The sequence below is a fragment of the Carassius auratus genome, unplaced genomic scaffold (assembly GCF_003368295.1).
Source record: "Carassius auratus strain Wakin unplaced genomic scaffold, ASM336829v1 scaf_tig00043656, whole genome shotgun sequence".
Taxonomy (NCBI): domain Eukaryota; kingdom Metazoa; phylum Chordata; class Actinopteri; order Cypriniformes; family Cyprinidae; genus Carassius; species Carassius auratus.
In genome coordinates, this window is record NW_020526785.1 from 649 (window position 1) to 72,737 (window position 72,089).

Below are 72,089 nucleotides of genomic sequence, written 5' to 3' on the forward strand. Positions count from 1 at the left end.
GAAGCTCTAAAAATACTTGCTGTTTCTAGAAATTGTAACTCACTGAAAAGTCGCTTTCTGCATTGCAAATAAGATTTCATTACATAAGTTTAAAACATTCATGGGGGCAAGCTTTGCAGAATGGGAGTTCCTTATTATGCCTTGCTGAAGGTGGTACACTGTAAAAAATTGTCCCGTTAAATAACAGTAATTTACTGGCAGCAGGGGTTCCAGTAAAGTACTGTTAATTTACAGCTTTCAACCATAAATTCTACCATAGAAATTAACGCCACTCCCACTGCTTCAAACAGTTCGAGTTGAAAAGCTAGCATTCCTACGATGTTGGTACTAAGAACTTATTTCATTTGAGTCCACTGAGAAGGAATATTTCTTAATATAAAACTGAAAACACTTAATGTGTAATAGTAAAGTAACTAAATGCATGACTTTTACTCAAATCACTGCAGCTCACACGTGTGCTGAAATAACACAGAGATCACCACTGTATCAGGAGAATCCAAATTTACTGTCTTTATATAAAGCAGCAAAAGATCAGAATTGTCTCATCATTGACTGAAGCACAGGCTCTACTCTCCAGCACAATGGTGAACAACAAAACTATTGAACTAACAGATCTCTCTTTTGCAAACACACATTAATACAGTTGAGTTCAGTATTTACTCTCATTATCAGTGTATGACTTTGCATAAATTTATTTCTATGGATGTTCACAAAAATTTTAGTTAAATTAACTTTTTTTTTCATTTGGTAAATCTGACATTTACATTTTACAGTATATTACTGTTTTTCCTTGACTTAACGGCAACAAACTGTAGAAAAAACTTTTTTTTGCTGGCAACCATTAATTTACGGCAACAAACTGTAGAAAAACAGCTATTTACTGCAGCAGGGGTTCCAGTAAATAACTGTTTTTCTACAGTTTGTTTCCTGTAAATTAATTACAGTTTATTACTGTTAAAATATGTTTCATGCTGTTTTGTCTTCATCTTAAATCTTTAACCCTTTAAACTCCATAACAAAATCCTCAGTTTTAAATGAACACTTATAATGTATGCACACTACAGAGTGTTTGAATAGCACTGAATTAGTGAAGTTAATGAGATAATTCTGTGATTAATTGATGATTGAGCATGAGTGATGAACACCTGCTATTAACAAACAGAATCACTAAAGGAAAGAGAAACACAAGAACTACAAATGACTTCAGCCACAGCCTTAGATGAAATCAAATGAAATAAAACAATTAATCAAATCTCTCAAGATCTGATTAAACAACTTCCTAAAATTGCTTAACCAGACTGACTTTATTTCTGTCAGATGTCTACAGAAGATCTTATTGAGAGTTAAATAGGTTTAGGTGTTTTTTTCACTACCATGATGGAGATCAGTGTTTACTTTAGTTGGGGTCTTGAACATGACTTTTCAACAACTATGGTTTTTTTTTTTTTTTTTACATGCTGTAACAATGCTTTTTTGCAACTTATTATAGCAAAAACAAAACAAAAAAATAAACATGAGAAAAAAATCTGGTATTGTTGTTTATAGATTGACAAGAACAAACAATATATTATTCCTGATCCAATCCTGTGTCCTTTCTCTTATTGAATATTGATACCACAGCAAAATAAGAAACACTGCGGAGCCTTAAGTTATGAAAGACTGTTAAGAAAATTTAACTCTTAAAAAAAAAAAAAACCTTTCCTAAGGTTTAGACAGAAACATCAAGAATCAGAGTATGAATCACAACAATGGTGACAATCCACAAAATAAATAAACAGATAAGTTCTGAACATCACAAAACATGCTACTAAAATTTAAGACAAAAGCAAAATTATAAGCACATAAGAATTCAAGAAAATAAGTGAACAATTCAGGGGCATAATTTATTCATGCCGCAATGCATGCTGGGTGTCATGGATGAATTTTATCCTGTGCTGGTACCCTGCATGCATTGCATCATGAACCTTTTGATTGTCACCATTGTTGAGATTCATATGCTGATTGTTGATGTCTCTCTTTGAGTGATATAAATAGCGCTGCCCAAAATATTTAAACTCAAACTGTCATTAAATCCATATGTTCTGGTTATCACATTATGGTTCAATCTTATAAAGTTGAAGAAACAATGAAATTATGTAACTTACTCATATATTTTAACACCTAATTGAGATTTGATCACTTTAAGTCAGTCTAGTAGATCATGCCTGATAGAAACAGCCATAATCACTTGACCATCAAAATTAATATTGCTGTAACAGATGCATCATAAAGATACAAATACAGCAACAAAATTTAAAGTACAAAAGTCAAGGGTCAGGAGCCTAACTAAAGCAAACAATGATCTCCACAATGGTGACGTCAAACAAAACCGTAACATTATCATCTAAATCTCTGTAATTCTCAATAAGATCTTTTGATCTCTGATCTCTGATCTGATAGAAATAAAGTCAGTCTGGTTAGTAATGAGTGAAGTTGGTAAAGCTGTTTGTTGATTGTTTAAATCTTCAGTTGATTTCATCTAAAGCTGTGGCTCTAAGGCTGTTTCTTCAGTGATTCTGCTCGTTAACAGCAGCTGTTGATCAGTGTCTGAATTCACTCATTAGTTTTCATTCTCTCTGTCAGGTGGACTATATTAGTAAACTCATGTAGGGAATAGTGAATGAGGGTGTAGGGTGTGATTTAAAACACAGCCGTTAAGTGTCGACTTTGAACGTTGTTAATTTACGATATATAGCAGCAGGCTACCTTCTCGAAAATGGTGAATATTACCCAGAATGCACTGTTTTAATGAAAAACAGTATGTTACTGTCGAAATTTGGCCGTTTTTTTACAGCGATTTTTAACAGTGTAACCCTAGATAAGAGACTCCAAGAGTTAAAAGAAAATATGAAGACATTTGAGGTGAGCTTTGGAAGGAAGAAGAAATCTATATATAGTTTCAGGCTGATCTGAGTGAATGGTCTGATTGTGTATCATATCAGTGCTCCACACAGCCAGCAGTGAAGGACGTTGAGAGGATCTTTACTGAAATGATCCGCTTTAATGAGAGTAGATGCTCAGAGATGACACTGATGATCAGTTCTCGAAAAGGATGTGCAGTGGGTCGAACTGAAATATTTTTAAAACAAGAGGAGTCTGTTAATCTGAAGAGGAAAGATGCTGAGCTGGAGAGGCTTTTACACACAGATGATCACATCCATTTCCTACAGTTAACTGAAAAACAAAAGTGTAGTCAATTAGCAACAATTTAAAATAAAAGGTTCACTTAAAGTACATCATTGAAAACCCATTGATTCAAAATATTTCAAGATCTTGTTTTGCTTATAGTTACAATAACTTATTATTAGTAGTAAATTAGTAGTACAAATTTCCTTTCTGCTTTTCTTCTTCTTGAGTTTACAGTCTCCCTCTCTTCATCTCTTCATATTTATATGGACACATAAGTTTGACTTCTTTCTGTTCTTGTGATGCTTTGATAAAAACGGTTTCTGAACTAAGAGCAACTGGAGGATTTATGCAAAAAAAAAAACAAAAAAAAAAAACAACAACATTCCTATTGCACATTACATAACATCTGGTATTTGTAAGTTAGAAAATAATAATGCATTTTTAGATTCATGTATGTTTTATGGTTTTGGCTAGAAGAAACTCAAGGCATATTCTAAAATAAATCTATATGAAGTGTGCTAAACAATGAAATAACGTACGTATATCTCTTCCCCTAATCACATGTGGCTTATAGCTCATATCTTTGCCTCATGGGAAGGGATGAAATCAGATTTGGAGAAGAATTAGAGAAAAGTGTTGATGAAATGGTGAAAGAAAGTATTCCAGCAAATCAGATATGGTCATTTTCAAATTTTTCATTAAGTGAGGAAGCATCCCTGGAGTTAGATGCCCGGGATCTTAACAAGGCTGAATGAGAGCAATATTGAGAAGCAAGCAATGCAACACTGTGAAGCAATACTGTTAATACTGAAAATGGACTGCCAACCTCCAACAAAGGACAGCACAAGAAAACACCATAAAACATCAGAAAGGTAGTTCATATGACTTGTGTGCTACTGTATGTCCAGGTATTCTTAGAACTGTGTGTTATAAACAGACTGAAATTACAAAATGTTTTACATTACATTTACATTACATTTATTCATTTAGCAGACGCTTTTATCCAAAGCGACTTACAGATGAAGACAGTGGAAGCAATCAAAAACAACAAAAAGAGCAATGATATATAAGTGCTATAACAAGTCTCAGTTAGGTTAACACAGTAAACGTAACATGTGATTTTAAATAATATAATAAATAAAAAGAAAACAGATAGAATAAAAAAAGAATAGAGCAAGCTAGTGTTAGAGGTCTACACATACACACACACACACACACACACACACACAATTGCATAATAAATGAAAAGAAAAATAGAATACAAAAAGATTAGAAAGGTAGTTAGATTTTTTTAAGAATAGAATTAGAATATTGAGTGTTAAAGTTAGAGGGTCAAATAAAGATGGAAGAGATGGGTTTTAAGCCAATTCTTGAAGATGGCTAAGGACTGAGCTGCTCGGATTGAGTTGGGGAGTTCATTCCACCAGGAGGGAACATTTAATTTAAAAGTCCATAAAAGTGACTTTGTGCTTCTTTGGGATGGCACAATTAGGGCTGGGCGATATATCTAACGATATGATCATGCGCATCTAATCAGTAAAGCTGCTTCCGTGATCACCGCTAAAATCGCCATCACCTGCTTTTAATTGGAGTGGCATTTAATAGACAGCAGAGGTGGGACTTTCAAGTCACAAGCAAGTCTTCAAGTAATATCCCAAGTCCTCAAAGGGTTAAAGCTAAAGAGATAATTAAGTGACTAATTAAATGATGATTGTGCATTAGTGATGAACACCTGCTGTCAACAATCAACATCACTGAAGTAAAGAGAAACACAAGCACTACAACTGAATTTAGCCACAGCCTTCAACTGAAAAAAAAGTAAACGAAAAAAAAAAAAAAAACACTATGTCACCATAATTGTGGTCAAGGTTTGCTTTAAGTAGTCTTGAACCTTTTACTGATTCAAACCAATTTGATTCAAAACAATTGCAATATTGTTTTCGCAACAAACATGTATGCATTGCTGAGTCGAACCTTGCAGTAACAGATGATCTTATGCTTTTTCTGCTTATAACTCATGATGACTGAACATCATGAAATGGTGTTTATCTTTGGATAGTAGACTGACACTCAGCTATTACTGAACTGAAGTAAAAAAAAAAAAAAAATCTAAATGTTGAAAGACACAAAAGGAGACAATCAGTTCAGGTTTTTAGACAAACACACTTATCTCACGATCCTCAACAGGGGTGACAATTTTTCATACTGCAGTGCATGACGGGAGTTTTTACTAAGGTTTTACCCAGCATGCAACATTTTGTTGATTGTCACCACTGTTGAGAGTCATATGCTGGTTCTTGATGTTTGTGTGTGTCTACAGAGTATAGCTTTTCAAATTTTGTATGCACTTAGTAGAGTGTAGTTTTACTGGTTTGATTATGCTAAACTTAAATAGAGCTAATGTTAATTTGATTGTAATCTGACCACCTATCACATACAGATTAATTTCTTCTCACTGCTTTACAGCACCTCATGCAATCCTACATAAGGAGATCTAACATGAAAGTCAAGGGTCAAGAGCCCCACTAAAGCACACGCTGATCTCCATTATGGTTGCATCACTTTAACCAATAAAACATCAACATATGATCCTCTGTAATTCTCAAGAACAGCAGGTGTTCATCATTAATGCACAATCATAATTTAATTAGTCACTTAATTATCTCATTAACTTTAACCCTTTGAGGACTTGGGATATGACTTGAAGACTTGCTTGTGAATTGAAAGTCCCAACTCTGGAAAAAGCTGAATGTCAGTCAACAATCCAAAGAAGACTATCTCATGATGTCCAAGTCAACATGAGTTATAAGCAGAAAAAGCATAAGATCATCTGTCACTACAAGGTTTGATTCAGCAATGCATACATGTTTGTTGTAAAAACAATGTTGAAGTTGTTTTGAATCAAATTGCTTTGAATTAGTAAAAGGGTCAAGAGACTACCTAAAGCAAACCCTGACCACAAATATGGTGGCATAGTGTTTTTTTTTTTTTTTTTTTTCAGTTGAAGGCTGTGGCTAAATGCAGTTGTAGTTCTTGTGTTTCTCTTTACTTCAGTGATGTTGATTGTTAACAGCAGATGTTCATCACTAATGCACAATCATCATTTAATTAGTCACTTAATTATCTCATTAACTTTAACCCTTTGAGGATTTGGATATGACTTGAAGACTTGCTTGTGACTTGAAAGTCCCACCTCTGCTGTCTATTAAATGCCACTCCAATTATAAGCAGATGATGGAGATTTTAGCGGTGATCACGGAAGCAGCTTTACTGACTAGATGCGCATCATCATATCGTTATATATATCGCCCAGCCCTAGGCACAATCAAGCGACGTTCACTTGCACTTTTACAACCCATCATATTTTAACCTGATATATTGTCACAGCTGCATGTTCTGGCACTGCAAATACATGTATTAATATGAAGATCCAACACACAGTAAGTAACCAATACAGTACTTGTATATAATAGTTTTTCAAATTCACATAATAAAAAGGACACTCCAACAACAACCATCGTTCTTAAAGAATGTGCAAAATTAATTAACCAGCTTCATCTGCCTCTCCCTGAAGACGCTGTGTTTTGTAATGTGAAAAAAAAAAAAAATCAAACAAACACATTAAACAAATTAAAACATGTCTGTTCAGTCATAAGCGTGGTTATGATCCTGCCAGTAGGTGCCCACCCTCCATACCTTTTCTCTCTCTTGTGAAGAGCAACATACAAACTGCAAAATATATATTACCAAGTGTAAGGTAGTCAGACATTCAACAGTAATAAAGGTTAATAAGTACTTTAATGACTAATCATAAGTGTGATTAATCATTAAAGCCCCCCACTTGTTACGATCCCCTTTCCCAGTCTAGGGTTGGGAGTGGGAGTGACAATTAAAAAAAAAAAGGAGAAAAAGAAGAAGAACTCTGCTCCAGTCCTCTGCTCCAGAAAATGCAACCACCACAGTTTGACCACTTGAATTTTAGAAAAGCAACATGGGAAGTAATAAATATCTTCAGGAGAGGGCCTGGCCAAAACATCAAAGAAAACAGCAGCTGACTAACAGGAGGAGTACTAAATAATCTATCCAAGTAAAAGAAATCAACAAAAGCTTTCCTCAACTCCCTCTCTAACCAAAAACAGGGATTAAAAAAAGGCACCCTCTCCTTACAGCTTCCAAAACTAACCATAAATCAAATAAAGTAAAATTACTGTACATTTTAATAAAACCTTAATAAAATGAAGATAAATTAGTGATACACTCTGTGGTTTCAACACACTACTGGTAAACAGGAATACAACACACTTTAGATCTTAACACTTGACAGACAACCATTTTAACTTTGCACCACCGCCACCAAGGAACACAACACGGGTCTGGAGCAGGGGAGAAGTGAGCTTTGTCAAGCGCTGTTCACTCTTGTAGCAACACTTTCTGCAACACACACTCTGATGAGCACCACCTGTGGGTAATTTATACTGCTAATCAATCAGAGAATGAGAGAGATCACACACACACACACACACACACACAAAACATAACCACACCCCCAAAGGTTGGGGAAAACATACCTCAACAATTAATATTTAAAAACATACATCCTAGGGATGTAACAGTTAATGTTAACTGTAACTCTACGTAGAAATTTAAAAACATCCTACAAATTTTTCTCCTACTTTAAAGCATGTACCCTACTGCCACATATAGCTCATGTTAATGTCTAAATACGATATACTGATAATGAAAACTGGTCAGACATTAGTTTTATCGATGCCCAGTTCCAGAATTAAATCGCTTACAGTGCCATAATTACTATAACATTTGACCATTTAATAAAATTATAAATAACAATGAGACACGCTAAATAATAGATACAACAGTGTCAAGTTAAAAATTCTTAGTCTTTAGTCTCCAGAAGAATCCACTAAATACTCAATCACATACAGGTCTTGTACCAAATGTTTAAAGTCAATGCTGCATCTGTGCATAAAACTTTGTATAAAGTATTTATTTACATAGAAATACATAGAAATACATTCCATATCAATTCATATTCAATTTCAAAGCATTGGTATCCAGTTATGAATTACATTGGCACACCAGCTAATGAATTTCCCCTTTACACTGTAAATACAATAAAGGAGGATTGTTGAATAAATGAACATTATGTATTATGCACTGTTAAAACCTTTTAACTGTCACCCCCATTTTTGAACATAGACGTGAAAGTACACTATTCACACTTAAATTGTTATAATTCATAAACGCTTTTGAATACAGACCAAAGGTTGGTCTCTTTTTAAAGAAGACAATCTGCAGATTATTGCAGAAGTGAAATCATTTAAAAAAAATGAAAGCATAAAAAAGTTATAGAAGTTTAAATTTACTGTAAATACATTTATTATTTTATTTTTATTATATTTTATATAACATCAATATTTTATAAAATATGTTTTAATCCAAAATTGCTATAAAATTAAAGCCATATGTCTAAATAAGTTGTGTTCCAAATTTGAAGTTGATATTAAAAAAATGTAGGTTCATATGCAATTTTGTTTAGGCGTTATACCACAAAAAGCCACCGGGTGTCATTGAAACTCCATTGAATTTTTTGGATGCATTTGTTTGTCACAAATGTATCAATTTCTCTCTCAATATTATGTCTATGACAAAATAACCACCAAACGATATGCATTTTGTCAAGATTATGAAATGTTTTGATTCTAAAAGACCGTAATATATTTGGAATATGACCCCTCCCACTAAGGTGGAGGACCACGCTAAAAGATTTTAAAGTACGATTTCCATGGTAACGCAGTGTCCGATTTCAAAATGGTTTTCATAAGATGAATTTGGAGTATATAAGCTTTCAAATGATATATAGTTTATGATGATTACTAAAATATGTGATAGGGAAAAAGGAAGCGGAGTAGATTTTTTGTGACAAAGGTCAGAACTCCTGTTATGATGTATATGTTTTGAGGTGCACTCTTTTTATAAATTAATATTTTACTGTTCCTTCATAATTTTTAACAACAAAACGTGGTCAAATATCTATTTAGGAGTCTTAGACCTTTCCAACGATATATAGTTTGTCATGATTAGATTAGGATATAATTGTAATATATTTAAGTAAATTTAGGTGTCCCGTATACGGGACGGTGACAGTTTTAACACACAGCACTTAGCACTGCTGTGAAAGTGATGTAGAGGGGAAAAACAAGAAGAGACAGTCTTGACAAAGTTTGAACTGAGACACATCTTAAATGCATGCTATTACTAGGTGGAAACTGCCTGTTTGTCCACATGAACCTGATCACATTGAAATGAAACTTTCCTCATTGTTGAGTGGAAGGTGTATTTTAAGTGTTACCATCCTATTGTCCACTACATGATTGATGAAGAATTTATACTAAAGAGCCAGTCTCCTGTTTACTGTACGCATCTGTTCTCTGATCAACCTGTAAATAAAACAAAATGACCATTTGTATTAACACTAAACCAACAGCTGTAATTTCACATAAGCTTAGTTTCATTAAAACAAATCAAATGTCTAATGTGAAGGTCTAACCTAATAATAAAAAAAAGTAACTAATAAAATCTTGTAAAATAACCTCTACATTAGTTAAAACAGGCCAATTTAAAGGACTAGTTCACTTCCAGAATAAAAGTGTCCTGTTAATTTACTCAGCACCATGTGTCATGGTGTCTGGTCTGTGTTTCCCCGGCTGTCCACTAGTCCTCACCTCAGGCACTACAATTCCCACAAGGCCTTGTCCCTTCATCACAGTAATTGCACTCCTGTTAATTGCACTCAGATGTCTTCACTTCATAGTCATTACCCTGCCTATTTACCCTGCCTGTTTGTTTCATGGAGTCCTTCCTTTCCGTCACCCAGTTTCCTCACGTTCCTTGTGTTCTAGTTTAGCTTCAAAGGGCTCGACATGATGACATGATCGCAGCCGAGGAATAAAGGTCTTAGCTAGTGGAATGATCAGTCATTTTCTAAAAAAAAACATTAATTTTTTTTTTTTTTTTTTTTGACTTTTTAAATCACAAATGTTTGTCTTGCACTAGATCTGTTATAAGCATTCGGTCACACTTGGTTAGTTCTTTGTCTCAGTTCAGAAAGGTAGGGCAAAATACTCCATCTCATTTTCTCCTCCAACTTCAAAATCATCTGACATCATTGTTTTACTTTTTTTTGTAATGGGGGTTTGACTTTCTTTGCACATTCACATTATAAATACTGGGTTGGTACTTTGAGTAACTTTTCCAACGTGATTACATAATGCGTGAAGTAGAGCTAGTGCAAGACAAGCATTTGTGGTTAAAAAGTAGCATAGTATTTACTCTTTTTTTTTTTTTTAGAAAATTACCAATGGTGTCACTAGATAAGACCCATATTCCTTGGCTTGGATCATGTAGAGCCCTTTGAACCTGCACTGAAACTGCAGACTTTAACCCCGTTGATCACCACTGAAGTCCACTATATGGTGAAAATCCTGGAATGCTTTCCTCAAAAAAAAAAGTTTTTTTTCCAATTGAAGAAAGAAAGACATGAGTAAATTATCAGGATTTTTTTATTCTAGAAGTGAACTAGTCCTTTAAAGTTGCTTAAATTTCCTATCAAACTTACACAGTGCTGTTTTCAAAGACATTAAACTCATAGAGATAATGAATACATTATGTACATTGTAGGTTATGCTGTAAAAACTTCACATCACACATATTACTTTATCTTCATAGACACAGTACTATAGTGAGGCTCTTCTGAGGATCTCTTACCTGAAGTTGACAGGTTCTGTTTGTACAGCTTCTTGAGCTTAAAGCCCAAACCATCCACCAACTCGTTTTAGACCAGTTATGAGCCAGCTTTCACTGTCTAGTCTGTAAGAAGGAATCGGATAACAGAAAAAAAATCAGTGTTGGCTGTAACAAGTTGCAAATTTGTTATCATATTTCTGCTATTACTTTTCTACAAAAAGGGTAGCAGATTACACTAACATTAACATTGCAGACTAGTGATGATTCAAATAACATTCATATATTTCTGTCTTAATGTTATTGTGACTATAAAATGATCTATATCCAGTCTTTGTAAGGGAAAAGATGAGGATGAGTGTATGGTTTACATTTATTCCAACAAATTAGGAATAAAACAGATATTACATCCCACAGTTTACATAGGATAAATGTCAAGGAGCAAAAACATGTTATTTTTAATAAAAACATAAACCTTTTGAACTCAAAACTCTCTAAGCCTGAACATGAAAAGTTATTTATTAGCACATGTGATCTCAGGAGCATGCACTTTATTAGACAAAAGTGTCAATTTGTGTGTTGGGGATTTCTAATGTACAGTAACTGAAAGTAAAATAAATGATGTTGAACATGACTGAAAAGACAGAGACATTGATCATGTGATGGTGGACGACTGTGAGCTGAGCCTAGTATCTGCACTGATTTTACCAGGAGTGCAGCATTTTCCTACAGTCGGCCAACAATTATCAGTCTATCTTCAGTACAATCATTTTCTTCTGTTAAAGCATTTAATAAAGCTATTGTTGTAGTTGCATGGTTTCTATCCTCATCTTCTTTGTGTTCAACATTTTATCAATCGAGTGATTTCCCTCATACCAGTTTAGCACAAACCAAGCCTGATTCAATGATTTGACTCTGATTTTATGTCAGTTGCAGTGTTAATTATCAACACAAAGATTAAACAAATACTAACACCCAAACCTAAACCAAACATTTCCATTATTATTGCCTTGATAGCACATCCTGATAGCATTACTGTTTGTCGTGACTAAATATCATCTATGATTTATTCTGAAGTCCAAATTCTTTTGACAGGTGACTGTGAGATGAATGAAATTAGCTGTGGGGCAAGGTTTGTGCTTTACTAGTTTGGTGAAACAAGCTAATTAATTTTAAATTGTTGTTCTGACACAAGAACTCGATTTAATAAAGATTAATGAAAATGTTCCTTTCACAAATATTTTAAAGACTTCCCATGCATGAGGTATAGGTAGATCTCTATTCCACAAAGTGCTGTTTACTCACCTCAGTTCACAGCCTGATTCTTTTAGCACCTCAGTGAGCTGCTTCTTTTGAGTTTCCTATTTTATTGTTACTTAGATCAAGCTCTTTTAGAAAATGTAATGATGTCTTCTTATCCAAAGACTGAGCCAAACAAGCAACATCTGTAATGCCACAGTCATTTAGACTAGAAGGAGTCAGACAGACAGAGAAAGAGAAGTCTTCAAAACAAATAGTTCAATAATAAACAACTTTCAATAAATACAATGTAAACTCAGGCTCTTCACAAAATACTGAGTATAAAATATCTTGTTTTAAAATGATCGTTACTCATTTTGACTAATATATAGAGCTCCTCACCTCAGTCTCTCCAGTTTACAGTCTGTATTCTTCAGTATGTCACACAAGCGATTCACTCCTGTGTTTTCTATTTTATTCCCACTGAGGTCCAGTTCTCTCAGGTGTGATGGGTTTAATTTCAGAGCTGAAGTCAGGATGAGACACTGTTTCTCTGTAATACTGCATCCACACAGACTGAAGACAAAAAAAAAAAAAAAAAAACACAGAAAAAGAAAAAAAGGCTCAGATCTTTGAGTACATATGTCATACATCATTAAACCTAGGGTATTATTTCATGGAGAAAGATTTGATTGTCCCAAACCATCCAGAACCAGTGCCTGGAATCAGTGTCTCAATTCAAATACCTCTGATATCTGATAAGAGATCCAAACCAGAAATTATGGCCACGATAGCCCAGACTACAATAGCACTTAAAGACTAAAGCCAATATAAAGGGACAAGAACATCAACCTTAAATTAAATCTAGGCATATTCATGTTCCAGTTATTTTTTTCTTCCTGTATGTAAATCATGGACACTGACACATGAACTAGAGAAGACAACTCAGGCTGTGGAAATTCAATGCTGTCTAAAGTTTATGGGCATTAGCTATTATGACCATATGGCTAACGTGGAAGTGCAAAATTACTATTCTGTAGCTATTTTGGAATGTTACTAACGCTAGTTTTCCAAGTTTGCATTGTGGGTTCATCAGTAGGTCACTGATGTTTTTCACTCCAGAGTATCCTAGTTGATTTCCACTGAGGTCCAGCTCTCTCAGATGTGATGGGTTTGATTTCAGAGCTGAAGTCAGTGCAGAACATCCTTCATCTGTCATTTCACAACTTCTGAACCTAAATTCGGAACAATGAGACAAAAAAAAAAAAAAAAAACCCTCTTCAATCTTATTCATTTAAATACCACAAACATTTATTTTGTATTGTATGCAAATGTTCCTCACCTCAGTCTCTCCAGTTTACAGTGTGAATCCTTCAGTACGTCACATAAGTGATTCAACCCTGTCTTATTAATCTGATTCACACTGAGGTTCAGTTCTCTCAGATGTGATGGGTTTGATTTCAGAGCTGAAGTCAAGCTGAGACAATATTTCTCTGTAATACTGCATTTACACAAACTGAAGACAGAAAAAGGAAAATGGGTTAATCTACAATGACCACCTTACTGAAGTGTTACAGCATGTAATTAAAAACAGCTAGTATAAACTAAAAGGCAAATTCCAGACGCTGTAGTGCTATAAACACTATTATTTTTGGCTCCAATGGTTTCAAATAACCAACAGAATTATAAACTTGAATCACACTGTAACTTCTATACAGCATAAAATTGCATACTTGAGTATTTCCAGCTTGCATTTTGGGTTCATCAGTAGATCACTGATGTTTTTCACTCCAGAGTCTCCTATTTCATTTCCACTCAGGTCCAGTTCTCTCAGATGTGATGGGTTTGATTTCAGAGCTGAAGTCACAGCAGAACATCCTTCATCTGTTATTTCACATCCACTGAACCTACATTCAGAGAAATTAGATTACAATACAACTCATTATCTTTTTCCTTAAATACCAATATATGTATATATATATATATATATATATATATATATATATATATATATATATATATATATATATATATGTGTGTATATATATATATATATGTATGTATGTATGTATGTATGTATTTATATATATATATTAGAGGTGGGCATAGATTAATTTTTTTAATCTAGATTAATCTCACTGTGATCTTGAAATTAATCTAGATTAAAATGGCTCATTCGAATTCTGCCGAAGGCATTCAGAATATGTGTTACCCAAATAAAATTGACAAACGGTAAGTCTTTGAGAAGGGTTTTATCAAGCTAGGTGGTGCATTAGAAAAGGGGCTCATCTCCTGTTTCCAAAATGCATCACAAAGTGCTTGAAAAAGCTGTAAACTAATTCCACATTGCACAAGGTGCAAACAACATTACTCCTGTTTCACACGAATGTTTAAGTTTTTTTTTTTTTTTAAGTTTGTAGGTGTCAAGGTACAGAAACCAAATAATAGCACTGGATAGTCTTCAATGTAAAAATGAAATATACAATCAAACCTACATTTATTCAGACACCTTCAACATTTCTCACATTATTACAGTTTTGCTATATATATCAAAAATTATATCTGGTTTCTGAATAATTTTTGGTTTGACTGTTAAAACTACAAAGAAATTCAGTCAAGAGCAGTGAGTGATTTTCATTTTCATTTTCTTGGATTAACATTACAGCAGCCAGTCGCTAAATTAGGCGCGGTCCCTTTAAGAGATGATGAACACATCCAATATAATACACATCCCATTTTTTTCCTCAACTGTTTACTTTCACTTAAAAAATAACTGACAGTTTTTTCGAGCATAATTTCCAAGGTGGATATTTTGACATATTTTGTATGTATTTGTCGGCACAAGAGAAAAAATAAGCAAATTCGATGTTCTAGTGTTTTGAGACGCCTTTCTCTGCGCGAGCCCTGAACACCAGAACACCGTGGTGTTGAATTGGGCTCTTTCACATCTTTTTGTTTGTTAAAACTGCGATTTGCATTTGTTCGTTCGGGTGCAGGAGGAACTTCGAGGTGAACTTCGCAGAAGAGAGCTCGGTTCAGTGTCGCTGTCCGTGATACGCGGCTCTCTCTCTCGTGCGCACCTAACGGCACGCGCTACTCCGTTCAGCTTTTCCGCGTCTTGTGTTTGGATGCTTTAATGTTTAAATCGACAAGCAAGCGGTACGGCTTAACAACACGTGAGAAAGATAAGCTTTCGTGACGATGCGCAGCAGTGGCCCGTCAACTGTCCTGAGCATCTTTTTAGGCTGTCCTCAGCGAGTCATTTATATAAAATATCAAGGGTGAAAGTCATCATAGCTTGCTTAGTATAGACCCAGCTCCCAACCCAACTTTGAGAATAGATTAACGGCGATATTTTTTTTATCGCCCGATAAGAGTCTCGCGTTAACGCAGCACGTTAACAGCGATAACGGCCCACCACTAATATATATATATATATATATTAGGGGTGTAACGATACGCGTATTCGTATTGAACCGTTCGGTACGAGGCTTTCGGTTCGGTACGCGGTACGCATTATGTACCGAACGGTTCGTTGGACTAATTAATTATATTTGCAAAATAAATAAAAAATTGTGAAATATAATGATATGCGTTCAACAAGGTAGCTCAATAACCCAAACGACGTAACAGGCAACGCCCCTGACACCCCCGAAGAAAAAAAAACACCAACTTTATATGTTATATAGGCTACTCAGTCAGGCGCTCGCTCACTCAGTACGCGCTGAAGGCTCGTTGCAAAATGGCCAATGCGTTTAACAGACCAGAAATATAAGATCCTCCAATAACCAACAGGTCTGGTGTTTGGGTGCACTTTACCAATCGATCGGGGCATCCGAGCAAGCACGGAAATCAAAATGGACTAGTACTGTACTGTATCGGAATTTCCTGAGCAGTACGATACAATTAACAGGCCTGCACGTTATTAGATAGAACAACTGTTATAAATAGAACGTATGCACGGGCAGTTTTGAAAACTCCACCTACTTTGCTCTTGGCATAGTGCAGCCCAAATCGCGTTGTATCTGAAGGGCAGCGCTGAGCCCAGGGTCCAGCGCCGCGCGTACTGAGTGAGCGAGCGCGCTCTGTAGTGGAAAACGCAGGTTTTAAGAATATGCTTAATGTAATTGAGCCCCGTTACAATATTCCTTCACGAGCTCATTTCAGCCAGACCGTAATTCCTGCTTTGTGCCAAAAAACAAAAGCCCTATAGAGAACCAATTGAGTAAAAACACACTCAATATAAAGAGTTATAGAGTTCCATATAAAAAGTTACATCTTTGTATTTGTTCATAACTACTACAACAATAATATAAAATTTTCATTTTTTTTTTTATAAGGAGCTGTTTTTGTTTTATACAGTATGTTACTAAGAAAACACCATAGAAGATGGGTAAAGAATAGCTCCATCATTGTTCAATGTAAAAAAAAACATACTTTGTTAGTTTTAATAAATATATATTTTTTTTAAATCAAGGAAATGTATCTGCCAATTTTTTCTTTTTGCTGTATCTAAAACGTACCGAACCGTACCGAACCGAACCGAGACACCAGTGAATCGTATCGAACCGAACCGTGAATTTTGTGAACCGTTACACCCCTAATATATATATATATATATATATATATACACACACACATATACACACTATGATGACTTTCAACTTGATATTTTTTTATAACCGACTGGCTGAGGGCAGCCTAAAAAGATGCTCAGGACAGTTGAAGGGCCACTGCTGCACATCGTTACGAAAGCATATCTTTTTCACATGTTTTTAAGCCTTACCGCTTGTCGATTTAAACATTAAAGCATCCAAAAACAAGACGCGGAAAAGCTGAACAGAGTAGCCGGTTACTCGCGCTGTGTTCGGTGCGGAGAGAGAGAAAGCGAGAGCCGCGTATCACGGACAGCGACACTGAACCGAGCTCTCTTCTGTGAAGTTCTCCTCGAAGTCCCTCCCGCACCTGAACAAAGCAGTTTGAACAAACAAAAAGATGTGAAAGAGCCCAATTCAGTACTGGCGGTGTTCTGGTGTTCAGGGCTCACGCAGAGAAAGGCGTCAAAACACTTGAACATCGAATTTGCTTATTTTTGCTCTTGTGTCGACAAATACATACAAAATAATAATATGTCAAAATATCCACCTTGGAAATTATGCTCGAAAAAACTGTCAGTTATTTCTTAAGTGAAAGTAAACAGTTGAGGAAAAAAATGGGATGTGTATTATATTGAATGCGTTCATCGACTCTTAAAGTGACCGCGCCTAATTTAGCTGCTGGCTGCTGTAATGTTAATCCAAGAAAATGAAAGAAAATCACTCACTGCTCTTGACTGAATTACTTTGTAGTTTTAAGAGTCAAACCAAAAATTATTCAGACACCAGATATAATTTTTGATATATATAGCAAAACTGTAATAATGTGAGAAATGTTGAAGGTATCTGAATAAATGTAGGTTTGATTGTATATTTAATTTTTACATTGAAGACTATCCAGTGCTATTTTACATTTAATTATTTGGTTTCTGTACCTTGACACCCAGCGCCGCCGCTCCCACCACGCGCATCACGCACTGTGCGTAGGGCACCAAGTGCTGAGGGGGCACCAAAAATAGCCTAATGAATTTTTTTTTTTTAAATGACAGTATTATGGGTACAAGAAAGATATTTAATAATTGCTCTAGTCTAGTCTAGAAAGTACCACCCCCCATGCCGGATGGTCCGTTCCGGTTGTTCGCGCGAACTTTTTTTTTTTATCTCGGGGTCGGGGTGGAGGGCATCATAAAGGAATTATGCTTAGGGCACCAAAATGGCAAGCAGCGGCACTGTTGACATCTACCAACTTGAAAAAAACATTGGTAAACATTGGTGTGAAACAGGCGTAAGGTTGTTTGCACCTTGTCCAATGTGGAATAAGTTTACAGCTTTTTCAAGCACTTTGTGATGCATTTTGGAAACAGGAGATGAGCCCCTTTTCTAATGCACCACCTAGCTTGATAAACCCCTTCTCAAAGACTTAGGGCCCTATCTTGCACCCAGCGCAATTGACTTTGTACACAGACGCATGTGTCATTCCTATTTTGCACCCGCGCAAAGCGCGCTTTTCCCTCCACAGAAGCACGTCGCTAAACTAGTGAATGAACTTGCGCTCCCTGGGCGGTTCAGCGCAAAAAAGGAGGCGTGTTCCGGCGCAAACAATCCCTGGTGCTATTTTGCTGTTCCATTAAACAATTGCGCCACTGACCAGAAAAAACCTAGTCTAAAGTCAGTGGCGCGTTGCGCGTTGTTCATTATGCTATTTTAAGGGCGCATGCTTGACCATAATGTATAGCGTGCACAACGCGCATACACTTTGCTCATGTAATCTACACAGATGCAACAGTTATATTTGCAAATCATTAATTGTTACACTAAAAAAATATTAACACATGAGATGACGGAAATCATTGTGGTGTGCCACGAAGATGTGAAAAAATAGGCATAAATCTAGCTTACAAATTATTCAGGCTAATTGTAGTAAATACAACACAACTTCTCTGTCTTTCACTGCTCTTACAAGAACATCAGTCTCCTCGGCTGTGAACCGCTCCTGGCGTGCGCCTGGTAAATACGCCATAATACTAGCAATCCATAATGGAACTTGCGCACCTGCTTTTAAAGGGAATGTTGGATGACGCTCTGATTGGTTTATTTCACGTTATGCCCAAACCACACCTATGAAAAATGAAGCTACTTCAGACCAACCCATTTTAGATTTTCGCCGGGCGCAAGAGCCATTTATCCCGCCGGGAAAATAGCAACAGCGCCGAGACCCGCCCACAAAGTTACTTGCGCTTCGCGCTTTGACACTTGTGTTTCAGATCGTTAAAATAGGGCCCTTACTGTTTGTCAATTTTATTTGGGTAACACATATTCTGAATGCCTTCGGCATAATTTGAATGAGCCATTTTAATCTAGATTAATCTAGATTAATTTCAAGATCACAGTGAGATTAATCTAGATTAAAATTAATCTATGCCCACCTCTAATATAAATATATATAATTTTAATAAATATATAATTTGTTTATTTATTTATTTTTGTTCTGTATGCATGTTCCTCACCTCAGTCTCTCCAGTTTACTGTGTGAATACCTCAGTATGTCGCATAAGTGATTTACTCCTGTATTTATTTTATTTCCACTGAGGTCCAGTTCTCTCAGGTGTGATGGGTTTGATTTCAGAGCTGAAGTCAGGGTGAGACACTGTTTCTCTTTAATACTGCATCTACACAGACTGAAGACAGAGAGAGAACAGACATTGAATCAAACTGATTTATTGAATCAAACTGATTTATTTTTTATTGATTTATTTTTTAGATAGCCTATCTATGTTTTCAGTTTTGAATCTTGTGCTGTCTTAAATTACAGAAATAATCATATCTATATTTGGATATCAAACCACTTTATGGTGGATAGAGAAGTTAAGATAAGTAATAGCATGCAGTCTTCCTGCAAATTAAAGCTATAGGTCAGAATTCGGCTAGGTTTACTTTTCTGGCACAGGCAAGATGATCCAGATATAACATCATATCTGATATGATTTGTCATCTTTTTCATTATATTGTGTTTTGTTTAATATGTGGTTTACACTATTAAAAGTTACAATAAACGATGTAAAATACTCACATCACCGTTTTGAGTTGACTGTGTTTATCCCGCAGTAGAGCAGCGATCTGATTCACTTGTGTGTCTCCTAGTTTAACATCACTCAGATTCAACTCTTTTACCAGCAACAGGTTTTTACCCACAAGTCCAGGCACATATTTAGAAGCCCTTTCTGCATCCGGACTCAAAAACCTGCAGAATTTGAAGCAGGATGCAATTCAGTACGTCTCGGTTACGTACGTAACCCTCGTTCCCTGATGGAGGGAACGGAGACGTTATGTCGACCGACAAATGGGGTCTCACTTGGGAGGCCAATCATCTCTGATTTAAGAGAAAACGCCAATGAAATTGGCAAGTGGATTAACACACCTGAGCCACTCCCCGTGCCAGCGGGTATAAATAGGGCGACAGGTGCATCCACTCATTAGGTTTTACGCTGAGGAGCCGAGAACGTGTCCCGGCAACAGCGAATGGTTCAAGGTTGTGGCATGGGGACATAACGTCTCCATTCCCTCCATCAGGGAACGAGGGTTACGTACGTAACCGAGACGTTCCCTATCTGTCGGTCACTACGAGTTATGTCGACCGACAAATGGGGTCCTATGGAAAACGCCATAACCTGAACCTCGTCACAACCCTGTGGCGCTGCAATTGTTGACAAGCCCTGGCGTGCCACAAAAGCTACGCTTAAGGTCGTAACCTTCCCAAAGCCCCAGCGCAAATTCACTGACCTTGGTACCGAAGGGGCCAAAGGGTGAGTACATCGCTGCTGGAGAAGGCCATGCTGCTGTTCCGCCCACATAAAGTAAATGGAAGGGATTTCAACCTTCGGTGAAAGACAGCTTCAAATCTTCCCTATTTGTTCTTTCAGCTGGCAAGACAATGGGGAAGCGAGCCTTTAGGAAAGGCCGCTACGGAGACCACATCCTACCTGTAGGGAGGTGACATGTGGATATACCGATATGGACTGACCCAGGGGGCAGTACTACATATGGAAGGGGTCTCTGAGGCAGGTCCTACCTTGGAGTAGGGATGGAACGGCTGCCAGAAGAGACTGACAGAACGGTCTGTCAAGGGAAGACATGGGTTTGCCAAGAGGGAAACCTTACCGTGGAAGAATACACATATGGGATTACCCGTAGGGAACCCAGCCATATGGACACCTAGCCCAGTACAGGGGCTGACCGAACTCCGGGCATGCTAACGCCAGTACTGGGCCTGGCGACAGACCGCTCCGCCAAGTCTGACGCCGAGGGTGCTGGAGGATGCTCGACCAGGGTACGCCAACCGGGGAACTCTACTGGGAGAAGAAGGCGCTCACATCCCCGTGTTAGGGGGAATGGCGCAGCAAGCGAGACACCCAGCCAGCCCTTCCCGCCAATTACCTGTTACCCAACACACGGGAAGAAACTGGCTCTACACGGAGGTTGTAAAACCTCGCAAAGGTGTTAGGTGTCGCCCAGCCCGCAGCTCGACAGATGTCTGCCAGAGAGGCGCCGTGCGCCAATGCATAGGAGGAGGCCACACTCTGTGTGGAGTGGGCCCTCTCCCCCAGGGGGCACGGCTCACCTTGGGAATGGTAAGCCAAGGCGATGGCGTCCACTATCCAGTGGGCCAACCTCTGCTTAGAGACAGCCTTCCCTTTCTGCTGACCTCCAAAGCAGACCAGGAGCTGCTCAGAGCTTCTAAAGCTCTTGGTGCGGTCCACGTATATGCGAAGCGCTCTTACGGGACACAGCAACGACAAGGCTGGATCTGCCTCCTCCAGGGGCAGTGCTTGCAGGTTCACCACCTGGTCTCGGAAGGGAGTGGTGGGAACCTTGGGCACGTATCCAGGCCGGGGTCTCAGGACAACGTGAGAGTAGGCCGGCCCGAACACAAGGCACTCTTCACTTACCGAAAATGCTTGGAGGTCCCCGACCCTCTTGATGGAAGTGAGCGCGATCAGGAGCGCTGTCTTGAGAGACAGGAACTTAAGCTCGACTGAATCCAGCGGCTCAAAGGGACCCCTCTGAAGTCCCGCCAGGATAACAGAGAGGTCCCAGGAGGGAATCAGGGGTGTCCTAGGAGGATGTAACCTTCTGGCACCCCTCAGGAACCTAACGATCAGGTCATGCCTCCCCAGGGACCGGCCGTCCACTGCATCGTGATGTGCTGCAATGGCAGCCACATACACCTTCAGGGTGGAGGGTGACAGCCCACGCTCCAGCCTTTCTTACAGGAAAGAAAGCACGACTCTGACCGGGCATCTCCGGGGGTCTTCTCGGTGAGAAGAACACCAATTCGTGAACAGACTCCACTTCAGAGCATAGGCCTGCCTCGTAGAAGGGGCTCTAGCCTGAGTGATAGTGTCTACCACCGCTGGGGGCAGATCACTTAGGTCTGCCGCGTCCCGTCTAGAAGCCACACGTGGAGGTTCCAGAGATCTGGACGCGGGTGCCAAATGGTGCCAAGCCCCTGAGAGAGAAGGTCTCTCCTCAGGGGGATGCGCCAGGGAGGGGCTGTCACGAGGAGCATGAGTTCCGAAAACCAGGTCCGGGTGGGCCAGTAAGGCGCAACCAACAGGACCTGTTCCTCGTCCTCCCTGACCTTGCACAGAGTCTGTGCGAGCAGGCTCACTGGGGGGAACGCATACTTGCGTAAAGCCCGAGGCCAGCTGTGTGCCAGTGCATCTGTGCCCAGGGGGGCCTGGGACAGGGAATAGTACAGCTGGCAGTGGGAGGACTCGTGGGAAGCAAACAGGTCTACCTGGGCTTCCCCGAATCGACTCCAGATCAGCTGGACCGTCTGGGGATGGAGTCGCCATTCCCCGGGGAAGGTGAGCTGTCGTGAGAGCGCGTCGGCTGCACGATTGAGCTCCCCCGGGATGTGGACAGCGCGAAGCGACTTGAGCCACGTCTGACTCCAGAGGAGGAGATGGCGGGCGAGTTGAGACATGCAACGTGATCGTAGACCGCCCTGTCGGTTGATGTACGAAACAGCTGCAGTGTTGTCCGTGCGGACCAACACGTGCTTGTGCAGCACTAGCGGACGAAACCGTCGCAAGGCTAGATGCACTGCCAGCAACTCCAGGCAGTTGATGTGCCAAAGCAGTCGAGGTCCTGTCCAGGACCCTGAAGCTGCCTGCCCATTGCATGTCGCGCCCCAGCCCGAGTTGGAGGCATCTGTTGTGACAACAACGTGCCGGGACACTTGTTCTAAGGGCACGCCGGCCCGTAGAAAGGCAAGGTCCGACCAGGGGCTGAATAGGCGGCGACACATCAGTGTGACGGTGACACGATGTGTACCGCGGCGCCATGCCCATCTCGGGACTCGGGAGTGTAACCAGTGCTGAAGTGGTCTCATATGAAGCAACCCGAGCGGCGTGACTGCGGCTGCGGATGCCATATGCCCCAGGAGCCTCTGAAAGTGTTTCAGTGGTACCACTGTCCTGCCTCTGAAGGAACTCAGGCAGTTCAGCACTGACTGGGCACGCTCGCTGGTGAGACGTGCCGTCATACTCACCGAGTCTAACTCCATACCGAGATAAGAGATTCTCTGCACAGGGGAGAGCTTGCTCTTCTCCCGGTTGACCTGAAGCCCCAACTGACTGAGGTGCCAGAGCACGAAGTCCCTGTGATCGCACAACTCTTCTCGGGACCGGGCCATAATGAGCCAGTCGTCGAGATAGTTGAGGATCCTGATGCCCACTTCCCAGAGTGGGGCAAGGGCGCCCTCCGCGACCTTCGTGAAGACACGGGGGGACAGGGAGAGCCCGAAGGGGAGGACCTTGTACTGCCATGCCTGACCCTCGAAAGCAAAGCGCAGAAACGGTCTGTGACGAGGGAGGATAGAGACATGAAAGTACGCGTCTTTCAGGTCGATCGCTGCAATCCAGTCCTGGGGCTGGACGCATTTGATAATGCGTTTCTGCGTCAACATCCTGAACGGGAGCTTGTGTAGGGCCCGATTCAAGACTCGCAGATCCAGGATAGGTCGAAGGCCACCGCTTTTCTTGGGCACGATGAAGTAAGGGCTGTAAAACCCCGTCCTCATCTCGGCTGGAGGGACCGGCTCGATTGCATCCTTCGCCAGCAGGACAGCAATCTCCTCGCGCAAGACAGGGGCGTCCTGGACTGCCACCGAAGTCTCGAGAACGCCATTGAACTTGGGGGGTCGCCGGGCGAACTGAATCGCATAGCCGAGTCGGACCGTCCGGATGAGCCAGCGTGACGGGTTGGGCAGCGCAAGCCACGCTCCCAGACTCCGTACAAGTGGCACCAAAGGGACAGTCGACATACCCGCAGTGGTGCAGCGATGGGGAGTCGTGCCGGGAGGCCCAGAAGGCACTGCGTCCTGGGTCATCACAACCACACTCCCCGTGTTCCCGGAGGAACTGGCCAGAGACGCGTGGAGAGGCGTTGCGTCTCCGAACCGCGACCTGTTGGCCGCTGGCGAAAGGGGGCGTCGTGGGTGAGAGTGAGGAAGCTGCGCGTCGCTCATTGTCAGCCCACGAGCCTTGCAACTCGGAGGAAGGAGAATTTGCTCTTTTATTGAAAATGTGGGTGCCACTGGCCGTTCGACCAGTGGCGGAACAGAACAAAACAGAAACTGAGGATTCTCCACCCGGCCCTCCTCCGGGGGAAGGAGTGGCGCTGTCTTCGCCATCTCCTGAAGAGCAGTTCTCCGCATCTCCGAGTTGCCCGTGTCAGGGCCGCTTGGTCGACTTCTTGGAGGACTTCGCAGCCGGGAGTGACACGGGGGGCGCCGCTCTCCTGCGCGGGGCTCGACGCGCCGGCCTCGAAGAACTCTCGGCACGGGGCGGAGCTGGTGTGGAGGACGCAGGGGGGCGCCCACGGCGACGAGCAGGCTGAGGCGCTACCCGCGACGGAACGGTGGCAGCCGGAGAGACACGTCGGGGCAGGATGTGCTGGATGGCCTCAGTCTGCTTCTGTACCGCCGAGAACTGCTGGGCAAAGTCCTCGACAGTGTCGCCGAACAGGCCTGCCTGGGAGATGGGGGCGTCGAGAAAGCGCGCTTTGTCCATGTCCCTCATCTCAGCCAGGTTCAGCCAGAGATGCCGCTCCTGGACCACCAGCGTGGACATCGCCTTCCCGAGGGACCGCGCCGTGACCTTAGTTGCCCGTAAGGCGAAGTCAGTCGCCGTGCGCAGCTCCTGCATCAACCCCGGGTCGGTACCACCCTCGTGCATGGCTTTGAGTGCCTTGGCTTGGTGTACCTGCAGGATAGCCATGGCATGCAGGGCAGAGGCAGCTTGGCCCGCAGCACTGTAAGCCTTGACAGCGAGTGCGGCCGTCAGCTTACAGGCCTTGGACGGGAGGCGCGGACGATTCCTCCAAGTGGCGGCGTTTTGTGGGCACAAGTGCACCGCAACCGCCCTCTCCACCTGGGGAACCTCTACGTACCCCCTGGCTGCCCCGCCATCGAGGGTGGTGAGGATGGAAGAGGGAGAAGAGCGGCTTCTGGCCGTGAAAGGGGCCGTCCACGACTTCGTCACCTCTTCATGCACCTCCGGGAAGAAAGGCACCGGAGCAGAACGAGGTTGTGAGCCGCGTCCCGCGCCGAGAAACCAATCATCCAGCCGTGAGGGCTCGGGACTGGGCGGTGTAGTCACCTCCAGTCCGATACTCACGGCTGCCCGGGCAAGCATGGCCGACAACTCCAAGTCCGATTCGGCAGCAGCGACAACACCCGAGGGGGGCAGCCCCGCCGAACCTTCATCCTCAGAGGTCGATAACCCATCCCCCGATGCAGCAATCGACATCTGGTCTTCGGGCGGCGCACCGAAAGACACGCTGGGACCGCTGTGAGATGGCCCAGCAGAATCAATCGGCAGCTGCACGGGACAGTCGCTGCGTGAGGAGTGAGAGGTCCGTGGGGCGTGGCCCGGCGGAGAAGCTCTCACTGTGATCCTCAGATCTCCCAGAGCGCCAGCCGGCGGCCCTCTGCTCGAGCCAGAGAGACCGGGACGGGTGGCGACAGAGGGGTCTGCTGCACTCCCCTTGAGGAGTGAGAGACGCGATCGCAGCGCTGCCATGTTCATACGCCCACAGTAGACGCATGAATCATCCACGAGCGCAGCCTCAGCGTGTTGGACGCCCAGACACTGCAGACAACGCTCATGACCGTCAACCGAAGACAGGAAACGACCGCATCCAGAAGGACACGGACGAAACGGCATCTTGAAAAAGACGCGAATCGTCCGTAATTTGCTCTTTTAGAACTGTCTCTTTTAGCCGAAGCGCCCAGGGGAATCGCCGTCTCGCAGGGACTCCGCTGTAACGCGCCGTCACACCGACCAGGAACAGTTCAGCAAAAACAAAGATGAATGGCTTTGTAGTGATCTTCTTCATCGACTACTCGGCTCCGAAGCAAAAATCTAATGAGTGGATGCACCTGTCGCCCTATTTATACCCGCTGGCACGGGGAGTGGCTCAGGTGTGTTAATCCACTTGCCAATTTCATTGGCGTTTTCTCTTAAATCAGAGATGATTGGCCTCCCAAGTGAGACCCCATTTGTCAGTCGACATAACTCGTAGTGACCGACAGATAGGGAACTCATATTTTGTGACGTAATGTAAAATACTGCTAAAACTACCAGTAATTATTGTTTTTAATCCTTAAATCTTTAATGTATTGTATATACATTATATAAATTGTTTTATATTGAAAAAAATCTCAAATGGATTTTATTTAGTCTATCAAAATGAAACATCTCTTTCTTTTGTTCGCTACAATAAAATTTTGACTCTGATTAAAAATAAATAAATTATTAAAATAAAATTTTCATTTTACTCACCTGAGTTTTTTGAGTGTGCAGTTTTTATTTTCTAATCCGTTCTGGAGTTTCTTTATTCCTGAATCCTGCAGATTATTGTTGCTCATGTCAAGTTCTTTCAGACTGGAGTTTGATCTCAGGACTGTAGCGAGAACTAAGCAGCTTTCCTCTGTTAGATCACAATTACACAGCCTAAAATGTGACAGGAGGAGAATTTACCAACACAAGGTACTTGATGCCAACATTCAGTGATTACACTTCATCTGATTTAAGATACTGTGAATGTACAATGAATGGAAATAATACTTACTGAAGTTTGTTGAGTCTACAGTGTTTATCCTGCATCAGGGCAGCAAGCTGCTCTACATTCTTTAGTTCTAGTTTATGTTTACTCAGATTCAGCTCTCTTAGGAGTAATGGGTCTTTTATATTGAGAACTCTATTCACATACTGATAAGCTTCAACTGCTGCGGGACTTTGTAAAAACCTGGGAACACCGGATGAATAACAGTAACATTACATGCAATAAGATATTAATATTTTAGAACTAGTTTAATTTTCCATAAACATGGAAAATCACATGATCAAACAGACGTATATTAATAACAGACATGTAACGTGTGTTCCTCAACATGAATGAATAAACAGAACATCTGATTCTCTAGACTTGTGCTTGTCCATGATTTCAGGTTTTCATTATTTTTTTAATATTTATGTTTTTTTGGCAAGTTCAGATCAATATAGTGTCAAACAAAGCCTATGACTGGATAGTGATACAGGCTCTAAATTATTGCAGAATAATGAAAAACAAAGACGCAAGAAAATATACCACTGCTTAACTTGCAATAGGACATTTTTCTGTATGTGCAGCGAAAGAAATACACTCTTAAAAATAAAGTTGCTTAAAGGGTTCTTCACAACGATGCCATAGAATAACCATTTTTGGTTCCACCAAGAACCATTCATTCAAAGGTTCTTTAAAGAACCCTTCTTTCTTACCTTTTTTATAATCTGAAGAACCTTCTTTCGCCACAAAGAACCTTTTTGTGAAACAGAAAGACTCTTAAGATGTTAAAGGTTCTTTATGGAACCATTCAGACAAAAAAGGTGGCATCGTGAAGCACCTTTATTTTTAAGAGTGTAGAGAAGCTGCAAGATCTGATGTGAAATTAAACTTCATCAGCTCCAAATAACCACTAACATATTTGTATTGTTTATTTTTTTTTTAACACTACTGTAACTGAAGTAGAATTTCTAAAAGCCAAACAATCACATGCGTAATTAGCCAATGCCATTATTTTTTTAAGGTTAGTTAATCGATTAACCTTTAACATCCCTTCCAGTCAATCAGTATTTTTCCCCAAGCTGGTAAAAGGCCCTTTAGTCATAACAAAGCTTTAATAGATTTTTTTTTTTTTTTAATGGTTTCATTTTCTAACTGCTACAATGTATTTTAAGAATACTCACCTGAGTTTACACAAATGACCCGGCAGTACATTTACAAGCTCCTTCACTCCTGATTGTCCAGGATCATTTCCTCTGAGATCCAGCTCTATCAGGTGTGAACGATTTGATCTCAGAGCTGAAGCCAGAGCTTTATAACCTTCTTCAGTGATACTGCAGTTTGAGAGTCTACAGAAAATGTAAAAAAAATAATAAACTATATATATATATATATATATATATATATATATATATATATATATATATATATATATATATATATATATATGTGCTGATCAAATTTGTCCAAATAACTAAATAATACAGTACTACATTATTATATTCCTGCCATTCAAGTAATCGTTTGTGTTTCCATGATGTGCGAATGTACCCACTTTAGTATTTCAAGCTTAGATTTCTTCAGTCCCTCACTGATCTCTTTGACTCCTGAGTCCAGCAGACGACTGTTGTTCAAGTCCATCTCTTTCAGGTTGGGTTTGGAGGAGAGAACAGTAGCTAGAACTGAACAGCTTTTCTCTGTCAGCTCACAATTATTCAGCCTTAACACAAAAACATTATTATTTGTTATTATCAGATATTCATATATACTAGGGGTTGCACATTCATTGTCTGGCTATCTGGGACATTGGAATGGAGTAAAAGGTTAAGATAATAACTTTCTCTGTAGTATTATATCACATTGTGAGTTTATATTAGCACCATTTTTGTTTTCTCATGGTAACTGATAGAGCGTTTGGACATGGAAGCAGGACTACGTGACATCAGACGTATCAAACGAATAGAAGGCGCAACAGGATAATAAAGGTTTGAAGGACTTCCACATTTACGCTCTGTTTCCAAATAGTTAAAATGACAAATGAAAGTATTCTCCGAAAGCTCCACAAGACATGTGTGATTATATTACTGGATGCTCGAAACTGAATTTGTGCGCAGATGCGGTACATTTGTCACAGGACGCGTGGTATGACAGTTGTGTCCGACTATATGAACTAGCTGTTTTAAAAACAGTATTTTTATATTTAACATTAGTTTATCAGTATGTTTCAAAGTATATTTTTTCGATTATTGGTGATTCCATAGGCTCTCTCTCATGCACCTGCACAGGTTAAAACACCAAATAGTTATGCAATGACAAGAACAAAGAGTCTCTCTCTTGCTCCACACATGCACGATAATATCGTGTATCGTCGATCTCACGGGCTCATGATATGATGATTTGAAAAATTACCATATCGCCCAACACTAGTTACCATAATTTCCTTAAATCACAGAAGTTTGCAGAGACACACTTAATAGATTAGAAAATGTGTATTGTCTAAAATCATAATCCCTTACTTTATTTTCTCCACTATGCAATGAGAGTCCGGCAGAAGTGCAGCGAGTTTCTCCCAGTCAAGGTCTCCAAGTTTAATTGTGCTCTTTCAGAGATTCCGTATTTTAAGATTCAGTTCTTTGAGCAGTAAAGGATTTGTACCCAGAACATTGAAGAGATACTCATATGCTTCATCTGCAGCAGGACTCAAAAAGCTACAGAAATTAGAAGAGAAGTTTAGATTAGATAACTGTTATAATTTGTACCTTTTGCATGTCCCATCCTCATCATGGGTCCAGTGTAATATTTAAGTCAATTGTTATAATTCCATTTAGTTTTACTGAGAAAATACATAATCAGGGAATAAATTAATGAATTATTTAATTAATTATCTATCAAAATTTTAATGATTGTTTGTGTCACAGAATTTGTCAGTCTCATGAAATTCAAGTTTGTGACTGTAGCAACTCCTCTACCTGTTTATCAGTTTCACATCAACTAATCTGCCCAACTTTAATATGTTTCAAACAGCTGACTACATTTCTGTCTCTTGAAGTAATTGAATGCTTTTATTACCTGATTGTTATTGAATTACTCATTGCACCCCCTAGTAATTTGAAGAGCCACTGTAGTCCTAATATTCCAGGATAGTTTCCGGTGAGATCTAGCTTTGTCAGGCATGAAGGGCTTGATCTCAGAACTGAAATCAAGGTTTTGTAATTTTCACCATTGATACCGCAGTCTGAAAGTCTGTAAATGGAAAAAAAGAGATTAATATTAAGTACAGCATGTTCTACTCTAAATAAAATACAAATCCATAAAGCAAAATGTTGCTTTTAAAAAATCTAAACCTAAATAGAAAAATATATTGTCACAAAAACTTCCAAAAAGTGCATTTGTGCCTTCATATTGATATTTGCAAAACAGAAAAAAATAAATGCCATTATAACATCTGCTTATTTTTAGAACCATTTCGTTCCCTGAATTAAAATAAATGTCAAGTAAAATTAAAGAATAATTACCTTAATAAAATTGAATAGAAAACTTAAACTTATTTTATTTGTTGTTTGCTAAAACAACCTTACTTTAAAATTAAAATATTTCAAAGGTAAGTATAGAATAAATACCAATATAAAATGGTAATAAAATTATAATATTATATTAATGATACTAAAGTAAGACTTGTTTAATTTGAATTTCCAAATATTGAACACGATATTTAAAGATAACAATAAGTAGTTAAAAAAATAAAAATAAATTGAAAATACCATTTCACTAGTAGTAGTGTTTCAGTTAATCAAAAATGTATTTACAAAAGTATATTAAAGGGCCCCTTTTATGTTCATTTACAAAGTAATAACTTTCTATGGTATCAGTTTTGCCATATCAGTCCGAGCACAAGTCTGACAGTGATACTCAGGAAGAAGCTTATCATCCTGAGCCACATTCACAAGCATGACTTGTGCAACACATTTCAGAGTGTCAATTATTTTATACGTCCTTTTTATACCTATTTTAGAAGAAGCCGTTAGAAAAGATGTTGAGAACACAGCAGAAGTTATGGCAGTACTACTGAAAAACATTGTTAAAAATACTCAATCTTTAACTAAAAAAACGTAATCGCTGTTCTAATCTAATGTGCTGCTTCACTGTAATGCACACTCGAAGGCTACAGACAGCAGCTCGTACGTCACACGCAGATCACACGTGCACAGAATCATTCAGCGCAGAAATGTACTGTCAAAGTTGTTCTTTGATTTCTCAATAAAATAGCATTGAAACATAAAAGTTCAAGCATATATTTCTTAACTAAATCCCACAATGTCACTACTACTAGAGAGATGCTGCCATGTAGAAATAATTCACTCATGCAATCGCTCTCACTAATGCATTCATATAAATGTAATCTTTACTGTGAGATATAATCTGTGTGAAATAAAGCGAACCAAAGGCAAAAGAACTGATGAAAATGAGCTGTTATAGGAGCAATAGCCATGTGGGCAGCACTGTGTCATTTGCCATAGCTGTGCACAGGGGGTTTGTTACAGCTCCAAACTTATTTTTTCAGTAATGACAAACGATTTCGACTCGACTTTCTTCACATAAAAGTCGACTTAAAAAAAAATCAGAAGTTGTTCAACCTCTAATATATACTCACACATGTATCTCAGAAAAGCTACAAGTGCTCTTTAAATATTGTTGCAGATATAGAATCACAACCCCTAGAGTACATGAAGAGCTAACAAAACTGATCAATGCATTAAAAAACATTTGTACTCAATATTGCTCCCACTGAGTTAGTCTTAAAAAGTGATTACAAAAAAATCAACAGTTTTAAACTCCTTTGCCTTTGTCCATGTAATGATGCAATTAATCAAGCAGGCATGTTCTACTGGATATATTAACTCCCTTTGGCATGGATTTCATGCTTTACAGAATGTTTAAATACACAAATACCTATAAAAAAGGATAATAGAAAATACTCACTTCAGTTTCTCCAATTTGCATTGTGGATTTTCCAAAAGCAAACAAATATTCTGTATTCCTTTGTTTCCTAGTGTATTTCCACTCAGATCCAGCTCTGTCAGGTTTGAAGGATTTGAATTAAATGCTGAAGTCAAAGCAGCACAACCTTCTTCAGTAATACTGTTTTTATTCATCCTGCAGAGAAAGAAAACCAAAAAAAGGAAACATTATTCAATTTATCTTAAGACCTAGTTTTCAGCAATGGCATCTTTGATTGTTGCTGATAACATTGAGCCTCATTCATGAAACAGAAGCAGAATTAATTTTATTTGTAAATAATAAATTGGTCATAAAAGTAAATTGGATTCATGAAAGTGTATTTCTCTGCTTCCAACCACATGTAAATAGTGTTTAAAATTTCCAAACCTTATTTTTTCTTCTGGTGAACCGATGATGTTGCATTTTGATAACATTATTTTAGTATCAAACACTAAGTATTGTGACTCAAGAAAGTGGCTTCAACTCAAGCTCTGATTTACCATCAGGACTACTAGTGCTTAGAAGATAAGTGTGGATTGCAATATACTTGAATTATGTTGGTGGTGTTGAGGAAGTGGACAGATGCCAAAACAGCTGATGATGGAGCAAGGTGAGTGACTGCTTAGGCTACAACAAGTAAACTCAAACTTTATAGTTCACTCCACCTGAAACTGTGATCAGGAATTTAATATAATAACAAAATGAATTAGTTAACCAGTAAGTTAAATTTCAGAAATTTCATTCATTAACAAAAATGAAATCAGCTGCATGAACCACTTTCCTTTTTATTGTAGATGAATTATTCTGAACGCCAGAATTATTGGTCTAAATTTACTCTTATATTTACAGAAGTTTCATGTATGAGACTAGTTTGTAAGCTGCTCTGGATAAAAGTGTCTGTTAAATGAATACATATATTAAAAGAATTAATCATCAACAGTTCATGAAAATGAAACACAAAACGAATATTACATTTGAAAAATATTTTATAAAGACACATAACTGCACAAAAATGAAAATCACATATATACTCACTGAATGATGTTCAGTTTACAATGTTTATCCTCCAGTAGAGCAGCGAGCTGAATCACTTTATGTGTGCTGTCCAATTTATGTTTACTCAGATTCAGTTCTCTCACAAGTAATGGGTTTTTATTCACAACTCTTATCACATACTGACAGGCTTCTTCTGCTTCAGAACTCAGAAACCTGCAGAAGAGAAAATGAAGCAGGATTCAGTTCAGTTCTCACCTTTTAAGGTACAATGACAATCGAAAAAAATGCTTAAATCCCCTGTAGTTTATTATAACAACACTTTAACTTTCATGCAGCAACATATTGTATTTCTGAAATAATATTTATATAATTAAATGAACTGCATACATTTTAAGTATTTCATCACATCTCACCTCAGTGTCTTCAGTTGACAGTTTGGATCCTGTAATAAATCACTGAACTCCTTCACTCCTGATTGTCCAGGATCATTTCCTCTGAGATCCAGCTCTATCAGGTGTGAAGGGTTTGATCTCAGAGCTGAAGCCAGAGCTTTATAACCTTCTTCTGTGATACTGCAGTTAGAGAGTCTAGAAAGGAAATTAAAATGTTACATTGAGCTGATTTAACAGTTATTCTAGAAATGTCTTGACTAATAATAACTGCTAAAAAGAAAAGCTAGTGAATTTTGTTCCTTGTACAAATTAATGTAAAAAAATATGAATATTAGCACAAACAAAATATCCAGACACCTTTAATGTGTTAGAAATCAACTTACTTGAGTTTCTCTAGTTTACAGTTTTCTTTCAGTCCATCAGAGAGCAGCTTCACTCTTAAATCTTGCAGATTATTATTGCTCAGATCAAGATCCCTCAGACTGCTGGAGTCTGAACTGAGAACTGAAGCAAGAGCTGAACAGCTTTCCTCTGTTAGCTCACACTTACAGAGTCTTCAAAAAAACAACAACAAAAAAAAAACAGATTAATAAGAATAATATTAATAATATATATATATATATATATATATATATATATATATATATATATATATATATATATATATAGTATGTGATATGGGATTTTTGTGTTGAGTGTAGCTCTTGGTGAAATGTACTCACTTGAGTATCTTCAGTTCACACACAGGATTCTTCAGTCTCTCACAGATCTCTTTGACTCCTGAGTCCAGAAGACGGCTGTTGTTCAGGTTCATCTCTTTCAGGATGGTTTTGGAGGAGAGAACAGTGGCTAGAACTGAACAGCTATTGTCTGTCAGCCTACAATTGTTCAGCCTAAACACAAAAACAGCATTTTTTTTATTATTCTGCACATTTTCAACATACATCAGACCAATATCTCTTTATATTGGATCACACATGACAGACATTATTTAATAATAAATAAACAAACATTAGCTATAATGTATAAAATAATGTCAACTCACTTAATTTTCTCCACTTTGCTATGAGAGTCAATCAAAAGAGCAGAGAGCTTCTCTCCATCCAGGTCTCCTAATTTATCTTCACTCATATCCAGTTCTGTCAGTAATAATGGACTTTTACCCAGAACTTCAGTGAGATAATCACATGCTTGCTCTGCAGCAGGACTTTTCAAAAATCTAAACAAAATAGATTATCAATTTATATCTCATAATCTTAAAATTGTATGCCTTTTGTAGCCCGATTCCCTTTTAAAGAGTCCAGCTAATGTACGTAAAGATGGTACTCAACCAGAATAATACTTTCACTACTGCCTTCCCCACAGCGACAACATTTGGGGTATTTGCTGCCTTTAACACCTAAGTGGCATTTTAATCAATGTTTGAATTGAGGGGGCAGGGTGCTGATGGGGTCCAGGACCCCTTATAAGCATAGAGAGAATTTGATTTATAGTGTCCATCCAAATAACTGAACTTAATAATTTTAAGACACTCACTTAAGTTTTAGTTTACAGTCTGGTTTTTGTGGTACATCAAGAAGCTCCTTCACTCCTGATTGTCCAGGATCATTTCCTGTGAGATCCAGCTCTATCAGGTGTGAAGGGTTTGATCTCAGAGCTGAAGCCAGAGCTTTATAACCTTCTTCAGTGATACTGCAGTCTGAGAGTCTGTTAAACAAAAATAAGCTGTTTATTGTTTGTTTGGACAAAGATTAGTAGTGGATTTAACATGCATTACAACAAACTACTGAGATCAACGTTAACTAAACCACATTTAAATAATTCAGTTAAGTATTTTATTACGATATTTAAAATAAGTGATGTGTGAAAAAAATAAACTGTCCAAAGTAGTGAAACTGAAATTTAAGTCACTTATTTCATTTTCAATTATTCTGGTTAAAGGAACATTAAAACATGTGTATTATTAACACATTATTCAGAAATTATTTATTCAGAATTATTCTGAATTATTTATTCAGAAAATAAAAATACACACTTGAGTTTCTTCAATCTGCATTGTGGATTTCTCAACAGATGACAGATCTTTTCTATTCCTGAGATCTGTAGTTTATTTCCACTCAGATCCAGCTCTGTCAGGTTTGAAGGATTTAAATTAAATGCTGAAGTCAGAGCAATACAACCTTCTTCTGTAATGCTGTTATTATTCAGCCTGCAGAGAAAGAAAATAAAAACAGAAAACATGATTTAGTTTGTTTTAGCCATAAACAACTAAAATAACAAAGATGCATCTAAATGATGGTTCATCTAATAGCCCTCAAAACTATAAAGAACAGCAATAACAGCATTTGATCAGACTCTAGAAATGATAAGATGCTTTGCAGAGCATATACTCATATAAAAAAACTCACTTCAGTCTGTTGAGTTTACAGTGTTTATCCTGCAGTAGAGCAGCAAGCTTCTTCACATTTGAGTCTTCTAGTTTACTTCCACTCAGATTCAGTTCTCTCAGGAGTAACGGGTTTTTACCCACAACTCTTTCCACATACTGACAGGCTTCATCTGCATCAGGACCCAAAAACCTGCAGAAGAGAAGATAAAACAAGTTAAATTCAATTCACTACTAAAAATATCAGCTAACTTTGTATTATTTTTTTATTATTTTTGATGCAACAGACTGTAATAATTAAATAATATTTCCATAAATAATAATATAAATAAGAATTATTATTATTATTTTTTTATTATTATTTTTTTTACAATATCTTACCTCAGTTTTAGTTTACACACTGGACCCTTTACAGAATCAAGAAGCTCCTTCACTCCTGATTGTCCAGGATCATTTCCTGTGAGATCCAGCTCTATCAGGTGTGAAGGGTTTGATCTCAGAGCTGAAGCCAGAGCTTTATAAGCTTTATAACCTTCTTCAGTGATACTGCAGTTTGACATTCTTGAGGAAGACAAAAACAACCAAATATATTAGCTAAGTTTAATTACCAGGTATAAAAGTACTATTTTGACTTAAAGGTCCCGTTTTTCACGCTTTTTTGAAGCTTTGATTGTGTTTACAGTGTGCAATATAACATGTGTTCACAGTATTTTTCACACAATTCACACACATAGTTTTACATGTGGATTATAATTTTATCCCTGGGAAGCCCAAACAAAGATGATTGGACTCCGAGATGAAAATAACAGCGTTTCAACGACATGGCAAACACAAAAGCAGCTCTTCCTTCTTCTCCGTCGGAGCGCAACAAGACCATGCCCCCTTTTTGTGAATTCATGTGGGCGGAGGTTAGTCAAAAAACTGTTTTAGTGACGTCATTACTGAAGGAACTAGAGGGCTGTAGTCCAAACGGGTCGTTTTTTGTAGGCGAATAATAAATATATAATAAAATATCTCGCTTGGCATTGAACTTGGAGCTTTAGAATTTTATTTATACTCTAACAACAACAATACACACTAACTAAAGTTTAAAACATGGGATCACAAAGAAGGGGACCTTTAAGGGTATCCCAGAGGGGGGAAAAACTCCTGAGGCAAAGGATCTTATTTGAGTGTTGAAAAAAGTTCTTAACAGTCACCCTTCCTTAAGTGTTTATACTAAATGATTGACTGTAGTTTCTGGCAGCACATGGCAATGGGTGCAGTGGTTTCTATAGTTACTACATCTCACAATAAAAAAACAACAAAACAACACCAGATGTACAAATATATTTGTGTTATGGAGAATACCAAGAGCACAGAAGACATAAAACTGGACTGTTGTGAGACAAAGGATTACTGATGGTAAATCCGACACTCCCTCAATAATTGCATATCAAAATGAGTGTGATTTCAATGATTGTGCAAATTTCAATCATTTAAACACGTGCCTAATTTGATCATTAAAAATGTGCCTTGGTACTTCCTCCTCTTCAGTTAACATAAAATCAGCCATGACGTCTGAATTTAAGATGAATTAAGGGAGCATTCAGTCTCTTAAATTTATTAAGGTAAAACGGTTAGTAAGGACTTTGTAGAAACACTTAAGGGAGCACTGAAATAATTATATAATAATAATTAATGACAGCCTTAAGGTTACTTGAGTTGACCTTATGTTTCTTAATTGCAAGTTTCACTAAGGTTAAACTTCTAACTAAGGGTTGTAATGGATATGCAGTTCATCGATTCATGGGTTCTGAACTAATGAATCACGGTTCGTTGAATCTAAAACAATGCAAACCCAAAGCTTGTAGATTTTGAATTCAGGCATATAAACCCAACTCTCATTAAACTAAATGCCTGGCGCCGGCCTGGCTGGATTTAAATTATTTACAACACTGGAACGAGACATTCCACAGTCACGTGAGCAGCCTCAAAGGAGAAACGAATCGCCCACATTCCTAAACACACACACAAACTTTTCTTTACGCTCTTTATGTAAGTCCTTAAATAATATGTATCTTGAATATGTTTGTGTGATTGCATAAATGGTAAATCCTTGTTATGCGAGGATTATAAGTTGCTGACTTGCAAATTGTAAATGCTTCTCCTAATTTAATGTTCTCAAATAAGAGGAATGATTCTGTAACCCTACTCCTGACCAGCTCATAAAACTTTATGATCCCACTGGGAAACAGGACAGGAAAAAGCCAGCTCACTGGCACCTTCTCTCAATGTATTCTAAACTGGTACCTTTTCTCAATGTATTCTAAATGTACAGTAGGTGGCCAGCCTATCTCGGCCTTACCGCTGCGCGTACCTGTAACTGTAATTCAGTCGCGTGTTGAAATCATTCGCGAAACTACCGCCAGGTGGCGCAAAGGGACGGATTGCGAAATGAATGTAATTATAAAATGAGATGGCAGGAAGTAAAACAACAATAACATTATGATATAACATTGTAACATTTAAAAAAGAAAGAACATAATTTTTTTTTTACAATTTGTTAATTTTTAAAATGTAGGATAGTCTTAGGCTACAGTCTACTAAACAAAAATTAAAAGAAGACCTTTACACAAAGGATCATTTGTATGCTATTTTTATTAAACAGTAAATAAATATAAGGCCTATATATATATATATATATATATATATATATATATATACACAAGTTAAATGTTTTAATTTCATTTTCATTTCGGTTCATTCTTGGTTTAAAAAAATCTTCAGGTTGCATATGCAGAGCGAAATGGGAACGGTCCAGCATTTAGCAATAATTAGTATTAACTCTGTTATTAGTATTAACTCTTGATTTTTCAAACTACCAACACTTTGCATTTTTGAATTATGCCTTATGTGCACTGTTGGGAACGGCACTTTAAAAAAGTAATTAGTTATAGTTACTCACTACTTGTTCCAAAAAGTAACTGAGTTAGTAACTGAATTACTCTATAATAAAGTAACTCGTTACCAGGGAAAGTAAAAATTTGTGTTACTGTAAAAAAAAAAAAAAAAAAAAAAAAGAAGAAGAAAAAAAAAGTTGCTATGTGTCAAATAATTTCTTTTTTTTTAGCAGTTTTCACAAGTCAGTTGAAATGAGTAGAACAGACAGGTGTTCGTACATAACTTTCGATATTTATTGAATGTCAAAAGATGAGAGTTTTATCCTGCACTTCAAGTATTATCTTTGTAAGAAAAGTGTTTTGGGCTACTAGCTTTGGAGATGCGTGCGTGTGTCACACATTACATGTACACATTACATGCACGTTCTTGCCTTTGACCACAATGAATTTGAAGTAGCGCTTATATCTCCACCTTGAAAATGCCAACTTTCCATCGGATTGCTCCTGACTCGCCATTTCTGCTGCTGCTGCTGCGACGGACCGTAGCTGTTGCGTGTGTGTTTGTTTTATGTGTGTGTGTGTGTGTGTGTGTGTGTTTGGCGCCGCTGGCGCTGGCGCGTGTGCCGGCATGTGCGTAAAAACACTGGCTCTGATTGGCTACCATGAAACACATGACTCTGCCTTAGCCAATCATAATCGCTTATCTTTAAAACTGTAAACTGTAGATTTATGTTTTCCTTGAGTGTCTTTTTAAACTTGACTTGACTCTTTGAGCAACAACCGCACAAGAGTTCCTATGTGTGCAAGCACAAATGGCAAATAAAGTTCTTGAATCTTGAATCTTGAATCTTGTTTTTAACCCACCTCCACACTCGCTGTGTGAGCCAGGGGTGCGTTCGGATTGCATAGTTTATTAAATCAATGCATAGTAACGCACTGCATTTAACTTTCAGTAATGGTAACGGTGTTGTAACGACAGGAAAAGTAATTAGTTAGATTACCCCGTTACTGAAAAAATAACGTTGTTACCTAACGCCGTTCTTTTAAACGCCGTTATTCCAAACACTGCTTATGTGTGACCAAAAATTAAGTATTATTTGTTTCAGCTGTTTGATCGCTGGTGCCTTGCGCACTATTCACTGGAAACAGCAGTCGTTCACCAGACATTTGGCGTGAGCACTTTGACATATTGTTAATTATGATTTTTTTTTCCATCGATACTGAAATGCACACAGCCTATTTACCTCATGAATAATAGTTTCAAAAAAGCTTCAAATGGGCAACATCACGAATATGGAAAGTTTGGATTTCTCCCGATTGAGAGCCCAAGCTTACCTTATGCTTAGCTTTAAATTATTATTATTTTTTTTTTATTACCTATATTATTATTTACTGCAATTATATGTATCCATTAGAATTATATATTTTTAATTATTGTTTTGTTCTGATTAATTTAAATTTAAAGGATTTGTTATAAAAAAAATTCTTATAGCCTATTTTTTTCGTCTCACAAACTCTGATTTATTTTTTAGCGTGTTTAAAAAAAAAAACATGCAGCAAACGAAAATAGGTGATTAATCCGTTAAAATTAAACGTATACACGACTCATATATTTTTTTTCCTCTGACAAACTTAATTAATTTTTTTGTGTGTTTAAAAAAATAAAAAAATAAAGAAAACATTCAGCAAATAAAAATAGCGATTAATCCGTTAAAAATTGTTACTCTCGGTTAACAGTAATTATAATTATTTTACTTCAGAACAGAGCCTGGGACTAATCTAGGCTAACCAGGTTTTTTTTTTTTTTTTTTTTCATTGCATCTGAAAATGACTTTGTTCATTACATTCACTTCACGTGCTCTGGCGCAGATCAGCCTCCGATGTCCAGCTGTGGACGATTTAAAAATGTTTGATATAAAGCGGTTCTCAATCCGCGGCCCGTCACGAATTCAAATGCGGCCCGCACCACATGCTGAATTAAAAAAAAAAAAAAAAAAAACTTTATCAGTTTGTAAAATTGTATTTTCTATACATCAGTTAAAAAAAATATGCTACTAATGAAATATAAGCTATATCCTTATGTTTTTATGCGATTTTTTTTCTTCATATATTATTTTAAGACATGAGCAGACCTAATGGCATAAGCATTTAACGAACTCATACAAGAGCGCACTTTGGCAGAATTCAATTCAAATAGTCATCAACAGCTATTAGGTAAATTGCCTTTAAGGTAAAATTGTGCATCAGAATGGACACATTTGTTTTTTAAGGGAGAAAAAAAAGAATGAACATGTACAAACTGTGAATAGTTGCAGTATCAGTATGGAGAAGTGCTGGATTTTTGTTTTTTTTGTCGCGCAACTCACTTGAAGACGTTCAGGCAAATAGAAACACCATACACTACGTAGCAATCCTTAATTGAAGAAATGTGGCAAAACATCTCCTGAGAGAACCTCATATTATGAAATTCAAAAGTGCTTTCCATATTTGGATCAAAATAGGCTACATTTGTGAACGCACATTTTCTGAAATGTTGCGCGTCAGGTCATGCAAGCCTGCATCTTAAAGCCTCTGTCAAACTTTCTGCGTCCGCGAGTCCGCTATGGACCGCTAGGTAGGCGTGACGTAAAAATAGTCATTGGAGAGTGTGTGCCGAGGCTCTGAGCAGACGACCACGTGGACAGGTGTGCGTGGTCAGTAGGCTTCAAAAGCAAAATTGCACATGTGCAGGCAGTGTGAAGAAGCTCATTGCTACTCGAACCTGTGCAATCCGTCAGTAAAAGAATATAAAGACAGTCACACAGTAAAATCAGCAGTGTTAATCGAGCAGTGTTATTCTATCTTTACACTTAAGGAGTAAACTCAACAACAATTGGTGAAAGATACCCCCTAGTGTTGGTGAAAATGATCAGAGTTAAATTCTGCGTTGTTAATTTTACTCTGTTAAGCTCCGCCCCTCAATCTACCCCCTGCGAAGATCTGAAAACGACTGGAGTAGTTTTCTAATCGCCATTTTCTTTTTGCTCCCACAGACAGGTAAGCTCTTTTAAGTAACATACTAAAACGCAGTTTTGATGTTTTATGTGAATAAATATGCTTACATTACTGCATAGGATATATTTTGATGCAATTTGTGTAGTTTTGTTATTTTGATTTCGGGAATACCGAATAGGTACCTTTGTAAGTTGATACGTTGGAGAGTTGTTTTCGTCACACTGTAGCGCTAATGGAAAAGCTTAAATTATGCCAATAATCTAACTTAATTTTTTTCTTCCCGACAGTTGCATTTGGCACTGTTATATGCCATTAATTTGTTTTAGTTATTTTAACGTTGAATTATCCAACAGTCACAACGAGGCATCAACATTTTTATGTGTTGGATGGTTGAAATTGAGATGTTCCAGCTTAGGTTGTGGATGTTTGTATCATATATGACAATGTTTAACGTGTAATTAATGTAATATTGTTGATGATGTGACGTAGGTCCTTTTTGAACATGTATTACGACGTTTGATAAAGTCAATAAATATGATAACATAATATATAAACTGTTTTAATTTTATATAAACTATTTTTGCAAAAGTTCAGTTCGCAAATTAAACTTGTCCAACGAAATTTTAAACTTTTTGTGAGGACATTTATTTGATCACCACCATCGCAGTTTTAAGTCACGTTAGATGGCGCTATGGGCGTAGAGATGGTGCTGATGCAACGCTGTTCAACGAAGGAAAAAAACACCCGCTAAATTGTTTCTCGAACCTTCCTTAATTTTTTCGGTATTAAAGTTTGTTATTGCTGTTAGACACACAATTAGCTGATCTGAGCGGTAACATGTTAGGTGTTTGAAGTGATCCTCAACCTATTTTAAGGATTGACGGTGTTCAAACGCTGTATATTTCATTAGAAAATAATGAAAATGCGCTTTAATTTTTAAACTGCGTGTAAGTTAGTTGGTATAGTTGGCGTGTCATTAATGTATTGTCGATGTTTTAATTCTCTATTTTAGGCAACTTGGATCAGTAAATGTATGCCAATACTTTGTGAAAATTAAAACACTAACCAATGTAAGTATTTAGTAAAGTATTTGTGATATATTTTTGCTACCTTGTATGACTTATTCTAAATCTAATCATATAAACTGATACTGAGGTAACCATTTTACACCGTAATCTGTACAGTACTCTCACTTCTTACAGATCATGCTGGTTAAGGTGAAACTTGGGGATGCCCAAAAATTTGTCAAGATAACAGAGCTGAGCCTGGAGGAATTTCTATCTGCTGGTAAATAAATATATATTTTAATTGTATTATTTTTTTATTATTTTTATTTAAATGTTACTTGATGGATGGCTATAATTTTATATAAGAATATATAGTCAAATGTTGCATGTGCCCTGATGTTCAAAGTTCATCTTCGCTATGTAAAACCTTTTAAGTCATATATCCTTTCTCATAAAATTGCATATATTTTTTTCTTTTTTCTTTTAACAGCATTTTTAAAGTTTGGTGTCCCAGCTGTACCAGAGAATGTGAAGGTTTTTGATGAGTCAGGGACTGAGGTGGATGGTGATGTTTTTGAGGATATAGTCAGAGATCCCTCAGTTGGAGTTCTTACCATAAAACATGGTGCAGGTTTGTATTTATTTCATTACATGTTTGGAATGTATTTAATACTTCTAATTTACAATAATTCCCCATAAAAATGTATCTGCAACCAGACTCGGATTCTGCTTCTCCACAAGCCTCTCATGAGCAGTCAAATCGGTCCCGCACTCCATCCGTGGACTCCAGTGACTCACAGGACACAGTCATTATTGAAGAAACTTCCTCAAGTAAACGAATGAGGCTAGACGAAGAAGCTAAAAAGGTGGGTATCAATTTTTTTTTTACTTTTATATTTTTGGGGAATAAAGACTGGTAAAACTTATAAATGTATTTTTAAAAATGAACATGAATTTGATATTTATTATTGATTTAAGTTGATCAATGAGACTTACAATTTTGAAAACTAATTTATATATATGTTTTTATTATAATCTTTAAGTTGGTGGAAACCATTCTTGTCCAGAAACCTGGTGGGGAGTGTATAATAACTGAGTACAACTGAACGAAGTCTTTGGGGGATGAAACAAGGAGGAAAATGGTTAACATCTTGGCAGCTCACATGACAGAAAAGAATGGGTAATCTTCATAATCATCACCTGGTGTATTAATGGTCTCTAGTTTTAAAATGTCTTGATGTTGTTTAAAGTCAGGCAAAGGACACAAATTTTATTTATTTTATTTTTTACTGCAGTACGTCACCAACAAGGCAGGTGAAAGAAAAATATGCCAGAGGAATTGTGGCTTTGTTCCCGTACCTCAGTGACCCCTTTTCCAAAAATGGCTACGTTAGTGTCCGCTTTGAATTCTAATTCTGTGTTGAAATTTTTTCATACTTCGGGACAGGTGGTGTATTTTGCTGTTGAATTTATATACTTTTTATCTGTATTTTTCTCTTTCTAAGGAACATTACTATGATGGCGAAAGCGGTACTGGGTACTTGGCATGGAGAATCAAAACTATACAGAGAGGCTTAGCTAAAGAACGACGTGCATCATTTGAAGGTACAAGTTGAAAATCTCCTACCTTTTTTTTTTTTTTTTTTATAAATATTTTTTTTGTCATCTTTCATGGGAGTTCTGTTGCTACGAATTTGCCTTTTTAAGATTAAACTTCGTTTATCATTCTTTAAGCAGTGTTGAAGCTTTTAAAATGTTTTGTTGTTCATCAAAAGGAACATCTACTGAAGGGGGGTCTGGTGGACCAACTGTAAGACGTCAGTCAGAGTTTAATTCAGAGACCATGTTGAGTGAGGATGAATGCAAGAAAGCAATTGCATTCATGAGCCATTCTTCTGATGAGGACGCCATCAAGAAGAAAATGAAATTGACATTCGACTATCGCCGCAACATGGTTCTTGACCCCATGCAGTCAAGTGATATATTGACGGTCTTTCCACGATTCAAAGACATTAAAGGCTTGGTAAAGTGTTTATAATCATAAGTTTTTATCAATTTAACATTACAACAAAATTTAATGATGTCCAAATATGTTTATTCAATGCATATATGGGTTTATATAATTATTTGTCTATTACTTAGAACAAAATATTTTGGGTCATCCTTTTCTGCCTCTTCTTAGATTGAGCAAGACTTTGTTCTGATGTTTGGAGAAGGAGTTTCAGGAAAGCTACTGGAGAACTGGACCACTGCATTCAAGAAAAAAGTGATTCAGCAGTGCAAAAAGCTTCCCAGCACCAGTGATTTGGAAGAACTTCTACTAGCAGCTGAATCTCCTACTGGTGACTCAGAAGAGGGTGCTAATTTTGGTAAGATGTTTAAGATACATTTTTCACTTGAAATATTAATTTGAAATAGTATTGAACAAATTTTCCAAGGAACTTGAAGGTGAACGATTTAGTCCCCATACTTTTTTTTTTTTTATGTTCTCAAACTTCCAGTTTGTATTAGTGGTCAAATTTTTCTTACATAATGTGTGTTTAAACAGTTTGGGACAGTGAACTCGCTTCAATTATACTTCTGTTGCATCTGATCCCACCTTCTGCCCAAGGCCGGAAAAGACCAGGAAAGGTATCTGCCTCTCAAGCAGAGAAACACCTTGTTGTCTTTAAGAAGGTTTGTTTTTGTTTTCTTCTTCTTTTCTTTGTTCTTCTGTTTAATTTTTAACACATTGGTGATAGTTCTCTTGCATTTGCTTGGTTTTCTCAGAGTGGAACAAACATTGAGGAGCATCTTCGAGAAATTGCAGCTATTGCTCAGCCCTACCTCCTGGCCGTGGGACCTCAGAAGAGTTCAATTCATCAGTACTTCATCATTCTTGATCAGCATGCCATTCCATGCAAGTCAGCCTCTTCTCTTGGTGCTTTTGACGAGCTGTTTAAGGCACACTTTGTTTTTGGCACCTCTTACAACATTATGCTACACAACATGTACACTTTCATTCAGACCACGGTGTACAACATAGATGTTGGCAAAGTGAAAGAGAGTCCTCGTGTTGCTGAGGTTAGAGCAAGGTTGCTTAGTTAGGTGCCTAAAGTTTTTCTGCCCTCATGAAGTGTTTCGTTTGTCAGGCTGAGTTATCTGGTTCAAAAATACTTCTCAGGCATCTAAGATTAGTTCATGGTTTTGTTCCTGGAAAGAATCTTCGCCTTAAATGTGTAGAGACAGGATGTAGTTCTGTGTTTGGTACTTTTTCAGGTTTTAGGAAACATTTGCATATAAAACATACTGAGCAAAGTGACCAGAATTCTGATACCATTGACAACAGTGAGACTGCTGAGGCAGAAGGACAAATGAGTTCTCAAACATTTGATCAGATTGGCAGTGTTGGAGAGGTAGCCACAACATCTGTATTGTTAATGTCAAATAAGAGTACTTTGGATATGTGTGCTTCAGCTGTTGCGCAACTAAAAGTTGCTGGGTTAAGTCAGTCTGCTGTAAGTGGTTTTGTTTCATCTATGGAGGAAATTGTTTTTGAGATTCACAGTCAGGCCAAGGATGCAGCTTTGCTCTGTCTGCCTCCACATGACATTGCTACTAAAAGGAAAATAGAAAATTCAATTGAACATTTGGAAAATCCATTCACTTTATTGAATTCGGAAGCCAAACGAAAGCGACTCTTTACAGAGAAATGGGGAACTGTTGAACCAACTGAAATAGTGCTTGGCACAAGATTTGACAGCAGAAGAAACAAAACCACAGGAACATTTGATCAAGTTGTTGTAACAGATAAATTTGCTTATATTCCCATTTTAGAAACCCTAAAGGCCATTTTACAAAATCGGCATCTTACTGATTTGTTTAAACCCAGGCATGTTCCAAAGGAAGGCGTTTATTTTGACTTGAGTGATGCAGCACATTTCAAAAGTAATCCTTTGTTTTACACTGACAAAGATGCCTTACAAATTCAGTTATTTTATGATGATTTTGAGACCGCTAACCCTTTGGGTTCCAAAAAAGGTATACACAAATTGGGTGCTATCTATTTTACATTAAGGAATTTCCCCCCCATTTTTAACTCCTCATTAGATAATATTCATTTATGTGCCCTCTTTCATGCACAGGATATAAGACGGTATGGTTTTAATTCTATAATCGAGCCTTTAGTAAATGATCTAAAAGTGCTTGAGATTGAGGGAGTAAAGAATCCAGTATGTGGAAGTTGTATTAGGGGTACAATTGTTCAAGTCACAGGGGATAACCTTGGCTTACACAGCTTATTAGGGTTTCTGGAGTCATTTGGGGCTCAATATTGCTGTCGTTTCTGTGTTCTTGAAAAAGATCGCTTTCAGTTTGTGTTTTCCGAAGATAGCCCTGAGGTTGTACTAAGAACAACTGAGATGCATGCTCTGCACTGTAAAAGATTACAGGACGACTCTACACTCCCTCATGTTTATGGCGTCAAACGGGTCTGTTTGTTAAATTCACTGAAGTATTTCAACACAGCCAACAATTTTGCTGTGGATATAATGCATGACATTCTCGAAGGTGTCGCTCAGCTAGAGGTAAAACTTGTTTTGCAGTACATTCAGCATAATTTTCTGAGTGCTGATGATCTTGCTGGTAGAATACATGCTTTTGATTATGGTTACAATCAGCAGAAGAACCGTCCTCCGTCAGTCAAATTGTTTGGTGGAAGCAACGATTTGGGTTTAAATGCCATACAATCTTGGTGCTTGTTGCGCAACATGCCACTGTTATTTGGTGATTTAGTGCAGAGAGATGATAAACACTGGTGTCTTTTGCTTTTACTTCTGCAGATTGTTAACATTGTATTCTCACCAGTCCTAACAGAAGGTACGACCATTTATCTTAAACATTTAATAATTGAACATCACCAGTTATTCAAAAAATTATTTCCCGAAAAAAATCTTTTACCAAAGCATCACATAATGATACATTACCCACAGTGTATAAGAAAATTGGACCAATTCTGCACATGTGGTGCATGCGTTATGAAGCTAAACACAAATTTTTTAAAACTCAATTAAAAAGCTTCAAAAACATCACCAAAACATTGGCCAACAAGCACCAGAGTTGTATGGCAATGCACTGGGAGTCTTTTAGCCAGTACAGATTGACTCTTGGTCCAGGGAAGATGGTGGAACTCTGTGAACTTAAAGGTGGCATGGAGATGGCTTCCAAACTAGGAGTGGATATATCAGAACGTGTCTATTCTGTAAAATGGATCAAACATCATGGCACAGAGTATCGCCCTGATTTTATTATCTGTACTGAAGTAGCATGTGAGATGCCAGTGTTTTATAAGATCAAGACTATTGCTGTGAAAGATGAAAATGTACTTTTATGTGGAACATTGATGGAAACACTCTGTTTTGATGACCATTACCATGCATTTTCAGTCAGACTGCATCCAGACAGAGTTCTAAAGTCAGTGAATGTTAACGAGCTGTGTTATTTCAAACCATTTGATCTCCAAATGAAGTATGGTACAACAGATTCTGCGCTGCATATAGTGCCCTATTGCCATTTTATGCAGATGTGATGTTTTTTTGTGAATGTATTTTAAACCTGACCATGTTTTAATAAATGTTTTAAATGGTACATTGAAGTTGTTTTCTGTTCTGTTCTCTGGAGTTATTTGATCAGCATTTTAACCTATAGCAACACCAAATGGGTTTTAAAAGTGTACTCCCTGAGTGGGATTTGTTTTTCACTAAGAAAATTTAAATAAACTCTACAAAAGTTAAGTAATAACACTAATTGGTGTTAATTTCCCCTAAGTGTTAAATTGTGGTAACACTATCCAGAGTTAAATTAGTTTAGTGTTAAATTGTGGTGACACTATTCAGAGTTAAATTAGTTTAGTGTTAAATTGTGGTGACACTATTCGGAGTTAAATTACTTCAGTGTTAAATTGTAACAACACTATTCAGTGTTGAGCAGTGTTAATTTTTAACTCCAAAAAGAGTTAATTTTACTCTGAAAATTGAACACTGTGACGAGAGTCATTTTATCACTAATTCTGAGTGGGACCAAATACACTCGGGTCCAGTGTTAAATTTAACTCTTAAAGAGTTAATTTAACACTACAAAATTTACTGTGCAGATGTGCAATAATTCTGGGCAAATGCAGAGCTGGCCATCAGCCTGCGCATTCAGAAGTATAAATTGAAGAAGTCTGCGTCCGCGCTGGCCGTGTACGCGTCCGGATTGCTCATGCGGAAAGTATAACACAGGCATTACAATCGCAACTTCTTTGTGTTACTCTTTTCAAGCTGAATCTCACAAAATTGGCCAGCTCCCGACAGCATCAGGTGTTTTATTTATGGGGAGTAGAATTGTTTATTTCAATGAATGTAATAGATTATATATCATAATAGTTAGGCTATAATATTATAAATCAGGTTGGTTTGTAATGCTGACGTAATATGTAAATTATATGTGACTTGCACTTAGACCATAGTGCGGCCCGCTGGAAAAAAAGGTTGAGAACCACTCATATAAAGGTTGCTGTCCCATTTTATACAGAAATTGTTCATTTAAAAAAATCGAATTATCATAATCATTTAGAACTTTTTTTTACTTATAAACTCCTTGAGAATTTAAAGTTAGTTTAATAGTAGCCTATTTAAATTCAAGTTTTTTAAAAAAAGGTTTTAATTGCTTAAATTATTTTTATTAATTAATAATATGTTATCATGTTTATTCTTGTAAAAAATATGTGTTTATTCTTTAAGAAAACAAGGGGAAAAATAAGGGACAATCCGAATATTTGTTTTGCTTTACCTATTTATGTAGGCTACAATTATATAAAAAAAATAATAATAATAATAAAATAATGTCATTAAAAAATACTATTGGCCTGAGTAATTTTGACCATTATAGAACTGTGACTTTAAAGATTAGTCATTTAGGTGGTAAAAATACTTCGAAATTAATAATGGCATGGATTTTAGAGCATAACAACTGAAGGTTTATGAAACATTAGCCAATAAAGAAATTCTTTTTAAACAACGGAACTTAAAGTTGTGAACTAAAATATTATTTTAACCATACAGTGAATAAATAAAATGCATAACGTTTCTAGTGTTTGGATCTGTATTTCAATATAATGAGCTCCAAGTTTAAGAATAGCCCTAGACTCCGTTTGGTCTTAATTATCTTAATTATCTTAATTATTTGTTATTATCATTATGGTCTTGTGAAAATAATAATATGGGCTGCGAGAAAATTATGAATACAAAGAGTAGTGCTGCTGAGTGCAGGCATGTTTCAGCCCAGTAACACACCGTTCCTCAGAGCCAAAACACAGACTGAATTCTGTTCAGCTGGAGGGGGTTGGGTTTTGGATAGTTATTCATGGCTTGTGGGGGTCGAGATAAAGGTGTGAATTGCTCTTTCATTTGGACAGTGTCTTTTGAGGCTTTCACTTGCTGAACCGGTTTGTATAGGACTGTTGTTTTGGTTATATTCACAGTGCTGGCTCTCTCCGACGAGAGAAATACAACATTCACACATTACATTATTCATTTTCATTTAAAAACACTTCAAGCTTTCTGTAGATATATGTTTAATGTATTTGAGACACCACAATATTATATTAATTAAAAATTATACATTCATTATCATGTAAAAATTAAAATGAGACGGCGCCTCCCTGTCATTAATGCACATTAATAATTTTTGCACAAACACTTGAATATGAGCGTTGTGGTGTTCACCCGCTCCAAGAGCGCTCCATCACGAGTAGCCTACAATTCATGCCAACAGCCATATAACTGCATATTCAGCAATAATTTATGTTAAACATATTTAGCTTGATCAGAAGGTTACAATGACTGCAAGAGTCGAGCGGGTTTCTTTTACTGATTATTTTCGGGTTAAAGCATGATTTAAACAAATTCACATTCAATCGCTTTTGCAATAATGCTTTCAAACAAATGTAATCTTACAGTGCTACATTATCAGCATGCTATCTGATTTTTAAATCTTGAAGTTAATCGATCTGTTTAGATAAAATAACTGACAAAGATGTTATTTTCATCACAAACAAAATTTTCACAGCAGAAAGCAGCAATTAAAGATGTAATGCTTACAATGTTATTAGTTTGGCATGTGATATAGGGAAAAAAGTTTACACAAAGCTTAAGCCACTTTGAAACTCTTCTGTTATTTTGTTTTTATTATTATTATTATTTTATATTTTATATATGAACATAACATTTCAAACATACTGAAATACTTTATTCATGGAGTGAAGGCGGAGCGTGTTTCTGGTATCAGTGCGTGCGGAGGAGAAGTTGTTGCTGCTCATAGACTCTGCTGCGGAGTGAATGTTTCACCTGACGAAATGAAGACGACCGCGGGAACACAAACACAGCACATCCGCCAAAAATCAACCTGCAGCAATGCTCGTTGATCGACTCGCCAAGCTTTACTTTTGTAGGTCGCATGGCAGTAAATAATTTGATAATATGACCATGCAGTCAATACAGATATTTAATAAAAACATTAAAACAAGCAGGGATGTAAAATAAAACAATAAAAAACGCACGCCAGGTCTACACCGGACACCAGTGGAACGATCCAACAAAAGACAGCAGAACCCAGTGATGGATACAATGGACACGATCCCTATCAGTGAACTGATGCTCTTTCGGTTTATGATGAAATGTTCTGACACTGTGTTCAGATGATTTGACACTATAGTGTGATGTCATCAATTTTAGACACACTTTTCGCTGTGGGGCACAGATGACAACTTTCGCGTCCAGTGTAGACACACAGAAAGTTTCTGCTCTATTTACAAACAAGTTCTAAAAAAAAAAAAAATACTAAAAAAAAAAAAAAATCTAAACCAGTGGCATAACGAGATGGAAATATAAACTAGAAAATATATTAACAGGTCCTCCGTCCATGACACTGACTCACTGCTGAGCTGCCAGTTTTAATCTGAACAGCTCTTAAAGCTGAGTGGATGGTTAATTGCATGATGGGCTAGTATTAAAAAAATTATTAAAAAAAATAAATAAAGGTCTTTCCAGCATTTAGGTATAACAGTACTATTTTTTTAAATCATCTTGTTGCAGTTATAAATTTGACTGCTAAATGAATGATAAAGAACAATATTAAAACTTGTTTTGTAAAATTTCTTCGTCATTTGAATATTGATTTAAAAATCAGTTTAAATCATAAATCAGATTTTTTTTTTTCTAAAAAAAAAAAAACAAAACAAAAAAAAACTTGGATGTTTTTTAGGCCATATGATATTACCCTACTTTAAAAACAAGTAAAGAAGGTTCCCTTTAAAATCACTTAAGTTGTCAATTACTAAAGCTTTTTTTTACATCGTGTGAATGTTGTTGATTATAATGAGAGAACTTGAGTTTAATCGTGAGGACGTTTTATTAATTCTTTAGAGTTTCAAAGATTTAATCGTGCCGGTTTAATTTTATTCGTTTATTGTTTTAGGCAAATTAGGCCTAAATAATGGGAACTAAATTATACAGTGCTTCACATTTAAACATGCAACAATTTCTCAATCAGTTTACAGACAAATGTCTTTTTGCCAATAAGTTATGTCAAAATAAAGGACAGGTAACGAATAACAAAAATGCATGTTGTTTTATTAAAGGAAAAAATATATTTATATTTAAAATATAAATTAAAATATAGGCATGATATATTAAAATATTGACATTTTGTTAATCCATGTAGCCTACCCCCCTAAAATAGGCTACCACTTTTAATGCTCCGATTCGAAGTAAACCACAATTTCTTTTGAATTATATAATGCATAATTAATATAATATAAATAATACTGCACACCTTTCAAATGTTTAAAATTTTAAATATGGTTTAATACCATGTAGCTTAGAAAATATAAGCACAGACTCAGGCACAGGCTTGACATTTAATTCTGCTTGAATTCGTTCTAAGAAATGCACATAACTTCATAAATACCAAACTTTAATCTGTGAATATTAAATATTAAATATATTAAATATTTAAACTATAGTGTTTTTCTTTCATTTTATGTGACTGAAGCAGTCAAATGTTACACATCAGTGAGGCAAAACTGACGTCTAGTTGCGAAAATGTGCTTTGATGCGCTTGTTTGATAACTTGTGGTTAAAGCGCCAATAATAATGCAAATACACTTTATACCGCCGTCGCCATGGTAAGTGCGGCGGTAAAAGAGGTGTTTTCGTCTACTTAGTGTATTAAGTATTGCTTTTTGGTGCATTAGATGTTTTCCATAATCAAAAATTGGAGTATCTACAATTTTATCGTGTGTTAATCTTTAAATGTATGTAATTCTGCATATGAATGTAACGTCGTGTTTCTATCAGTTATATATGTAATTTTTCGTATCTTTGGAATTGTAATGTTGTGACCCAACTATCCACCTATATGAAAGGTGTGTAAAATGTATTAATCTGGAATTACAAACTTGCTAGAATATCACTGGGATAAGCCAGAACTTATTAGAGTGGGTGTTTCCCCAGAGACAAAGGAACTTTTTCCCACTTCAGATCGTGGACGTTCATTGGTTGTTCACGCAAACAGAGGCGTGAACCAGTCGAGCCATAAGAACTGACCCAGGAAGTTCCTCCCTCTCTTACGCTCTTCTCCTCTTGCTCTCTTACCCCCGTTGGTCCTTCTTCGCGGCCTTGGTCCGCTCTCCTATCGCCGTTGATCTCAGCACGGCAGCTGAGAGAACAGCCTGTTCTCATGGCTCCTTCGGGAGCTTTCACCTCCGTAGCTTTCATCTCCGTTGTTATCGTTTCTTTTCCTTACTAAGTTTATTCACCTATTCGCCTCTCCACACGAGGAAGACAAATTCTGAAACATTGCTTTGTTGGACCTTTCAAATACCGCCTGATTCCGCAGCAGCCCGGAAGACACAAAAGAACAAACGCTGGTCTGGCGAGTCACAAAGAGACCACATGCAAGTATCATTCTCTATGGAGATTTAAATGCTGCTTAAAGTTTGTCTATTACCTTTTCAAGGTGATTTGATTCGTTGTTGTCTTTCAAGGGTTACTGTCTGTGTGTTTGCACAACTGAGCTTATTCTGTGATGACGCCTCATTCTCTCACCTAATTCTCTCACCTCTCTCTCTCATTCTCTCTCTCTCTCTCTCTCTCTCTCTCTCTCTCTCTCCCTCATTTGGATTCCGTTATGTCTTGTACAAAGTTTACTGTCTCGTACGCATATTTACTCAGTTTGATGTATTATTAGTTCAATTATTAAAAACCAATATATATTCAGGATTGCCTCTGCCAAAAATGCTCACCTCACGAGTCAATGAAATGTCTGATCTTTAGCTACAAGCTTACTTTTTAGTAACCGAAATTTCATAATGATAGGATAATGTTTCATGGCCAGAGAATATTTTCCTTGAATTATAAGAAGTGATAACTTTATAGAAAGTTGATAAGTTAATCTTATGGCCGTTTGCTGGACAATTGATTTGCAGTAATTTACAGTAAGAGATATCACTATAATTGATATGAAGAATGGAATATTGACATATTAATGAGTAAATTACAGTGCCTTGTAATGAGTTATTGATATATGCAATTGAGCTATTTTTCATCTTGAATAATTTTAATGTAACTGTCATATGAGATATATATATTAATCATATTCCTGATTAATTATTAAAATTCCCTATATATCATTTGAGTTAATTATAATTTACAACCCAGTGCGGCTACAGGGATTTCTTAGCTAAAGGCCTTTCATGCATACCTGAGTATCTTTAGTGTGAATAGTGAATTTCCCAGTAGTTTGGAGATTTCTGTTACTCCAGGGTCCCTTAGTTTATTCTCACTCAGATCCAGCTCTCTCAGGTTTGAAGGGTTTGAATTAAATGCTGCAATCAGAGCAGCACAACCCTCTTTTGTAATACAGATACTATTAAACCTGTAGAACAGTGAACAACAAAGAGAATAAAATCTAAGCTATGCATACAACTTTTATTCACTGATGAGATTTTCATAAATCCCTTTTTTATATGTTTAGATTTACTTAAGCTTCTCCAGTCTACATTGTTCATTCTCAAACAGAGTGGAGAAGATCTTCATTCCTGTGTCTCTGAGTTTAGTCCCAGTCAAGTCCAGCTCTTTCAAATTTGAAGGGTTTGAATTTAAAGCTTCAGCCAGAACACGACAATCTTCATCTGTGATATAGCTATTATTCAGACTGCATAAAGAGAAAACAAATTTTAAGTTTTAGACCCTACTTTTACTATTATATAAATTATAAATGACAATGGATGATGGTAATATTATAAAAGCACCATATGGTAATTCAATCATCAAATAAATAAATAAAAACACTCAGCAGCAGGTTAAATAACTAAAATGAATCTTCATAGTGGTGAAACTTACACCAGTTTGTTCAGTTTACAGTGTTTATCCTGCAGTAGAGGAGTGAGCTGATTCAAGTCTAGTTTATGTTCACTCATATTCAGTTCTCTCAGAAGTAACGGGTTTTCTTCCACAAATCCAGCCAAATACTGACAGGCTTTTTCTGCTGCAGGACCCAAAAACCTGCAGAAGAGAAGATGAAGCAAATTCAGTTTGATCTAAATATTTTGGTGTAACAAGCAGACTGTGTTCTTTATCATATTTATGTAATTTATTCATTTGCATTTCATTTATTTTTATTATTTCATCACATCTCACCTCAGTGTCTTTAGTTGACAGTTTTGATCCTGTAGTAAATCACTGAGCTCCTTCACTCCTGATTGTCCAGGATCATTGCCTGTGAGATCCAGCTCTATCAGGTGTGAAGGGTTTGATCTCAGAGCTGAAGCCAGAGCTTTATAACCTTCTTCAGTGATACTGCAGTCTGAAAGACTAGAACAGGAATGAAAATAATCCATTATGCTAATTAATCAATTATTCTGGAAAAGAACTGAACAATAAATGCATATTCCTCTTAGTTTCTTAACAACTCTTTCCTGCTACTGACATATTTTTTTTGGCTTTTTATGTATTCACTGTTATATAGTAGAGGGCACTATTAAACATCTTTTCAAAGCGTATTAAACCTCTGTATCAAAACATGCAGAAGCAAATACGAGTAATAGAATATGCAACCAGACGCAAATCTGAAATAATGTGATCATTAAACATTGTTCTCTATTTGTTGTACACTGTAAAACCCGACAAGTTAACTTAACTCAAATGGTTTGAGTAAACAGATACCCTTAAGTTATGTTAACTCAAACCATTTGAGGAAACCGACTGCCTTAAACCATTTCAGTTGAAAAAACTAACAGTTATGAGTACTCTGAACTTAATTCAGTTGAGTTCACTGAAAGAAGATATACATTGCAATTAAGTGATTAAGTTATTGACTGAGTGATAATTGTGAATTAGTGATGAACAGCTGCTGTTAACAAACAGAATCACTGAAGAAAAGAGAAACACAAGAACTACTACAACTGACTTCAGACACAGACTTAGATGAAATCAACTGAAATAAAATACATGAAATCTCTCAAGATCTGATTAAACAACCCAACAAACAGCATCACCAGCTCCACTTATTAATAACCAGACTGACTTTATTTCTGTCAGACGTCTACAGAAGATCTTATTGAGAATGAACTAAGGTTTAGATGTTGATTTATTGTTTCATTTGAAGTAACCATGTTAGAGATCAGTGTTTGCTTTAGTTGGGCTCTTGACCTTTGACTTCTGTCTTAGTCTTTTCTCTGGCTGTTATAACCGTGTGTTTCTAAAACACATTTGTTGTAATTCAAAAGCCCAGAAGAAATATCATCAGATGTTAACCTGTACCTAGGTGTAGGTTGTTATACTTTATTTTGGTGATGATAATTATTCAGAATTATTGATCCGTACGGAGTCTAATCTCTGATGAAATAGATGTTGTGTAATTAGTAGAAATGGTTCCAATAAAAATGACGCTAAGAGCCAGTGATTCTGTGATAATCTGTAAATATAAAAATGACTTTCTAAACATTTTGTACACATACATTTTTCTTCTATGACAGTAGTTGGTCAAACACAGATATTAATAATCAGAATATGAACCTCTATAATGGTGAGGAAAGAAAAACATGCTGCATGCTGCATTGTAGTAGAAAAACTCATCCAAGGCATGGCATTTTTTATGGTCATCATTGTTGAGGTTCATATTCTGATTATTGATGTCTGTGTGTGACTGTTTGACACCATAGAAGACCACACTATTTGAAAAGTCATTCAGATTAACTGATTATCACAAAACCACTTCCTCTTAGAATCACTTTTACTATAATCAATCAAATTACACAACGCCTATTTCATCAGAGATTAGACTCCGTACAGGTCAATAATTGATGATCTCTGATCTCTAACATGGTTACTTCAAATGAAACAATAAATCAACATCTAAACCTTAGTTCATTCTCAATAAGATCTTCTGTAGATGTCTGACAGAAATAAAGTCAGTCTGGTTATTAATAAGTGGAGCTGGTGATGCTGTTTGTGGGGTTGTTTAATCAGATCTTGAGAGATTTCATGTATTTTATTTCAGTTGATTTCATCTAAGTCTGTGTCTGAAGTCAGTTGTAGTAGTTCTTGTGTTTCTCTTTTCTTCAGTGATTCTGTTTGTTAACAGCAGCTGTTCATCACTAATTCTCAATCAGCACTTAGTTAATCACTTAATTACTTGAATGCAAAGTTTTAAAACTTACATGGTTTAAATCAAGACAATCTGTTTACTCAAACGGTTTGAGTTAAGTTTACTTGTCGGGTTTCACAGTGTAGCATTGTCATACTATTTGACAGAAACATGATTCTGTTTAAACTGTTAGCTTTTTGATTTGAAGTGTTGATAAAAACAGAATTTATCATGCAGAATGCAATGATTATTATTATTTTTTTTTAAAAATTTTTTAAAGGAGAACCTCTGTTGTGTGATATTCACACCAAAATAGTATAATGACCATTAAAATGTGAAAATAAAATTTTCACAAAACTTTTGGAGGTGACTGGTGTGGGATTACAAATGTATAAAATGTTAAATCTAGGTTCCAATATAATAGTAGACTTTTTGGGGTAATAAAGCTGACATCCAAGAAGCTCAAATCAGGAAAATCAAGTGTCTGAGACATTAACCTTTTGTCTTTGTGTTCTTCCTTGCCATGTGGCTTTTTAAGCTCAAGGTACAGCTGTGCCTTTTGTCTCTATGAAAATTTGAAGGTATCAGTGATACTGTCAGGCACCTCTGTATTTAAATGACACTGTTATGCTGATGAGATCAAGGCTGGGAAGATGCCAGTGTCTGGCACTTTCCTGATTGCATTTGCATGCTTTGTTAAAATGGTCTCCACCTCTACTGTATGGATCCCTCCCACTTGAATGTATATAAAAACTACAATGTCTTAAGGACAAGTTAGACTTTTGATGACTGCAGCGCCACACAGAGCGTTCTCAATAAACAATCCTGCTGAAGATTACCCAAGAGTCTCCTGGTCTTCGTTTCTGAGTTCCCAACACTGGCAACTTTTTAAAAAAGCACTGGCAGTGAAAGAATAAATGTGAAGAAACAAACATCAGCTCACCTGAGTTTCTCAAGTTTACAATTCTCTTTCAGTCCATTAGAAAGCAGCGTCACTCCTGAATCCTGTAGATTATTATTGCTCAGATCAAGTTCCTTCAGACTGCTGGAGTCTGAACTGAGATCTGAAGCAAGAGCTGAACAGCTTTCTTCTGTTAGATCACAGTTACTAAGCCTGAAAATAAACAGCTTGTAAATGTATAGACATTCTTACACTTGCTGTAGTTGTAGTGCAGCTGTAATATTTAGTGAGCAGTGATAAGTACTTTACTGCAGTTAGGCAAAAATGCTGATGCTACAATAAATATAATTTTCCGCCACTAATTTTCCAATCTACTTGTCTTTAATGCTCTCACGTCACATGTGGCTTGTCTCGCACATGTCTTATGACTGGCTAACATATAGCTAGTTGGGTTGGGTAATGCTTTCTGTTTCTAATTACTTGTTTCTTTTAATATGAGCCTGGCCACAAAACATGTTTTTTTTTTCCACACACACAAAAAAAGAAAAAACACCACCATGATTTTTATAATTAAACATCCTTGTCGGTCAAACAAAATATGTAAATTAAAGGGGACCTATTATGCAAAAATCACTTTTATAAGGTGTTTGAACACTGCTGTGTGACCACAGCGCAGTGTTAATTTTGACAGCAAATTCTGATTTAGTTGTAGTCTTAATCTTTTTAAATGAAAAATCATAAATCATATTTTAGCCATCTGAAATGTATTAGTTTTAGTTTAACCCTCTGATGGTCTTCGTTTCCTTTCCACACTCGTGTTTTCCAGAGACCCCAGACAATAACATTTAATTTTGTAACAAGATAATAGTTTTTTTTTTATTTTACAAATGTAATTTTACTCTGTTTGTTAATGTTTTTACTCAACATTTGTGCAGTTTTTGGAGGATTTATGATATCTTCTAAATTTCTATAAATAAATAAATAGGCTTTTTACAAAAAAAAAACAGCATTTTATGTAAAATTCACTTTATAAAAGACCCAGATTTCTAACTTTCATTCATGGGGATAACATGGATAATTTTAAATGATTTAATGTAACATTTATACCCATTTTTTGGAAAATGCAGTTTAAAAAAAATAAAATAAATAACTTCAACCACTAGATGGATATAGAGCTCCATTATATGATATTTGCTATTTGACTACCTGAAAGATATCTTTTCACAAGTTGGATTCAGTTGGATTCATATCTAAATATTATAAAATCACAATTATAACAAAAATAAAATATTTTTTGCCAAAGTTTAGTTTTTTTTTTTTTACTGAAAAAATCCCAGTTTTTCAATAATGTTACATTACAATGCATTGCAGGCAGTAAGCATAGTAAACCGCATGACTTCTGTAGACGGGGTTGGAGCAGGTTTGTGTGTGTGTGTGTGTGTGTGTGTGCGTGCTAAATTGTTTTGTCTCATCCTGTCATCTCTCTCTCTCTCACTCTCTCTCCCTCTTTGGTGGTTCTGCATTTTGTATGATTTTTTAAAAATAATTATAAGAGAGCAGTTGTTTTATAACCTCACAAGTGTGTGTGTGTGTGTGTGTGTGTGTGTGTGTGTGTGTGTGTGTACACATTGTCGGTGTCAGTGTCACCACTTTATATTTGTGTTGGTTCTGCATTTTGGATGATTTTATTTGACAAATGCTAAGAGAACAGTTTTTATAGTCTCAAAAATGTATTCCTCTATGTGTGTGTGTGTGTGTATGTGTGTGTACGTGTGTTGTGAGCAATACAATTTAGGATTGTGGATGTTTTTTGCATTGGTGGAAGTGTGCCACTTTATTTTTGCCATTTCTGTCGATGTGTTCTGCGTTGTTTCTGAGTTTGATGATGAATTTAGTCTTATTTTGATTGCGGAAGACCACGAGTGTCACAAATTTCGTCACGCTAACATAAAAACAGATATCATTCCAATTTAATTTTTTTTTTTTTTTTTTTTGTAGATCTAGAAAGTGTTGAGAGCCGTAGAAGGTTTCATACCACTTGGACAAAGGGAACATTTTTTTTTTTTTTAATTTCAGCAAAAGTCATTTTGGGTCAAAAAGACCCCAAAGACCATCTGAGGGTTAAGTCTAGTTTAAGTTGACTAAAATCTAATGGGTTTAGTTAAACTGTAATGCATTACTTTTTTATTTATGTTTTGCTTATTTTAGCATATCAGGTTTGGCTAAATCTTATAAACTATATGAAATAAAAATATATGAAATAAAATATATTTGTTTTATAATTTCAGTTAACATATCTTTCATTTCAATTAATAAATAATATTTTTATGGTTTTAGTTTTAACTATAAAACCTTATACTAGTAAAGTGGATTCATTAAATAATATTATTAAATATTAACTAATGTTCTTAGTCTGTCCATCATGTGATCCACACAAAAGCTACAATAGTTGTTAATTAAATGAATATTCATTTAAATTAAACAGTTTATGTACCCAAAATATCAATAAGGACCAGGAAAAAAGCCTGAAATACACTGTGACTCTTATTTTGAAATGTATGCACTCTTTACAGCACAATTGCAAGCTGCTCATTCAAGTTCAGATGAAAATAAAAAGGAAAATAAAATATGCATACTTACTGTCTAAAACCTATTACCATATATTGCATAGTAAACATTGTCATAATTCATCAACATTAAGGGCCACGGGGTCTATCAGCGACCCGAGTTTGAAGTGCCTGGGGCTCGGCCTTGGTGAGATACGGCCGGTCAACATAACTGTCACCGTCCCTTATACGGGACGCCTAAATTTACTTCAATATATTACAATTATATCCTAATCTAATCATGACAAACTATATATCGTTGGAAAGCTCTAAGACTCCTAAATAGATATTTGACCCTTTTTGTTGTTAAAAATTATGAAGGAACAGTAAAAGATTAATTTACAAAAAGAATGCACCTCAAAACATATACATCATAACAGGAGTTCTGACCTTTGTCACAAAAAATCTACTCCACTTCCTTTTTCCCTATCACATGTTTTAGTAATCATCATAAATTATAAATCATTTGAAAGCTTAAATACTCCAAATTCATCCTATGAAAACCATTTTGAAATCGGACACTGCGTTACCATGGAAATCGTACTTTAAAATCTTTTAGCGCATATTCCAAATATATTACGGTCTTTTAGAATTAAAACGTTTCATAATCTTGACAAAATACATATCGTTGGAAAGGTCTGAGTCTCAAGATTCCATATTTGGTGGTTATTTGGTCATAGACGTAATAGTGAGAGAGAAATTGATACATTTGTGACAGAAAAATGCATCCAAAAAATTCAATGGAGTTAAATGGCACCCGGTGGCTTTTCGTGGTATAACGCCTAAACAAAATTGCATATGAGCCTACATTTTTTTATATAAAATTCAATTTTGGAACACAACTTATTTAGACATATGACTTTAATTTTATATCAATTTTGGATTAAAACATATTTTATAAAATATTTATGTTATATAAAATATAATAAAAATTAAATAATACATTTATTTACAGTAAATTTAAACTTCTATAACTTTTTTATGCTTTCATTTTCTGCAATAATCTGCAGATTGTCTTCTTTAAAAAGATACCAACCTTTGGTCTGTATTCAAAAGCGTTTATGAATTATAACAATTTAAGTGTGAATAGTGTACTTTCACGTCCATGTTCAAAAATGGGTGTGACAGTTAAAGGGTTAATTCATAAGCAATCATAAATAGCCGCCTTTCCACTGTTGAACCAGTGCAAGCCAGTGTTTTAAATGGGCCAGACAGGGCTAATAGCCTCGGATCTGAAGCATAGAGCTCAAAATCATGATGCATTTAACGATTAAAATGGGATCCCTACCAAAGCGCCATGGGTGCTGCCCCTTCCAGTGCCCTGTGCGAGCCTGCACCCCTATTAGGTGTAGGCCTGGCATCCTTCCCGAAGGAGGTCTCGGGAGCAAATACACACATAGCATCCGTTAAGCATCCGTATATGGAGAAATTTGAGGTGATTAAAGGCTCTAAGGCTATAACGTGGACTATACACATACGAATACCGCTTAGGTCTCAATATGGAACCCAGCCTTCCATGGTTGTCATGGATTCATCATGAAGCCCTTGTGCCGGACGTTCCGCTGCGTCCAGCTGCCTATGGTGAAGGAGGATTTCAACAGGGTCTGCAGTACGGACCCTCTGGAGCAGTTTAAACAAGCCGACACTAACTGGGGCTTCTCAGTGCCACTACCTGTTTGAGGTGAGAACACAGGAGGATACCGGCTCTACACGAAGGCTATAGAACCTAGCGAATGTGTTAGGGGTCGCCCAGCCCGCAGCTCTACAAATAACTGTCAGCGAGGCACGACGAGCCACCGCCCAGGAGGGTGCAAGACTTCTAGTTGAGTGAGCTCACAACCTGAATGGGCAGGGCACACCCTGTGCCTGATAAGCCAGGGTTATGGCACCCACAATCCAGTGCGGCATCCTTTGCCTATAGACAGCACTCCCCTTCTGCCGGCCTCCGTAACAGACAAAGAGCTGGCCTGAGGTCCTGAAGCTTTGTGTCTGGTCTACATAGCATCTCAATGCTCGGACGGGACAGAGCAAAGCCAGGGCTGGGTCTGCCTCCTCCAGGGGCAGCACTTGCAGGTTCACAAATTGGTCTTTGAAGGGTGTAGTGGGAACCTTGGGCACGTAGCCAGGCCGGGGACTCAGGTTTACCTGGGAGTCAGCCGGCCCAACTCTAGGCATGAATCGACGAATCATCGACCGAAAATGCATGCAGGTCCCCCTACCCTCTTGATGGAGGCAAGTGCAAGCAGGAGCAGAGTTTTCAAGGAAAGAAACTTTAGCTCAACTGAGTGCAAAGGCTCAAATGGCCCCTACTGTAGTGATTTAAGCACTAGAGTCAGGTCCTAAGAGGGTATAGAGGGGCAAAGGAAGGATTTAACCTCCTGGCCCCTCTAAGGAACCTGAACAAGAGGTCATGCTTACCCAAAGACTTCCCATTCACAGGGCCATGGTACGCAGCAATAGCGGCAACCTGGACTTTGAGGGTGGAGGGATCTTCTGGGGTCTTCTCAGCTAGAAAACACCACTCAACAAACAGGTTCCACTTCAAGGCGTAAGCGTGTCTCCTAGACTGTGCTCTTGCCAAAGTGATGGTGTTCACTACCTCCTGGGGTAGGTCACCTAGAACCTCTGCGTCCCATCCAGGGACCAGACATGGAGTTTCCAAAGGTCTGGATGCGGGTGCCAATTGATGCCCCGTCTCTGAGTCAGTAGATCCTTCCTCAGAGAAATCGGCCAAGGAGGGGCTGTCGCGAGGAGCACTAGTTCGGGGAACCAGGTCCGAGTGGGCCAATATGGTGCCACTAGCAAGACTTGCTCTTTGTCCTCCCGGACTTTGAATTGTGTCTATGCGAGAAGGCTCACTGGGAGAAACAAATACTTGCATAGGCTCCGCGGCCAGCTGTGTGCCACTGTACGTCCGTGCCGAGAGTTCCCTCGGTCAGGGAGTAGAACAACTGGCAGTGAGAGGTCTCTGGAGAAGCAAACAGGTCTACCTGAGCAGCTCCGAACCGTCTCCAAATCAGCTGGACCGTCAGGGGATGGAATCACCATTCTCCCGGGAGCATTACTCAAGACAGCTTGTTGGCTGTACGGTTGAGCAGGCCCGGAATGTGAACGGCATGAAGTGACCTCAGAACCTTCCGACTCCAAAGGAGGAGGTGGCGGGCGAGTTGTGACATGCGACGGGAGTGCAGACCACCTTGTCGGTTGATGTACGCAATGTCGCTGTGTTGTCCATTCGGACCAGCACATGCTTGTCTCATAAGAGACCTTTGAGACAGTTCAAGGCAAGGTGCACTGCAAACAACTCTAGACAATTGATGTGCCACTGCAGCTGTGGGCCCATCCAAAACCGCTGAGACTGCATGCCCATTGTACGTGGTCCCCCAGCCAGTGGTGGAGGCATCCGTGTAAACCACACCATGCCTGGAGATCTGCTCTAGGGGCACCCCTGCCTATAGAAACACAACATCTGACCACGGGGTGAGGTTTTGGTGACAGGCCGGTATAACTTGGACTCGGTGAGTTCCATGCCCACCTCGGGACTCAGCCATAAAGCCAGTGCTGGGGCGGTCTCATATTTAACAGGCTGAGCAGTGTAAGTGCTGCCACGGTCAGCAGATGCCATAGGAGCCTCTGAAAAAGCTTCAGTGGGACCGCTGTCCTGCTCTTGAGCGTATTCAAGCAGACTAGCACAGACCACACACATTCCTCTGTGAGGCGTGCTGTCTGTTTGACCGAATCCAACTCCATACCAAAAAAAAGAGATCCTCTGCCTTGGTGAGAGTTTGACCCAAAGGCCCAACAGGCTCAGGTTCCGGAGCACCAAATCCCTGTGCTCGCACAACTGTTTCCCGAGATTGTGCTAGTATCAGTCAATCGTCTAGATAGTTGAGAATGCGAACACCCTGTTATTTGAGGGGAACAAGAGCCGCCTCTGTGACTTTCATGAAGATACAGGGAGAAAGGGACAGCCTGAGGGGCAGGACCTTGTACTGATATGCCTGTCCTTCGAACGCAAACTGCAGAAAAGGTCTGTGGCGCGGAAGGACGGATACTTGAAAGTACATGTCTTTCAGGTCGATCGCTGCAAACCAATCTTGGGGACGGATGCACCTGAAAATACGTTTCTGTGTCAACATCTTGAATGGTAGCCGATGAAGGGCCTGATTCAAAACTCGCAGATCCAAGCTCAGCTCAGCTCTACGGCAATATAAACAAATCCAAACTCTCAGATCCAAGCTCGCCCAGCACTACGGCACCACTTGGAGGCTGCTCTGGATGTGGTGCAGGAGCGAGGGCGGATGCAGGGGGGGCGCCATCAGCGACGAGCAGGCTGGCGCACTAAATGGGATTCCGCCCCCTGAAGGTAGCAGAGCCTGGTTCGCAACTCCGAGATGGTCATCTTCCCACAGTGAGAACATGATTCTCTGCTGCCGGGTGAACCAGTGCCTAAGGGACAGATTTATCCCCTATCCGTTCCCCGAGGAGAAGGCCATGGAGGAGTACATCAGAGAGGTGCTGGCTCAAGGATACATCCGCCCATCTACCTCCCTGCTGCTTCCAGTTTCTTCTTCGTGGCCAAGAAGGATGGAGGTTTACGGCCATGCATCGATTATAGAGCCCTTAACAAGATAACTCAGAAGTTCCGATATCCTCTTCCCCTCGTCCCAGCGGCCCTAGAACATCTCCGTGGTGCCACTGTATTCACCAAGTTGGACCTCCGCAGCGCGTATAACCTCATCCGGATACGTGAGGGGGACGAGTGGAAGACCGCCTTCATCACCCCTACTGGTCACTATGAGTATTGTGTTATGCCGTATGGGCTTGTAAACGCCCCCTCCATATTCCAGGACTTCATACATGAGGTGCTCCGGGATTTCCTCCATCAGTTCGTCCTAGTCTATATCGATGACATCTTGATATACTCCCGGAGCCAGGCAGAACATCAGCGCCACGTTGCGGAGGTCCTGCAACGCCTGAGGGACTACCAGCTCTACCTGAAAGCAGAGAAGTGTTCATTCCATCAACCCTCAGTGCAGTTCCTTGGATATACCATCTACCGCAGTGGCATCTGGATGGACGTGGGGAAGGTAAGCACCGTCAGGGACTGGCCCATTCCTACCACTATAAAGGAACTGCAGCGATTCCTTGGCTTCGCCAACTTTTATAGACGATTCATTCAGAATTTTAGTACTATCACCAGTCCTCTAACCAACCTCCTTCGTCAGAAGCCCAAATCCCTGTCATGGACTCCTGCCGCCACCGAAGCCTTCCAGGCCCTGAAGCTAGCCTTCACGACCGCCCCTCTCCTCGTGCATCCAAACCCGATCTACCATTCATTGTGGAAGTGGACGCCTCTACCACCGGAGTGGGAGCGGTCCTATCTCAGCAGCAGGGGACGCCCAGCCGCCTCCATCCATGTGCCTTCTTCTCCAGGAAACTCAACCCGGCGGAGGTGAATTATGACATCGGGAATAGGGAGCTACTTGCCATCAAGCTTGCCCTGGAGGAGTGGAGACATTGGCTGGAGGGAGCCAAACATCCATTTCAAGTTCTCACTGACCACAAGAATCTGGAATACCTTAGAGCAGCTAAGAGATTCAACCCCAGACAAGCCCTCTGGGCGCTATTCTTCACCCGCTTCCAGTTCTACATCTCCTACCGCCCAGGGGCAAAAAACGTAAAGGCCGATGCTCTGTCCAGATGTTACGCACCCGAAGAAAGGTCAGAGAACCCCAAACCCATCCTCCCGGACAAGGTCGCACTCCACTCATCCACTCCACCCATACATCGCTTGGCACTGGTCACCCGGGGGTCAATGAAACCCTCTCGTTGCTACGAGAACGCTTCTGGTGGCCCAACATGGCCTCGGATGTCAGAAGGTACGTGAGTGGATGTACCAGCTGTGCCATGTCCCAAGAGTCCTCGCCATCTACCATCTGGCAAACTCCATCATCTGCCCGTTCCCAATCGCCCGTGGTCACACCTAGGGGTGGATTTCATTACGGACCTTCCACCCTCTGAAAATAACACATGTATTCTGATTATTGTGGATAGATTTTCTAAAGCTTGTCGTCTTCTTCCTCTGAAGGGTCTCCCCACTGCCATGGAAACGGCATGACTGATGTTTAACCATGTCTTCAGGTACTTTGGCATCCCAGAGGACATTGTGTCGGATCGGGGCCCCCAGTTCATCTCCCGGGTATGGAGAGCGTTTCACTCCCTCCTAGGTGTGGCCATCAGCCTGTCCTCCGGCTATCACCCACAGTCCAACGGGCAGACGGAAAGAAAGGTCCAGGAGATCGGACGCTTCCTCCGTACCTTCTGTCACGGCCACCAGAACTCCTGGAACCAATTCCTGGGGTGGGCCGAGTACGCACAGAACTCCCTCCGTCAACCCACCACCGGACTCACACCCTTCCAGTGCGTACTCGGCTACCAGCCACCTCTATTCCCTGGTCTGGAGAGCCCTCTGATGTTCCCGCTGTCGACTATTGGTTCCGGGAGAGTGAAAGGGTCTGGGACACGGCTCATCACCAGCTTCAACGGGCACTCCGCAGACGCAGGACGGCAGCTGACCTTCGCCGGTCCGAGGCCCCCCAGTATCAACCCGGTCAGAAGGTCTGGCTGTCTACCCGGGACATCCGCCTGCGTCTACCTTGCCGCAAGCTTAGTCCCAGATTCATTGGCCCGTTCACAATCACCCAGCAGATCAATCCGGTCACCTACAAACTCCAGCTTCCCCCTGAGTACCGGATTCACCCCACATTCCATGTCTCACTCCTGAATCCTCACCATCCGTCTGTTCTTCCCTCCACAGAACCTGGCGAGACGGAAGCCCCCCCTCCTCTCCTCCTAGATGACGGCGCAGCCTACTCGGTCAAGAACATCCTGGACTCCCGGCGGCGTGGTGGGCAGCTGGAATACTTAGTGGACTGGGAAGGAAACGGTCCAGAGGAACGTTTCTGGGTCCCACGCAATCTTGGATCCCGCCTTGCTGGATACCTTCCACTCCATGCACCCCCAACCGACCTGCTCCCAGGAGAAGAGGACACCCTCCCACGAGCGGGCCCTGGGGAGGGGGGTACTGTTACAAACACGCCAGGTTCCACCTCCACACAATCACAGCGCACACCCTCACCTGAATACTAAATCATCACCACCTGCTCCTCATCACCTACCCATCATCGCTGCACCACAAAAGCCACACACACGCACTTAATCATCGTCCGGTCACATTCGCGACAAGATCATTCCTGTGTGCTAACTATTAGGACTAACTCCTCTTTACCTTCTCTCCAAGGATTACCTCCGAAGACTCCTCTTCTATCTTCTCTCTAAGGATTGCCTCCGATGTCCTCAAAGCCCCAACAGTGCGTGTGTGTGGTTCACCTTCCCTTCTCGAAGTCACTACATTGCCGGCACGGATCCCAACACCCATCCACTCCTCACTACCTTTTAGTGTCTTTAATAAATAACATCTTCATCTGTTACTCCTCTGTCTCCTGAGTGATCCGTAACAAATGTTGGTTATAAATTAAATCTTGTGGGTACTTTACAGACAAGGCAAATAAAAAAAAAATTCTAACACCATCCTATAATATATTTAAAAATACATTTAAATTTTTGCTTGTATGGCTCTTCTGCCTTTCTTCAAAATTATTTAATATCATCTATTCTTTTATGTAAATTGGGTGTTGTGAACTGGACAACTTGGGAACTGGAGTGCACTGTCTGCACAATACAACCTGAGTTCTGGGTGTCATGTTCTCTTACCCAGTGCCTGCCGTGCAGTGAGATATTTAAAGACTGCCCACCTGGGTGTATGGGGAATGGCAGGAGGAGAATTCTGCATGGGCTTTATTCATTCAAAGAATTTGAGGGCTACTCCTCAGCTGATTGTTTTATCAGTGATGGAGGTGAATTTCAGAATGAAATTTCTTGTTTCATGTCTAAAGTCTTAATTTATATTTGTATATGCAGTTATATTTTCTGTTTTGTTCTTTTAAATAAAAACATAAAAAATCAGTGGCTGTCTGCACTAATTGCAACTAGCTATAGATTATATTTACACTGTTAAAATAGCAGGATTTTCTTTGCAAATAGTGACAATTATCTGCACCAGTATTGTAGTACACTATAAAACAGTATGCAGTAATAACTTATTGAGTGTAAATTTATAATTTAATTCATATGATTAAATTGATGCTACCTTATAAAAGGAAAATAAAGCCCTCCCTGACAACTTTTAGAATTTTCCTTAATTTTTATTGAAAATGAATTATTTTATGATGTGATTTGAAAAGGGAGAAAAAAAAACTGTCAAAAGGCAGATTCGAACCCGCGTTAATTGTTAATAACACCCATTTCACCGTCTGCACTATTAGAGTTGACGACTGCACTTTATCTGTTGTAATTTTGAGAAGCCCAAAAATAAATATATAAGGTGCCATTAAAGTGTATTACAATATACACAGTGAAGTAAAGTGCAACAGAATGTTAATATATTGTAAATAAAATACTACACAGATATTGCTGAATAAATTCCATATAAGTTTACCTCAGATGAAACATGGTTAAAATAATGGATATGTGCTCTTTGCTGTATTATATTTTACTTTTTTTTAGTTTTTTCATCTTTTTTCAAACCTTAAATGTTCTTTAATTCTTATACATTTTATTAGAGATTTCTGTTTGGTATGCGCATGTGCTTTAATGCACGCGCAACGCGAAAACAACTAACATCATCACACAATGCAAATTACACACGCATACGCTGTCACCACGTTAATGCACATGCGTGTAATAGATATACCCTACGTCACTTTACGCATGTGTGGTAAACACATACGTGACGTCGTGCTACAGTCTGCAGCGAGGGTTGGAAACTGTAAATTCTGTGTAAATGAACCCGAAGATTTGGATAATCTCTTCTCTTTGTGTGAAGTTGTACAAAGGTTTTGGCTGGAACTTCAACAATTGTTTGTCTAAAAAGGAATTTAGAAGACTACTTTGATGTTTTTCTTACCTTTCTGGACATGGACAGTATACCATACACACAGTTTCAATGGAGGGACTGAGAGCTCTCGGACTAAATCTAAAATATCTAAAATAACTGTGTTCCGAAGATAAACAAAGGTCTAACTGGTTTGGAACGACATGAGGGTGAGTCATTAATGACCTAATTTAGATTTTTGGGTGAACTATCCCTTTAACATATATAAATAACATAAATAATAATGAACAATATTTCCACAGCATATATTTATCTTACTTCATGTTAATTTCAGCATTTACTTATGCATAATTAAAATCAAAATTTGTGTTTGTAAACATTAATGCACTGTTTACTAACTTAAACAATGAAAGACTATTATTATTAACATGAACAAATATTATTAAATTGTGTAATATATGTATTGTTCATTGTTCTTTCATGTTAGTTAATAGATTAATGTTAACAAATGACAACTTATTGTAAAGTGTTTCCATTAATATTTATTCATAATTCTGTTGAACTTGACAGTATTTTCTCTCTTGTTAATTCATAATAGCTTCAAAGAAGTCAGAATAAGCCTTATGTTCGTTGGGGGAAAAAGAAAAACTCTAAAAAAATAATTAGACTGATATCTTTTACCCCAAGGTTTCTAGGATAGGATATTGTGAATTCCTATGGCCACAATAAACGTAATATGGAAAATCTAATATCATGACAGCTCTAATCTAGAACAATAATGACATTTGTCTGTTGTCACAACTTACTTCAGTATCTCCAGTTTACACGTAATATTCCCCAGTCCAATGCAGAGCTGCTTTACTCCTGAATCCTTTAGATTATTATTGCTCATATTCAGCTCTATCAGATTGTTATCTGATTTGAGAGCTTTAGCCAAATTTGAACAGCTCTCATCTGTCAAGTTACAATCATTTAGCCTAGAAGAAAGAAGAAAAACAAAACATAATACAATGTATTCTGAGTACTGTTTAAAAATATCGTAACACCCAATTTAAATGAATGATTAAGAACTATACAGATTTTTTTTCCAGAAGCAAAAACATGACTTATATTACTTACAGAGCTCTTTTGGAGATTTTCACAACTTCCAGTAGCCTAAAGAGACACTCATCTGATTGCTTGAACTTCTGAAGCTCAAACTCCTCCATCTCTTCCTCTGATGTCAACAAAACGAAGGCCACAGCAGACCACAGACCAGGTGAAAGATCAGCAGATGAAAGACTTCCTTTTCGAAGTTGAGTCTGAATTTCTTTCACCAGAGTTTGATCATTCAGTTCATTCAGACAGTAGAACAGATTGATGGATCTCTCTGGAGACATCTTCTTATCTTCCAATTTCTGCTTGATGTACTGAACTATTTCCTTGTAGTTCTCGTCATTGACATCTTGCTGTGTCAACAGACCTCGTAAGAGATGATGATTGGTCTGGAGTGACAGACCAAGAAGAAAGCGAAGGAAAAGATCCAGGTGTCCAGTTTCACTGTCAAGTGCCTTGTCCACTGCAGTCTTGAGCAAATCAATCATGGTTTCATTTTTCTTTTTCAGTTCTGTAGTCTCATGTTGATTAAACACACTTTTCTTGTGAATGTCTAGAAACAGATGTGCATAAAGGGCTGCAATGAACTCTTGAATGCTCAAGTGAACAAAGCAGAAAGCGGTACCAAGAATGATCCTTTTTTCCTCCTTAAAGATCTGGGTACACATGCTTGAATACACTGATGCTTTAGATTTATCAATATCACAGGATTCCAGATCTGTGTCATAAAAGAGCAGATTGTTTCTCTGCAGCTGATGAAATGCCAGTTTCCCCAGTGAAAGCATGGCGTCTTTATCCCAGTAAACATCTGGTGTGTATTCACCATCATACTTTCGTCTGCTTTGCAGCATCTGAAAACGGACAAAGTGTGTGTACATTTGTGTCAGAGTCTTGGGAGTATCTTTAGTATTAGATTCCTGCAGTGTTTTGGAGTCATCAGCCTGATAATTTTTCACTTCATTATTCCTTTTCTCCTCTAAAATGTTCTGGAGAACAGTGGCTGTAATCCAGCAGAAGACTGGGATGTAGCACATGATAAAAAGAGTCTTTGATTGTTTAACATTACCAATAATTTCACTGGCCAGATCCCCATCTGTGAATCTTTTTCTGAAGTACTCCTCCTTTTGTGCATCATTGAATCTTTGTACTTCTGTCATGCGGTCAACACATTCGGGAGGAATTTTAATGGCAGCTGCTGGTCTGGTGGTGATCCAGATGAGAGCAGAAGGAAGCAGGTTTCCCTTGATCAGGTTTGTCAGGAGAACATCCAGAGAGACTTGTGACGTTACATCACGACAAATATCATTACCCTCAAAGTTCAGAGGAAGACGACATT

At 38.4% G+C, this 72,089-nt stretch overlaps 3 protein-coding genes, 1 long non-coding RNA gene and 1 pseudogene across 4 annotated transcripts in view; 1 reads left to right on the forward strand and 4 right to left on the reverse strand.

Moving 5' to 3' along the window:
* Window positions 1-12,230: 12,230 nt before the first annotated feature.
* On the reverse strand, window positions 12,231-29,807 carry LOC113086625 (ribonuclease inhibitor-like; annotated as a pseudogene).
* Window positions 29,808-29,826: 19 nt separating this feature from the next.
* On the reverse strand, window positions 29,827-33,074 carry LOC113086627 (uncharacterized). Its single transcript, XR_003284943.1, has 3 exons — window positions 32,907-33,074; window positions 31,854-32,027; window positions 29,827-30,116 (listed from the first exon to the last, which is right to left on the reverse strand). It is a non-coding gene; the product is annotated as an uncharacterized LOC113086627 (long non-coding RNA).
* Window positions 33,073-36,205, reverse strand: LOC113086628 (ribonuclease inhibitor-like). Its single transcript, XM_026255470.1, has 8 exons — window positions 36,178-36,205; window positions 36,027-36,081; window positions 35,668-35,838; window positions 34,305-34,478; window positions 33,982-34,152; window positions 33,643-33,813; window positions 33,300-33,454; window positions 33,073-33,080 (listed from the first exon to the last, which is right to left on the reverse strand). Exons 1-8 carry the CDS (start codon window positions 36,203-36,205, stop codon window positions 33,073-33,075), a joined length of 933 nt encoding a protein of 310 aa, XP_026111255.1.
* An 8,031-nt stretch (window positions 36,206-44,236) lies between these two features.
* On the forward strand, window positions 44,237-48,249 carry LOC113086626 (uncharacterized). Its single transcript, XM_026255467.1, has 4 exons — window positions 44,237-44,551; window positions 44,711-44,897; window positions 45,077-45,204; window positions 45,298-48,249. The coding sequence occupies exons 1-4, from the start codon at window positions 44,282-44,284 to the stop codon at window positions 45,613-45,615; spliced, it is 903 nt and encodes a 300-aa protein (XP_026111252.1). The 5' UTR covers window positions 44,237-44,281; the 3' UTR covers window positions 45,616-48,249.
* A 6,335-nt stretch (window positions 48,250-54,584) lies between these two features.
* The window catches only part of LOC113086629 (NACHT, LRR and PYD domains-containing protein 3-like), an 18,331-nt gene continuing 826 nt past the window's right edge, over window positions 54,585-72,089 (reverse strand). Inside the window, exons 2-6 of the mRNA XM_026255471.1 lie at window positions 70,778-72,089; window positions 70,465-70,635; window positions 58,139-58,309; window positions 54,951-55,112; window positions 54,585-54,762 (exon numbers count right to left, since the gene is read on the reverse strand). The exon at window positions 70,778-72,089 is cut by the window's right edge and continues 528 nt beyond it. Of these exons, the coding sequence (XP_026111256.1) occupies window positions 54,585-54,762; window positions 54,951-55,112; window positions 58,139-58,309; window positions 70,465-70,635; window positions 70,778-72,089 (1,994 nt within the window). The remainder of the gene's footprint in view (window positions 54,763-54,950; window positions 55,113-58,138; window positions 58,310-70,464; window positions 70,636-70,777) is intronic.

Coding starts and splice junctions, on each gene's coding strand:
- LOC113086628 (XM_026255470.1), bottom strand. CDS start 36,205: ATGTCAAACTGCAGTATCACTGAAGAAG. Junction 35,839..36,026: donor GTGTGTAAACTAAAACTGAG/GTAAGATATTGT, acceptor TCTCTTCTGCAG/GTTTTTGGGTCCTGATGCAG. Junction 34,479..35,667: donor TGTAAACTCAACAGACTGAA/GTGAGTTTTTTT, acceptor TATTTTGTTTAG/ATTTTTGAAAAGTCCTGCTG.
- LOC113086626 (XM_026255467.1), top strand. CDS start 44,282: ATGTTTTGTTGTTCATCAAAAGGAACATCTACTGAAGGGGGGTCTGGT. Junction 44,898..45,076: donor AGAAGAGGGTGCTAATTTTG/GTAAGATGTTTA, acceptor GTGTTTAAACAG/TTTGGGACAGTGAACTCGCT. Junction 45,205..45,297: donor ACCTTGTTGTCTTTAAGAAG/GTTTGTTTTTGT, acceptor TGGTTTTCTCAG/AGTGGAACAAACATTGAGGA.